Below are 72089 nucleotides of genomic sequence, written 5' to 3'. Positions count from 1 at the left end.
AGGCTTAAAGTCTCTAAAAATTTAAATTTTTTTAATTTTTAACATTTTCAATAAAATTTATTATTTTAAATACTATTTTAAAAATGTTATTTTAATAAAAACTGTTTTAAATTTATTGAAATACATTTTACAATTATATAAAAAAAAATTTAAATATGTTAAACATAAAGCTGTTTATCACTTCAAAAATAAGACTATAGCAAATGACAATTGACAGTTTTTTTAATCAAGTTCAAATATCAAATCATTTGTTTCAGTTTTTTCTTGTTCATGATTTTGTTGTGGCTCTTTTCAATATTTCTCCAACGCCATCACATAGAGTGATGGCGTAGATTTGTCATGACTGGTTGCAAAAAAAATTCCATTGTGTTTTCATCCCAAAATCATTTTTATGTATGCATAGGTATTTGAAATTTTTGTTTATGTATTGGCCAGCACAACTTTATAAAAAATATTTATTCAATTTAGTAATTTGGTGAATAAAACAAACACCTATACAGTGACTACCTGAGTACCCTGCAATAACACATTTTAGTTTTAGAAAACAAAATTTGAATTTCCAATTTTTTTCATACAGTGTTTGTTTGAAATTTTTTTAACTGTTACTTAAAGGGTATACTCCCCTATAAAAAAAAAATCAAAAAAAAAAACAAACTGATTTAGACAATTAAATATATGGGGGTTTCAGAAATCATAATATTTTTTACCTAAAAATATCTATAAATACCTAAACTTTTTGTTTTTGAGAGTTAGGTACAAAAAAGAAAATTTGGTACCCCTAAAAAAATCACTTGTAAACCAAAACAACGTATTGATTTCACATGTTAAAAGCATTTTTGACTTCTTGTTAGACTTATTAACAATTTATTTTAGTATCTTAAGAAAAAGTTTCTTTTTGTTGATTTGTAGCTCATTTTTTGACGCATTTTCTTGCCAAAAATTGTATACTTTTTAGTTTTCAAATACGGTTAAAGCTGATCAAATTAAAGTAAGAACTAAGCGAGCAGGCAAAAGAAAGAAAATTTTTAATAGAAAAGTGTTACGTAGCAGTGTGAGTGTAAATAATGTAAATTTTCCTTTTTTAAGTGTAAACATCGAATTACCTGTAAATAGTGTAAATATCGAATTACCTGTAAACTGACATCTTCGATACGTCAAGCTCTTCTCTTCGCAAAGTTGAGGCAGTCATTAGCTCAACATCAAAAAAATATACCAATACTAAAAACAGATAGCAAAAGTTACAATAGTGTCAAGGATGTTTATCCTAATATTAAAGTAAATAAATTAGAATGTGTTAGACACTATCAGAAGCGTGTTGGAACCAAACTCCGGAAATTGAAAAAAAAGTTTGGGGACTGGGCGGTCGTGGTAGATTGGCAGATTTTTGATCAGCAACAATTGATCGACTGCAAAATTTGGTGTGGCAATTAGACAGAATACTTGTGATTTAGTTGCCATGAAATCAGCAGCGCTTGCTGCCCTTTTTCACGTTGCATCATCAAATGCGAATAATTGGCACTTTCCACATTGTCCAACAGGTGTAAGTAGTTGGTGTAAATTTAACAGAGACAAAGCAAATAGCACTAACACCTACAAGCCAGGAACTGGTCTACCTTTAGAGGTTGTATACAAAATCAGACCTGTGTTTGAAGAGCTCACAAAAAAAAATTAGTTTAAAAAATGTTTGGTAAAATGCAAATGAGTCTTTCCATGGGAAAATTTGGGATCGCATACCAAAAACAAAATATGTTTCGCTGACTTTGCTGAAGTTTGGTGTTTATAATGCTGTTGTCAATTTTAACATTGGGATAAAGTTTTCAATCCTAATATATGAAAACTGAACATGGTTCCAGGTTTTTATACACTAAACGATTCTAACGACATAAATAAAACACGCATTAAATGGTCGATCTATTAACTAAAACCCGATAACAAGTTGCATCGTCAAAAGTTAAGGGCTAAACAACTGAAGAAAAAGTGACAAAACCCCTGAAAAAGAAAGTAAAACATATGAAGCAGGAGATTTTTAGTATTAAATATGGTCCAATATATAATGTTACGTATATTTGTAGATCTTTTATCTTTTGTTTTCAGTTTTTTTGCGTTTTCTCAGTTTGAGGTTTTTCAATATGCCGGCCAAAATTTCAAGAGAACCGCTTGAGCGTTTTATCTGAAATTTTCAACAAATTTTCCTTTTTATAAAAGTTGTGTTTTAAACGGAACAGAATTTTTAAATACTTAATACTGAATAAAACAGTATGGCTAATTTTTCAAAAAATGTGCTTTTTTCTATTGTCAACTTTAGAGCACAAGTCTTCAGGCCCAGAATCTTTTTTTAAAAAATCTGTTTTGTTTAAAACACTCATAAACATATTCTAATTGTGTTTCCAAAGTTTTATTCAGCCTTTTTTTTATTAGTTTTTGCTAAAACTTGGCCAGCGCAAATCTTATTTTTTGCTTATTTTTGGGTTTTTTTACGGTTACTATAGCAACCGTTGATCAATTTTTTTAATTTTTTTTTAATTTTCTACATTTATGATATGGTTAAACATTTTATGTCAAAAGTTGTTATTTATTGTCTATATTTAAAAATGGGGGAGTATACCCCTTAAAAGGTTCGATTTTAATACTTTAAAATATTAAATACAATTTGTCTCTTTCATCTCCAGAAATCTTTATTCATTAAAGATTTCTGGAGATGAAAGAGACAAATTATATTCATTTTCCAATCTCCAGAATAATTTATTCATTAAGTTTTTCGATTGTAGAAGTTTAAAAAATACTTATTTATGAAGAAGTTTACATTGAATTATGTAAAAAAGCATATTATTGTCATTGTAAATTAAATATTATCATTGTAAAACAGATAAAATTGCAAAAAGTTGCTGACAAATAAATTAAAATGATCAATTATAATTTTTCATTAAAAAATTTTAAACATTGCAAATTTCAAATCCAAAAGAAAAAGCTAAGGTCCCTTCATTTCTTAAAGATGTTGTTTTAAACCTATGTAAACTAAAATAGCAGAGAACCATAGAAATCTTTTTAAAATTTGGACCCAAATTTGTACCAACTAAAAAATTTACTATTATTAGACATCATTTCATTAACGGAATCTTCTACATTAAAACTAGAGTTACAAATAAAAGATGCACCAAACTTACTCAGAAATATGTTAAAATAACTAAAATTGTTTAATCCGCTAAAAATAGCAATTTAAATCAAGACCACAGACAAGCATTAAAATCATGACCACAGACAAGCATTAAAATAAATAAAAAAAGACAAAAAATTGATCTCTTTTGATAAGGAAGCAGTCTTTGTTAAAATTGAACACAACAAAGTAAAAATTAAATTTGCCAAAAAATTAGCAAATCAAGTAATTTAACGAGGACCTGACCCCTAAATTTGCAAGAAAAACTAGAACTCGTTTATCAAAGTTGAATAAAAATGGACAACTTAGAAAACAAGAAAATGAAAGTCTACAGGCCTTGCAACCCAATACTGCCATGTAGGTATGGTGTAATATAAGGTATACTTTTCCGTATAAGCCGGAAAAGTATACATTATGCAATTAATAGTTTCAACAATCGGAACACTAAGTTATGGAATATCACAATATTTAGCAAACATATTCCAACCAATTAAAAAAATATACTCCAACCAATTAAAAAAATATATTCCAACCAATGAAAAAAAATAACAAGTTAAAGAATTCATCAACTTTTTTTAAGCATCTAAGTTATGGAATATGATAAATGATGAAATACAAGTTTCCTACAGCGTTGTAGATCTATGCCTCTAAATCTGTGAGAGGCTACAAGAACTCTGCTTGATATATCAGATCAAAAACATCTTTAAGTGAAAAATTATACAAAAATTACATTATCTTTTTGAAAAAACTTTTAAAAACTTAAAAGAGAGTTACTACTCAAAATTAATTGAAAATGTTAAGAACGCACTTGGAAAATATTAAAAGAAATTGCTATAAAACAAAAACTTGCTCAGGTTCTTTACTGCAATTGTTTAGAGTAAATTACAAAGATACTTTTAAGCATACATTAATAGTTCATGAGTTCAACAAATTCTTCATTGACAACGGTTCGAAACTGGCAAATAAAGTTCCTAACACCCAAGTTGTGTTCAATAACTTTTTAACACCGGTAGATTATTGCATTTGCTCTAATAAATAATCTTCTTAGCTATCATTTGAGGAGTTTCGGTTGTCATTTAAATTTATTAAAAAAAACAAATCCCCTGGAGCGAATGAAATAAATGGAAACATAGTCTTAGAATGCTTTTAACAATTAAAAGGTATTCTCTTTAAAGTTTTCAAAGTGTCAATACAACAAAGACTTTTTCCTGATCAGTTAAAAATAGCCAAGATAATCTCAACCTAAAATAAAGGAGACCGAGAACTAATATATGTAACTAACAACTTTCCACTATTTTATCAACATTTTCAAAAATTTTAGAAAAAATTATTTACAATAGATTTATGCTTACTTCAAGAACGAGAATTTTTTACATTTTTTATATATAAAAGTTATTTAACAAACCGAAAACAATTTTTTTTAAACGATTCTTATCAAAAAAATGTTTTCGATATTTTATGTGGTGTTCCGCCAGTATCAATATTGGAGCCACTTCCTTTTTAAATCTGTATTAATAATTTGCATAGAGCTTTTGATGTTTTAAGTATTATGTTTGTGGATGATACTAATTTTTTTTATATATATAACTCTTTACTAATATACTAATAAAATCTTTACTACTATGAAGGAAGAGCTCAAAAATAATTCTAGCTGGTTCAAATGCAATAAAATACTCAAAATGTTACAAGACGAAATGAATTCTTTTTCATTAGATAAATAAAAAACGTTATTTACCCCAGCTCTATCTAATATTTTTATTGACCAAATTGAAATAAAAAGAGGTTGCGTTACAAAAATTTTAGGCGTATTCTTTGATGAAAAAATTACATGGAAGCATAAATGATAATATGCAAATGATAATGAAGCCAGAAAATCACCTTACATTTTCTCCGTTACGACCTAATATCGAAAATAGGTTTTCTGAATTAAAAATTCTAAAATTTCAAGATCTTATAAAGCTTTATAATTGTCTCTTTGTGTTTGATTTTCTTCAAGATAAACTACCAACTTCGTTCAATAATTTTTTTATTAAAACAAGTGACACACACAAATGTTGCACTCGAAATACTGAAAATTTTAACTAGCACACTTCCTTTTTCAACACTATCAAATATGGCAAGCTCTCTATAAAACATCAATGTATTTCTCACTGGAACCAAATAATACCATTTATAAAATAAAGATTTTAACAAAATACCCTTTTATCACCAGCATCACTCTTTTCAATCGAAACCAAATAAGGAAATTTTTTTTGAGTATATATTTAATGAATATTAATTTTATCTTTTATTATTATTGCTTTTTTTATATTATTGTATTTATAAAACTATTATTACTTTTATTTTATAGTGTCTTTTTTAACTCTTCTGATATTACTATTATCATTAATTTACTTTTGTTTTATAAATATTATTAATATTATTTATAATGATAGTGATAGTGATTCAATTGTAGTAATAGTTTTATGGTTATTGCCCTAATTTTTGCAATTGTTATGTTTATTTTAATAATTTCTGTCATAGCTATAAACTTTTACCATAACTATTATATTATATACTATAACTACTTTACCATAGTTTTTATCATTAGTTATAATTTTTAGTAAAGTTGTCATGATAAAAATACTATTTGTAATGTTTTTTTATTTACATAGTTATTAATATTATCATTATTTTTATTATACTATTATTGCAATTATTAATACTATATTTATTAGTGCTTTATTTTCCTCTCTTTCTTTCTTTCCTTTTTTTTTTTCCTCTTTATTTTATTTCAAATTTTTTCCATGTTTTATTTATAGTTTTTTTTTTTTTGTATTTGTTTTTTTTTTGTTTTTTTTTTAGGTGTCACTCCATTGACTAGTTTTTAACTATATGAGTGACATAGTAAAGTTTCCAAAAATAATGCAAATTCTTATAAGGCCAGAATCTGACAAATAAAAAAGTTTTATCTCAACTTTATTATGCTTTCATTATTAGCTATATGAATTATGTAAATATTGCTTGGGCAAACTCTGAAAAAAGTAAGTTACAATCTCTCTATCTTACATGAAATACTTGTAATTACGCAATTAATTAATTTTGCTAATCGTTTCCCTCACTCTAAGCAATGATCTATTTACCTTGAAACCTACCAATATAAACTCTCTGAGAAATACCAACCTTCTATATAAGCCCTTTTGTCGAACAAATTTTAACTAATTTTGCATTGGTTATCGTGCAACCTAGTATCGGAATAAAATTGTTTTGTGTAATTTTTATTTTAATCTACCAACTGTTTTTCTAAATTATTACAATTTACAAGTACTTGTTAATAAATAATTTGTTTTAGAATAAATATTTAGGATAATTTTTTGAGACTATTATAATACTTTTCATCATGCTTTTATGTTTGGAATAAAAGTTTAACATTTATAAAATATTTAGATTTAATATGGTGAATAATGTTTGTTATATTTTTAAGCTTATATTAAGTACAATGAAAAATAGAAAAGTTACTATATCCATATAAATAAATGCTTTTTTTTATTCAGAGAAAACTTTTTAAAGGCGACACATGCAATCATGCCTTACTATGCTTATAATTAAAATATATATTATTCAAGTATTTTTGTTGTTTTAATTGATAAATGGAAAATGAGAGAAAAAGAAAAAAGAGAACGCTTATTATGTTGTAAGAACCAAAAGAAAGTCAATTTTTAAAGAAATGAAGTTAAAAGTAATTGCGGAAGAAGTTAAAATATCAGTTTCTTTGACACGTTATACTTCTGATGAAATCAGTAAAGGACTTGATGATGAAATCGCATTAGTAAAAATTAGGATGGCGCAGTTTTTATGACGAGACACTGAAGACAAATCTGAAATTCGGTTGCTAATTGAACATGATCTATCTCATACTTTAGCATTATTTAGAAATATTCTCGTTGAAACGAATATTAATGCATTTATACGAACGATATCTAAATATTTGAAGTTGATGGAGTTCACTATAAAACGACTTACATTACTACCAAAAGAAAGGAACTTGCCGCAATACGTTGATTTAAGACAAAGTTTTTTCAGGACTGTTAGTTCGATTTCTGACAATAACTTAGTGTTTCTAGATGAAACAGTTTCCAAAAACCAGCAATGAAGTTAAAGCTACCCTAAATTCACTTATAACGACAATTGGCGTTGATTTTTGTGGTTGGTATCGTAATATTAGAAGATAGATTTTGAAAGGCAAGAAATTTTATTAAAGTGTATTTTTTATTACTTATATTATATCTTTAAATATAATGAGTTATAGTTATATAAAAAAATACATTTTAGAAATTGAATAACTTTATATATTATAAATGCACTACTAAATCGACTAAAATATTTTATATTTTCTTAAAAATGTTTTATATTTTTTTAAAATGTTTTATACTTTCTTAAAGTTTGCTTTATTTTTTTTTTAAACTGTTTTATATATATTTTTTAAATGTTTTATAATTTCTTAAAGTTTGTATTATATTTTCTTAAAATTTTTTGTATATTTTGCATAAACCCTGTAACACTAAAATTTATTTCTAACCTGATCCGATCTAACCTAATCTAATGATCTGATCTAAGTACATCTATATTTTTTCTCTTCATAGATCAGTTTGTTTATTCGCACTTAATATCGTGCAATTAAAATCTTTAAAGTAATAAAATTTTTAAACTAAACGTACTACATTTGACTTGTGGACTATACTTTTAACCATAATTTAACTTGATTGATTGCACAGTTATCGAAAATAAATTCGGTTTTGTCAGGGCACCATTTTGTTTCAATTAAGGCAGTCGGACTCCTAAATTGAAACAAAAATTTGATTCTTTTATGGAAACATCTTGCTTCTTTTAAAACTAAGTTTAAATAAATACAAAATAATTTAAAAAAATTTTTATCTTCAAAGTGAAAGTATAAACAATTTATTTAAAACTTATCAAAGGATGAAAATTGCCCAATTTATTATAGAAATAAGATTAAATAAACTGTTTTGATTATATATATTATGATATTATTTGATTATATATATTATATAAATTTGCCTCCAGTTTTATTCTACTGCCACTGGCAGTAGAATAAAACTGGAGGCAAATTTAGTCCGAGTTCAATATTTAAGAAAAAATTAGGAACTTGTATAGATGTAAATAATAAGCCTCAAGATATATCAGATAATTAATAAAAACGCTTTTATTTCAATATTAATCAACTTATTTTTCAAAGTACAAAATTAACTTTACAGTAAGAAAAAAAAAAGGAATTTGAGAAAAACAATATTGCTTTTTATTCGGGTATAAAAACTTGTTAACAATGGGATTAAAATAATATGAATTAAGTGAAAAACGTTTGTTTGCTAATTTTTTTAAATTTTAACTTTAAGGATTAAACTTTTTTCAACAACATTTGTAAATTTTACCAATGTATGTCAATGTAAAAATTGTAGAATATGAAATAAATATTTTAAAATTAATTTTTTAGTTCAATTAAACAATATTGAAGATATTAAAGAGACAATTTTTCATAATACGAAAAGAGAAAGTATATTCGAAAATTGAAATTATATTCGAATTGAAAGTATATTCGAAAATTTCAAATCAAAGATTGTTTGCAAGATAAATTAGGACGAATTGCAATTATCATACAAAACATCTTGTTAAACTTATTTTGTAAATTATTACATAATTTGTGGAAGAAAGTTATTAGTTTTACTTGTAAATTAATTTATTCTAATTCTGTTCTAAATATTTATTTGTTTAAAAATAATTTAAAATTAACTATTTAAATAAATAAAAGTATAACTTTGTTTACATATATATATATATATATATATATATATATATATATATATATATATATATATATATATAAATATATATATATATATATATATATATATATATATATATATATATATATATATATATATATATATATATATATATATATATATATATATATCAGGGTTGCGGTCCCAGGCGGCATGACAGTTCTCGGCGGCCCTGACACTAGCTGCCCAGACCCGTAAAATACGGGTCTACTTGAGTTTACTCCACACTAATCTCTATTTTTATACTTATTAATTACTTCAATGTTTTTTTAGAAATCGGAAATAGAAACTTAATGCATTTAAATATTGCTTTTATAGCAAAGTAAAATTAACTTGCCATATATTTCTCATACTTAGAGCTTTTTAGAAGTTTTACCAGATTTATTTATTTCAAAAAAAAAGTCTAAAGTTAACATTTTCCTAATTTAAGAAAAAAAATAAAAATATTTTAAATACAGAACAAAACAGTTCAAGCAAAAAAGATTTACAGTTTTTAGAAAATTTTAAAAAGTTATATTATACATAATCGTTCCATACACGTCCGGGAAACTTAACTTAACACTCTTTAGCTTTTATTAAAATGGTTTCTAACCATTAGTAAAAAAGATAACGAAAATAAAATTGTCTTTTTCGTTCATATTTTTGATGATATTAAATAATCAGCCCAAATACTTATGTTCACATATATTGCTTTTTTTTTTTTTTTTCTTAATTAAACAACGCATTTTTTTTTTGTGTTTTTATAACTTTCATGATTTTCTGTCGTTTTTACTTTTTTATTTTTAAAATTATTCTGCTGGAAGATTGTTAGCAACAAATTATTTCATTGCTAAAATATTTGATTTGTTTTTGTATTTATACTGTCTTTTTGTCTTTTATCATTTATTGTGCATGTAAATTTTTGTGTGACTGGGCTCGGTGATAAGACAACCTGTCTTCTTCTTGCTCCGGCCAGGATTTTTCTTTTATTGTAATTTCTTTTTTGTAATATTTATCAACGGCAAAATAAATAAATAATAAAAAAAAATAAAAAAAATAAATAAATAAAACATACTGACGTCTACACTTACAGACGCTTTTACATAACGTTGTATAGCAATTTTTCTTTATAAAGCATTTTGCTTTGCTACCAATGGATTGCAGAGCACTTTTAGTCATAAAGAAGACAATTTTCTAATAAATTGTCAATGAAATTTATGAAATAATTACTCTGCCCTGATTTTCTTAGTTTTCTAAGTGTTTATCAAGGAATGGGTCAAATTTTAAAAAGACCTCCAAAACTTCCAAAAAGTTTCCATTACTGAAGAGGTCTAATACTTCTGAGTCATCCCTAAGAGTTAGTTCTCGACTGCAAAAAGCTGCAATCATTCGACAAATCTTCTCAGTACATCCCTTCTGTAGCGCCTTTCATCATTCAACTGCTGTTTATAATAAACTTTTTAAATAATTTTCTAATTTATATTTCATTTTATTATGACTTTTCCAAAATAGAAATGGGCTGCATAAGTTGGTTTTTGTTCGTGCCTCTGTGTAGAATGCTGTCAATGTGACCTATCATTGAATTAAGTTTTAAAGTTGTAATCTAAACCTTGAAAAAACAACAGAAGAAACAAATTATTTTTTAGTTCAAGCTCTTAGCATAAATCATATTATGTTCATAACATAAGTTCAAAACATCTGAATGCTCATAACATCTGAACATAAAGCCAACTGCAAAAACGGATTAACATGCTAGATGTTTTATACATTTTCAGGCCCTTGCAGTAGCGATATAGGTATCCTAACTTGCCCGCAGCCGCAGTGGAATATACATTTAAAAAACTGGGGGCCCCAACTGGGACCCTAGCTGCGCCCGGGTTAATCTGACAATGTATAAGACGATGCAATCGATATAAGAGATTTATAAAACTGTTTGACATGATCGTGTATAATATATGTATAATGTAATACATATATTATACATATATAATACACGATTGTTCCATATACCACCCTCAAACTTAACTTATGCTAAAGACAGTTACTCTTACAGACGATTGTACATTTGCATGATTTTGAATGGCATATTGTTAGTACATGTATATTTACATATTTGTATATACATTTCTAACACTTCGCTATAAAAACGTGCTGAGAGACTCTTCCTCGCCATTACCCCAGCTTTAATGGCTGTCAAGATTTCCGCGTCAAACACGCACGAGTAGGCACTTTTACTACTACTACTGTTATAAAGTTCAGCATTAATATAAAGAGATTTATTAAACTTTATTATTAAATTTTTTACTTAAATAACTGTTAAACAATTTTTGAAAGATATAAATATAAAAAAATGTTTCTGTTTCGAATCTGAAAAATCTCTTTAAAGATAAATTTATTTCTGAATGTTTTTGAATTACACTATATATACAAATTTGTGCTGAAACATTTTCAGTAAAAGCTGATCTTTTTAGATATTTCAAAATAAATTTACATTTGAGTTGGAAATATTTTTTTTTAATTCAACTTGTATGCAAACAATATCAGAACTGAAAAAATAATTGCTGCGTTATTACGTTTATATTTTTACAACAACTGTTTTAAGATTTTTTCGTTCTCTATTTTATCGCTTAAAATATTATATATACAAAGTTCGTGACAATTCGACAATTTAAAATTACGTTTCAATCAATTAAAACGTAAACTTAAATTACTTTGTGACAACTAACACGTTTATCTACGCACAATTCACCAAATTCACATAAAGGAATCAAACGCAATGAAGTTTTAATTTTTTTTTAATTATCGACAAAAAAGTTCTCACTATTAAATCGTACAAAATGCGAGTACAGTTATTTAAAGAAAGTTGACAGTTATTAATTACGAACTGATTAAACAGTCTGAAGTATGTGAAAGTTTGAAATAATAATTAAAATGGTCATCGGAAATGTTGATTATAACCGATTAGGATAAAGTCTATTCATCTCGATTTATTGTGTATAATAGACTTTTAGAATCCATTTAAACCATACATTGAATTATATAAAAACTTGATTGAAACGCCAAAAAAATACATTCTGCTGTTTCCAATGTTACAATTAAAAAAAGAATGTTTAAAATAAAATTAGGATTTAAAATAATGTTTTATTTGCAAATTGATACTCGAGATACAATAACTCAGAGGCAGCAGATTTACAATTTTGCCGCCTATAGGCTATGAAAAATTTGCCGCCCTTATATGCGAAAAAGAGTGCATTAGGTCAAGGAAGGAAAACGCGCTGCTTTTTTTAACTCTTCACTTTTATGGAAACAGTTATAATATAATAATTAATAGATATAAAATAAACAAATTAACTGAATAAATATCTTTTTAAAAAAATAACAATAAAAAAATTCCAAGACTTGGTAAAAATCACAATTTATAAAAAACATTGGCTAAAATAACTTTTAAACTAAAATTAAAAATGTTTACAGAAATTTGCTTCCCAAAAAAATTTGCCGCCGTAGGCTATAGCCTATCAAGTCTATATGTAAATCTGACACTGCAATTACTGATTGTGTGGTTTTAAAAACTAAAGAAAACTGCTATTACTGGTTGTGTGGTTTTAAAAACTAAAAAAAACTGCGATTACTGATTGTGTGGTTTTAAAAACTAAAAAAAACTGCGATTACTGATTGTGTGGTTTTTTATTACTTCAAAAAAAAAAAAATAATAATAACGTAACCTAAAAACTAGAAACGCTAATGAATATGTAAATTAAAAAAAACGCGGGTAAGTGTATATAAATGTTCAAATACCAAAGAAGCTTTTAATACATTTTTAAGTAAATACAATGAAACACTACAATATAGCCTTTCCTTATGAAAACTTAAAAACTGGATTTTCTTAGAGATTGTCCATTAATTACGTCAACAAAAAAGGAGGAGGGAGGTCAAGACTAGTTGACGTCAAAAATGCTACTTTTTCAAATGAATTTAATTACTTAAAAAAAAAGAGGAAAATTAGGCAACGTTTGCAGTCCTGTGTTACACACTCACTCAACCTTCAGTATTTTAATAAAGCTTTTTATGTTCCTACTTTCTGTTGCGCAAACAAGAAAGATTTCTGCAAGTACATAGTCTACATTATATTATTTAAATGTTTATACCAGGGGTTCGCAGCCTGCGGTTCGCAAGCCTCATATGGTTTTTTCGATGTCAAGATGCGGCTCTTTAACTCCATCCACAAGTATTATTATAATATTAAAATAAAGATGTTAAAAGCTCTTCAAAAACCGAAAACTTTTGTAAATTGTAACTTTTGGCTCTTCCGTCTCAAAAGGTTGCCAACCCCTGGTTTATGCAATTTGTTAAATGTATTTTTTGTTATACTAGACTCTATTAGAAATAATTGGCTTTCACTGTAAAATTAAGTCTAAAGTTAAATTTTTTTTTGTTGTTGTTGTAATTCACCTCCCCAAGGCCGAGAAGGCCACTACAGATGAGGATACTACTAAATAGTGGTTATAACCCTCTCTCAACTCTAAAACTCCGAAACACGAACCTTGACGAACAAGGCCGCTGCGCGAAGAAACAAGTTGAGCGCAGTACTACCAGGGACGTGGTGGGGATCGAACTCGGAACCTCTCGCTTATAAAGCGAGCGTTTTAACACTACACCACTACCGCATTGTAATTAATAAACAGCCCCTTAGATAAAATAAATTGAGGAGGATTGGCACATTTACGGATTGTGACTCAACACAGCACATAAATTATGATAAATATTTAACAATAGCATCGAATGTTGGCGTAGCGGAGGGAGTCATATTGACGTACTTTTATATAGAGGGAGTCTCTGGAAGTTTGATAAGTTCTTGACAAGGGGTTGGGGGACGGCGAAAATTGCGAAGTATTGTTGACGTAATTAATAAACAGCCCCTTAAATAAAATAATGCTGGTCCGCTCTTTTTTTTAAATTATTTTAATAACTTTAGTAATGCATCATGAAAACTGAATAGGTTTTCTTTATTAAGTATTTTATTAAGTTTATTATTTACTTTATTAAGTATATCGTTTTTCTTTATTAAGTATAGGTTTTCTTTATTAAGTCATGTCAAAAATTACAAAAACTACTGGCATAATGCATTAGGTTTATTGATACGTCAATATGCAAAGTTTCAGATCGATATAATAACTTAATACCTAAAAATCTAATTGGTCTTATTTATTATTTAATAACTCATTTATTACTTATTATATTAAATATTGCATTTTTTAAAGTAACATTTAAAATAACTATGAATAAATGAGTAATAAAGTTGAGTTTTTTACATTAGTACGTTTGGTTTTATATAGAATTCCAACACCAAAAGAAATATTTGTTTCAATATAGTGAATATGCGCTTTCAATGTGATATTTTTATAAAAAAAGACACCTAAGAACTTTGTTACATAATGTCTTCAATTTTAGACGAACTTCGGGGTAAATAAGTTTTTTTTGAGACTGGATGGCAAAGAAACCAATTTTTTTTTTTATTGTTAAAAGTTAGTTTGTTGTACTTAAACCATTTGGATATACTTTTAAGTAGTATTGAAGAGTTTGTAAATGTCATTATCGGAAAGGAACAAGTTAGCGTCATCAACAAACATGATACTTATTAGATTCGATTCACTTTAAGACGTTTATATAAATCAAGAACAATAGTGGTCTCGAAACGGAACCTTGTGAAACGCCACATGAAAAATATTTAAAAACTTATTCGGATAATCATTATTGCTGAAAACAAGTTGTTTACCGTTAGATAACTTTTAAACTATTTTATAACTTTGCAATTTATTCTGTTAAAAGTTCGTGTAGAAAAATTTTATGATCGACTGTATCGAATGCTTTCGATAGATCTATGGTATTAAGACTTTTCAAAAGAATTAGAGATTTCACGTTCAAATTGGATAATTACATGTTTAGTAAAATTCTTTTTTTTACAGCTAAATTCGTACTTGAAAACTTGTATAAAACTTGTATAAAAAATTGTGAGAATGTAGATAATTGTATGATCTTTTGTACATAATACGTTTTAGTATTTTTGAAAATGTGTAGAAGACTGAGATAGGGCAAATAGTTGCTGATATTTGTTTGGTCACCTTCTTATAAAATTGTGACTTTAGCAACTTTTAACTGTTCAGGAATACTATTTGGTCAATAGATACTCCATATACTTTGAAAACGATCTTTTAAGTGTTCAAAACATTCTATGGCTATATTACCGATTATATCATCTGCTCCATTTAATTTTTATTTTTTAAATAGATTTGAAAGCTTATTCAAACTCTTGAAAAGTTCATAAGATAATTTGTTGGAACCAATCAAAACTATCCATTCTGTACAAAAAAATCTCTAAATGTACAATTGGTATTAGGAATTTTGTTTGCTAGTCTAGGACCAATGTCAACGAAAAATGTATTCGAATCATGAATAATAGTCCTTAACTTGCATGTATGTTTGTTATCAAATATAATTGTCTTGGGACGGGAACCTAAGCATTTTTTTCGTCTACAAATAATTTCTAAATAATTTGACCCAGTGGGTAAAAGACGTTTTTTAGTCGTTTAAAAAACGTATTAACACGATCTAAACATGTCTTGTACCCAATAGGGAAAAAATTTTCAGTAGTTTAATTTGAGATGAGAATTATGGAAAAACCATATTGGTCCTACTGAAATAAAAGTTTACGCTGTAACAAATATATGAATCAGGAGACTTTTTTCGATGTGAAAAATACTTCAACCTTATACAGCATAACTGCATTTCTTATTAAGAAATGTTTAAAAAATATATATAAGTCTTATTCTTTTAAGAATTCATTGTTTAAAACATTTATTTCTTAAATCAGAAAATTTCTTGTTTTAGGAAATACATTTACTATTATTTAAGAAATACATAATATGGACAATCGACAATTTTACTGTGAATCTTAAAACAAGACGTTTCTTAATTTAAGAAACAAAATTTCTACACCACAGTTTATTTCTTGTTTTAAGAAATAAATGTCTTAAACAATGAACAATGAACTTGCTATGTGTTCATAGCCGTCTCTCCCTTGCTAATATAATATGGATCAACGCATACAATAAAATTACAAAGTTTACAAAGCCACACATGTGAAGCAATTAACTACTTATAGAGATACGAAAATCTTTACCCTGTATTGAAATACATGAATGTATTAAATATATCTAAATTTAATTTGCGTAAAATATTCTCATTTTTATGTATAAAATTAAGAATAACTTGTTTTATGATGTATTTTCTGATATTTTAACTTTTTTTTTCTCAAAAATGTAATTTTTGATTAAATACCAACCAAAGATATCACATGAGCAGAGTGAAACCATATGTGTCAAATATTTTAACTAGGATCCAAAGCCCGTGATTATGGAATCAATCAAAAGATTTAAAAGATTTAAAAAGTATTTCGTCTTTTAAAAAGTAAATAAAATTGCATATTCTTAATTCATGACATGTTTTAACTGCTATAACTTATATATATTTAAACACTTCAAAATCTAATATACATTAAATATTCACACGTTAAAATAAATATTATAAATTTCTTTTTTTAGATATATCACATATCCTACCTCTTTAAGATAAAAAATTTAAGTTAAAAACTTATACCAAAGATGGTCATATGTGGTGTAAAATGCTACTTTAAGGGTAGAGTGTTCTTCTTTAAGGGATATAATCTTAAATGGTACTAATGTTTTTTCACAAATTCTACCTATAAAGGTAGAATTTGTGAAAAAACATTAAGGTTATTTCTACTTTTTTTAGAGTGTATTACTGACATATAATGGGTTTATTTTACATGTTCAAATAAAGATATTAATATATAGGGACTTAAAATCGATAAAATAGGGGTTTAAAATTGATAGATTTATTTTTATGAGTTATGATTTTAGAACCATGCTTTTGTGTGTGGCTTCAAATAATCATGGTCCACATGATTTTTTGATGTTTTTAGATATGGTACTTTTATAAGCTGTGCTAACTCCAAACTTAAGTTCTTGCCTATTGCAAATGAGAAGGCAAATTTGTATTTGCAAATTAATTTTTATTTATTTTATTTTTTATTATTTACTTTATTAATTGCTATGTATGTAACATAGCAATTAATAAAGGAAAAGAAAAAAAGATAAAATAGAAAACATTCGGTAACAGCAGCATCAAGAGATTTAAATATTTTTCGAAAAACTCTAAGAGACTGGTTATTGAAAAAGGATGGGTCACCAAAACATAAACAAGGTCAAACGTTCAAGTTTTTTTGAAAACAGTAAGTGCAAAGATGAAACAAAGAACATTTTGTTTGCAAGAAATAGTTTCAGCTTAACACGAGAGCAACTTAGAAAATGTGCATAAAAAAATTTGCCACACCATTTTTAGAATAAAATTGGAAGCACTTTTTTTACTTGCTTTTAATTTTACTTAAAATTTGAATTGAAAATATATTATACAAAATCAATTTTGTCCAAAAATCTAAATAAAATAATCAAATTAGAATAACTATACCAACAAAATAAATAGATATAAATGTTTCAGACAAATATTGACATGCGGGATTTCTCAGGCGCCATCCTTATGTTGTCCATAGAAAATGTGAAAGTTTTAATTATAATTGACTTATGCAATTTAATGTGGAAACTGTAAGAAATTTTTACAGTCTTTTGGGCCATCCATGAATTAATTTACAACGACGACAAACCTAATTGTAATTAACACGGACTGGCACTCGTGTAAATATAAGTGTAGTAAAAGTGCGTTGAACTGAACAGTTCTTCAAACTAATTTTTTAAAAAGTTATTGTTTAAAAGCCGGATAAATAGATTTATTTTATTCTGTTGTATATAGGTTGACATCTTCCTAACTTTAAATAGAAAGTGTATGTAGTGTTTACTATACTTGAAGACATTAAAAAAAGACTTAGCTGCGTTTCTTTCAAGTTTGTCAAGACTTTTTATTATTAAATCTTCATTTTCACAGAGTTCTAGACAGTGGGTTAGCATTGGTACTGTAAATTATTTATACAACTGGAAAATGGAACTTGGATATGCAAATTGGATTCCATATTGAATCATATTTTACACTGTTGTTTTGAAATTTTCCCAGGTAAAGCCCATATGATTAGGTTTATCATGAGGTTTAATTTAATGACCGTTTATATGTTATGTTTTAGGGCTTTTTTGTTCCCAGTCCTCCAGCATCCTAATTTTTTGCAAGATCTCCTTATTTGGCACAGGTATGAACATACTTACGTTTGGAGTTTGGAGCGGGAAAGTGTTGTGTCTCAAATATCAAAAAATGTTCCCATGTTCATTTATAATGTATTATTATGGTTTTATAATGTATATTAAAAATAAAATAAGCTTTTAAAGAAAAATAGGCGTGAAATTGAACAAAAAAAGTTTTCCTTGTAGTTGTTGTCAATTATTGAAACCATCAAAACTTGCATAACTGTACAATTGCAACAAAACCTGCACATTGTACAAGAATAAATTTTATAAAGCATTAAACATTTTCCAAGCATCTAACAATATATTAAAAGATAATAATCTTCAAAGTTTAGGTAGAGTGGTAAAATAGAAAGTAATAAACTATTGTCATCTCAAAGGAACTGATAATTACGTCCCGCTTTAGAACAGAGCGTCATTTCCTTTGTTCTGGAGTGTTTTTAGTGATTGTTACATAAAAATAAACTATTTTATTGAATTTTAGTTAAAAATTTTCATAAAATAGTTTAAAAACATTTTTGCTGATAGTTTGTAAACTTCAGATAATGAAATTGATTATGTGTAAAGTTTTATCGAGTGAAAAAAGCGCCATCTTGCTTTAACTTATAATTTCATAAAATATCAAATTCCTTTCGACCCATTATACTTTACTTAATTATCTGTAATTAGCAACAATGATTGAAATCAAAAAAACAACAAATTTGAATGATATTCAAATAATCAAATCCAATGATCACTAAACTTAGAATTATCTGAAAGAAAAAAATTGCAATCAGTTAAAGCCAAATACCATTTAGAAACGTCGATTTTAAAGAATCATTAGAACAAGAAAATAATGTTATGAAACTTATTGGTAATGTGAAAGACCTAAATAAAAGTTCTTTTGGTTTGCAACGCTTTTGTTTTACTAACCTAATATTAAATGCATTGTCTAAAATTGTTTAATAAGAACAATCTTACTTCATTAAAGTCAATTTTATCATTTCAACTAGCTGGATCTACTTGAAGCATATTAGCAGCAAGTGTTTAAAAATTAATAATGCATTTAAAATAATTGAAGTCAATTTTTAAAAAAATTAAGAGTGACAAACATTATTTCTAAAGCATTATCAACAGAGTTTACAGAAAAGTTGTTTTTAACACTTTTGAATTATTTTTACCATTTTTTAATAAGGAAACGATAAAAGCCTCGAAGATTGTATTGTTCGCTACGATTTTTATGTTGTACAATAAAAAATGTTGAATGAGAATTATTACCAAATAAAGTTTAGTTATACTTAACCATAATATTGAAAGCAATATTGAATGCTCTAAACCATAATATTGAAAAAACCATAATATTGAAAGCAATATTGAATGCTCTAAAAGAAATTGCTTTTGACGGAATTGTGTTGCTAAATAGAATGCACAAAAGTGATGAAATATGAAAAAATTATTGTTTATACTAGTTCGTTTGTAGGACTTTGCTAAATGATTTGCTTTTAGCAAATTTAATTTTAAATGGGTTACACAAAATTAGAACTGTATTCGTATTGTTGTGTCAATCAGTATTTTAAATCAACAATAAGATTAAAACGAATATCTGGAAACACCAAAAAGTACAAGTTTTACGACAAAGAAGATGTTAAAAGTTTGTCACTTAAGAACTTTTTTATTTAATATAGAAACCATGTGGGGCACAAACTACATGCCAATAGAAATATACATATGATGCACCTCTAAATAAAGGAATAGATTTTCAATTACATATGAATTTAAAGCAGTTATAAGGAACTTCAGTTTCAATATTATATTGCTGAGAAAGACACTCTGCTTGTGCTTTATGCAGTTAAAATTACTGGATATAATCCGTTACAGAATGCAATGTTTTCTTGCCAATTACAGGTATTTTTTGCTGTTAATGGTTTTCTGTGTAAATATAACACATATTTCTATTTGTACATACTTTCAAATAGAAAAGGTTCAGATGAACACAATATTAGTATCAAGCATTGTTTTGAGACAGTCATTCCTAAAAGTTCAACAGCTTCAATGGATTTTTATGTATGAAGAGGATATAATCAGACCAATCGCTTCAATCAAAAAACCAAATTAATACGATGGAAGTCATTCAAGGTTGCAGGTGACAAGATTCTGTTTGCATTGTCAATGTTAGGCAATACTAAGTTATCGCTTATTAAAACATAGGCATAACAAAACATCAACCTTGGCAAAGCTGAGATGGTTTCTTTATTCAATGCATTATCAGAATGATGTAAATTACATGTCTGGTGTTACGAAGATCGCAAAAATTAGCATATGCCCAATTATATAAAAATCTTCATTCTAAAGAAAATTTTGGTTGGGGGGTAAATGATGAATCACTTCATCTAATATTGACATTTTTCATTTTTGCTTTAGTAGGTATAGCGTTGATTGCAGTATAACGAGATAAAATGTTATAAAATTAACGTTGCCTGCACAGATATGTGTCAGTGCACAGGATGTGTAAACGCCAATATTTACTTTTGAAGTAATTTAGTTACATATAGAATTTGTTATGTCTAATATAAAAGACTTCTAAGCTTATAATTGTCAAATTTTAATCATTTTACTTAATGATATAAATACTTTGTGTTTTAGTAATTAATTTCTTTAAATTAATGTTCAAGATAATACTGAAGACCTGATTAATAAAAGTCACATTTTTTCTGTCTCTCTGGAAAATCATTTTCAGATCATTTTTTTTCGTCAGTTTTATAACAAAATATAAGCATAAATTAAAAAATTGCTTCTAACTTGTTTGTAAACACGCAGTACACAGTACTCTCTTTATTGGAAAAATCATACAAAAGTTTACATTTTCAACACCAAAGTACTTTGAAATTTGGCAAAAAAAGGCCATTTCGCATTTTAATTTTTTTGAAATTATTTTGGTTCTCCCATAGATTATAAACATAGACGTAAGTTTAAAGTTAAAAAATATCATGAGTTAGTTTTAAAAAAATATAGCTGCTTTCATTTGAAAAATTAAAAAAGGAAAATCCAGGTACATTGGAAAATCGAGGTACAGTGGAAAAAACAGATTATTCTAATTGGATCTTGGGATCCAACATTTTTTTTAACGTTTGAGATTTTATAAAGCCGGTGATGAACTTGTAAAAAACTTACTTTATTAGTAAAAATTAGTCATAAAGCGAGAGAAAAGAAAACTCATCAAAATTTCAGGAAAAAAAAACCTTCTGCTTAAAAAATAGGTCTAACCTGACTCTGCATCAGTTTTAAATGCTTTAAAGTTATAAACAAAGAACACAGAGCTTATTTATTATAATCATTAATTTCAATAAAAAACAAAGAAATGCAAGATTATTTTTTTGGCTGAACTGATTGTAGTAATTAATATGTAGTAATAAAATAAGTAAGCAATAAATCGGTGACTACGTAAATAGAAAGTTAAAGGAGAAATATTAGTTTTTAAAAATGTTTTTTTTGGAAAAAACTTTTTATTGTTTTTTAAACAAAGACAAACCTAATAATAATAATAATAATAATAATAATAATAATAATAACAATAATAATAATAATAATAATAATAATAATAATAATAATAATAATATTAAATGAAGCATAAAACTAAAGATACATAGGATTACAGATAACGTATGCAAAAAGATATTAAAGCATTTTTCATCTTTCAGAGAAAGGTGATCTCACTAATTTTTAAAAGAAAATTAAATTATTTACCTGAAAAACTGAACTTGAATAAGATGTTTAAAATGTTTAAAAATAAGTATTAGTAATGATCGTTTTTGATTATTTATTGCTTTATATTGTTTACGGTTATTTTCGGACAAACCCACGTTCTGAGTGTGAAAAACTGAAAATAATAATTAATGCATCTTCTTTAAAAAAAAAAAGTCTCATCACCATTTTTTTTTATGATTTAAAAATGAAGCTTAAAAAAAGCTTGAGTTTGATAGAGATTTGCACAAAAAAACTTTTTGTGGAAGAAAAAGGGAAATTTAAAGCGTTGAGCCGTTCAACTATAAGAGCCCCTCCTTGACGTGACTGGGGAGATGAGCACAGAAAACAAAGCTATATCGGAAAGGTTTATAAACAAACCTAATATTTGAACAGGATGGTTTTGAATAAATATAAACTTTTTTGTTAAGAAGTTTTGTGAAAAAAAACTTGTTTTTTTACTTATTACTATTGAATCTTTATTACTTGATCTTACTCTTTCCTTAAATTTTTGATTGTTTAAATTTTTCTTTAGATGACAACGAGTTGTCATCTAAAGAAAAATTTAAACAATCATATATATATGTATATATATATATATATATATATATATATATATATATATATATATTTATGTATATAACAAATAAAGTTAAAATCCATTTTGAAATTTTTTAATTATCATCTAATATTCAAAAATAAAAAGCTAAAAAGATGTTAGATAGTTTAAAGAATAAAAATAAATGGAATCACCATTGTTGGGTTGTTTAATTGGTAAACATGGCTAGTTGGTTTTAACATGATGATCACATCGTCATATCATTCCTGAATAGTGTTACCATTTGCTTCCGGAGAAATTAGACTTTCTTATTTTATTGTTTTTATTATCTTTTTTGTTTGTTGAAATCTATAAGATCCGTTTTTTTTTAAAGAAAAAATAGAAAGGTGTCTATAAAATTTAATACCAAAAATGTTTAAAAAATAGAGAAACCTCGTTTAATTGTAACTGGAATATGCCTTATAAAAAATTTTTATTTTTAAAAATTATAGTAAATGCCATACGAAAAAAGTAACGCGTAAAAACTGTTGTTACCATTTTAAATGACACAAAAAAGTGTGTCATATATTAAGTTGAAAAACTGTTTTGTTGAATGAGTAGAACGTAAAATTTAAAGATCAATCTAATCCAGCTGAAAATACTTTAAGCATATCCTATGTGATTAGTCAAAACAAATAAAGAAATAAATTTTGTGTTTAGTTTATAAACTGTTTTGTTTTTACAAGTTTAACAAAATCTCGTTTTTTTTTTAAAATAAAAATTTGTCTAGTAATTTTACATAGTAGTTTTATTTTAGTATAGTCAAGTCTCTGATTGTGATACCTTGGTTGTTATGTTTGTTGTTAGGTGTCAAATAACTATATTTTGGTATAATCAAGTATCTGAGTTGCCTTGGTTGTTATGTCGGTAGTTAGGTGTCAAAGTTATGAAAAGAATGCTCTTGTTCACCTTATCGGCCATTTCGCTTTAAAGTTTTTTAAATTTATTTATTTCCGCATTCATTATAATTTCATAATTATTCATAATTATCTGACAAACGATTGTTTGTTTTTATTATGTAGCTATTAATAATAACAAAAAACAATTCAGCTATCATTTTCAAAATAATTTGTTAGAAAAACAAAATTCAACTTCTTTCTAAACTTAGCTTTGTATAAACAGTTTTTATAAACTCAAAACCAATAGAACCTTAAAATAAAGTTATATTTAAATTACATTAATAAAAAGAAATATTATTAATAGTGGTTTGACACAAAGTAGTTTAATCAAAGCGCGCTTTAACTATGTTGAGAAGAGTAGCTCTCAAGAGAAAGACCTTTAAGAAAAGAATTGATTCTATATGTATTAAGTTAAAATGAACTATAATTATCTAGATGTACTTAATATGCTGACATCTTAAAACCAAGTACAATGCTCAAATTTTTCGAGAATGCTATCCATTTCTATATGAAAGGTTTAAACCAATTAAAATAATTTTGTAATTAAATCTTAAATAATAAGAAAAAATACAATAGTTATTAGTTGAAAATCATTTTTGTATTTTAAAATAATTTTTTTATAAAAGCAAACGTATTGCGCGCAAAAACCAAGGACAAACAAACAAACAAAAAAACAAGCCCAAAAAACAAATTACATCTTTAGGTTTAAAAGTTGAAAATCGTTTCTTTTGCTTTGATTGACGAATCAGAAATCTTTTACAGTATATTGCCCGGTACAGTTCCATCCTTTTCTGCTGTCTAATTTACTGGCTCAATTAACCCTTATTTCATTTCTGCTTAACATACATTAAGCAATTACGCCTTTGCTATAACTATATTTACTATAATGCATATCTGTCAAATACTTTTAATCGACTATAATATAGTACCATATTACATTATAAACGAGTTAAGGCTTAATTCTACAATGCAAACAAAATTTGAGAACAATATAATGACAAAACAATTTGAAAAAGTATCACTTTAATAATCATTTTTACTAAAGAAAACATAAATGCAAATATCACGCTATAAAAACTTAATTGCTCAGTGAAGTCATTATCTAACTTAGTAATATCGAGAGTAAAACGCAGAATGCCAACTGCAGAATATAATAGGCTAAGATGAGATAAAATAGGCTAACTATTAACAACTTTTAAAAGGAATTTGAGACTTTCGTTTCCTTTTGTAGCAAAAGTAAATGTAGTAGATTTATATATAAGTATATATATATATATATTTTTTGCCGCTTTAACAATCAACCTAACAATTGAATTATTTTACAATAGATTGTGTTCTATTGAGATCTTTGACTAAACTTTTTCGGTGTTTTTTTTTTATTTTTTTTTTTTATTTTTTTTTATTTTTGAGGCATGTCTCTCCATTCGGTATAATTTTTTGAGACTAGTAAAAAACTTCGTCGTATTTTGTATATACGGACAAAACGTTTTCAAAATATTTCTAATTAAAAAGTTTTCTATTAAATTTTAAAAAGTATACTGTTGTTGTTGAGTCTGCTGTTGTTGTTTTGGTTCTCGCCTTGGTGAAGCGAAAAAGTTAAAGGCACAAATTGTTTACACTATTAAGAGATTGCTTCTATTGGTAAATTCTCACTAATTTTTAGGTTAGTTTTACAAAAAGAATAAGTTATACTTTTTTTCATATTAAATTTGCGAGTCATTTTAGAACTTAAAGTTAAAAAAAAAATAAAAATTGGCTGTTTTTTCAATATTTTACCAAAAGCGTGTCCGAACAAAATCGTAACAACCAATAACTTTTATGAAACAACAAAAGCCTCTACGATGGAACCACGCGTTCTATTCAACTTGAGCAAACTAAAGTTTATCGAGTGTATTGCAATAAATAATTCGTTTGCTTATAGATAGTCTGACGAACTCAGATATTTTTCCATTAATTGTGTGGCAATCACGCAGGATTTTGTTTCAACGAATCAGGTGAGTAAGTATGTAAGTTTTCATCTTTTAGAAATCAAAATTTTTTAAATATTTTCTCTTTTTAGCAAATGTTTTTTTTTCGATAGAGACCGCTATTCAAAAAGATAAATTCTATTCAACTCTATACAATCAAGTATTACTATCGAACTTTTAGGCCCCACTTAAGTACACACGATTTAAGATAAAACTTAAACTATTTTGTTTTGTTTTTGTTTTTGATTTTTTATTAAAAAAAAAACGTTTCAAAATTGAGAACGGAAAAAAGTTGATAGAAAAAGATATCTATTGTTTTGGTTTCAAAACGGGTCGTTATTTGAACTAATCTCTTTTTTTTTTCTCCAGCGATTTAGAAATAGCCTTTGAAATAATCATAAAAAATGTTTATTTCATGTGAAGGTAAAAAAACTAAACGGGCAGTAAAGACTTATAAGTTTAGAGTGTGGCCACTTTAAAAAAATAGTCTCGTTGTTTAAATACACTTTCTATATGTCAAATCATCAAACCATCGAACTTTTTTTTTTTTTTTTAAATGCATACGTGAGTTAAAAAACCCACTTCAAATAGACAAGAACTTTTTTTGGTTGGTTTTTTTGTATTTAATATTAAATTATTGTAGTTTAATGTTATTGATAAGTAAAAGTTAAAAGAAAAAAAATAATAATAGAGAAAATCATTTGCTTAAATAATGTATTAACAATGTATGTACAAATATGATGAACTAATAAACCGGAAAACTTAATTTTTATTTTAAGGCGAAAGGTACAAATAAAATCATCGATTTAAAATGCTTCAGTTTTGTAATTTTTTTTAGTTTTAACATAAAATTGTAAAGTCTAATTCCTTACATTTTAGTTTAAAAGTTTAAGTCAACACATAAGAAATTATCTTTATTAGCAACAAATTTATTTGTTAATTTGCTGCACACAAATTATACTCTTATTATGTCGTTTTTTGTTGTTTTTTTTAATGGCGTTTCAGCGCTTTTTTAGGAACTTTTCGCGTTTTTAAAGGACATAACGCGCCATTATAGTAATTAATTGTTTTGAATAATGACAAAACGTGACCAGAGTAAAAGGTAACACTTTTAAAAGATCTGACCAACTTTTTAATATCAACTTTAACTAACAATCAACTTTGATCGAAAAAAGTTTTTTTGTCGACACTTGTTGACGATACTTTTGTTGTTGATGTGTTGACGGAATTAAAATTTCTTTAATAGTTTATTTATAAAAAACGTATTTGTTTAGTGTATTGTTTTGTATACGCTCAATTTATTCCAGCTGCGATTTTTTAAATCTGGGTTATAATGGAAAACCTTTCTATGTATTCAAGCATACACGCTTAAATAAAAACTAGGAAATAGACTCTTTAAAAGGTTAAAACTTCAAGAAAACCTCCTTTAAAGGTTAAAATCTTAAGAAAATTTCTTTCAGTAATATATATATATATATATATATATATATATATATATATATATATATATATATATATATATATATATATATATATATATATATATATATTTGTATGTATATAAATATATATATACATATATGTATATATAATATATATATATATATATATATATATATATATATATATATATATACATATTTATATGTATATAAATATATATATACATATATGTATATATAAATATATATATATATATTTATATATACATATACTAAAAATTATTTATAACTAAGTATAAATTATAAAAATTAAATATATAAAAAAGTAGTTATAATTAAATTGAAGTTAAAAATGCTAAAAAAAGTTAAAAGTCGAGCGTATTTAACGAGCATATTTTTGCGAGTGTATTTTAACGAGGATATTTCTTGTTTAATTATTCGCTTACTATGGTCTTAGAAGCGCTATTATTACATTTGCCCAAAGTTTTATTCTTTGCTTTAGGATGAATTATGCATACATGCATATATACATACATACATACATACATACATACATACATACATACATACATACATACTTATATACATACTTACATACATACATACATACATACATACATAAATACACACACAGACACACACACACACACACACACACACACACACACACACACACACACACACACACACACACACACACACACACAGACACACACACACACACACACACACACACACACATATATATATATGTATATATATACATATGTGCATATATATATGTACATTTATACATATATGTATATATATATATATATATATACTTATTTATATATACATATATGTACATATATTTATATATACATATATGCATACATATATGTACATATAAATATATATATATATATATATATATATTTATATGTATATATATGCATACATATATGTACATATAAATATATATAAATATATATATATATATATATATATATATATATATATATATATATATATATATATATATATATATATATATATATATATGTACATATATGTATGCATATATATACATATAAATATATATATATATATATATATATATGTACATATATGTATGGATATATGTATATATAGTATTTATATATGTATGTGTGTGTGTATTTATGTATGTATGTATGTATGTATGTATGTATGTATGTATGTATGTATGTATGTATGTATGTATGTATGTATGTATATATGCATGTATGCATAATTCATCCTAAAGCAAAGAATAAAACTTTGGGCAAATGTAATAATAGCGCTTCTAAGACCATAGTAAGCGAATAATTAAACAAGAAATATCCTCGTTAAGATACACTCGCAAAAATATGCTCGTTAAATACGCTCGACTTTAGCATTTTTAACTTCAATTTAATTATAACTATTTTTTTATGTATTTAATTTTTATAATTTATACTTAGTTATAAATAATTTTTAGTTCATTTCGTATCTATTGCTGTTGTTATTATGAATTTATTGTTATTTTTCCCGTTTTTTTATATTAGTTGTAAGCGTTCTTTCTTCTGATTATCAAATAAAACTTCTAAGTTAGCAAATCGCCTTCCCCCCTCCTCCTTACTAGATGGTCTGGATCCGCCTCTGACCGACGGGCGTCCCAAAAGTTATCTTTTTTCAATACTTTGTTAACATAATTTCTTCCATCGGCAAACTTTCGATGAATTTTAATGATTTTTTTATAATTATTAAAGTTGATTTTAAAATGATTTAAGGTAATATGTAATCATAGATACATAAAGATAGGTGTAAATATAAGAACACCGAATACAAATACATAATGACGGAAATAAGTTCATTCACACATAATTATCGAATTGACGCATAGGGATAGGCAAAATAAATAGGATCTAATTAGTTGATTGTTATGTATAGATATCAGCCGCAAATAATTGTGAATATATCGACGGGCTTATAAATATATATTAACGGGCTTTTAAATAAGTAGTGACAAGCTTTTCTGCGCCATAAATAAGTTGATGTGCTCCTTATAATTCTGCGTTTTTCTTGACTTAAGCCAAAAAAAACCAATTTGCCCTGTCTAATTTTAGGGTCGGCTTTGATACTCAGTGGAGAATGTCTTCGGTGGAGGCCTTTATCTAGTTATTTGAAAGAGAAAAAAATCTCCTTAACGCATTTTAGCAAGAAAGTCCTCTTTCAATTGAATACTGAAATTCTGCTTCAGACATTTCCCAGCGGGGACACCTAGTTTCACTTTCGGAATTAGTTCTGCTTCAAGCGTTTGTACCATTAAAGAACGAGTAACTCAAAAGCTACCAAAAATGGCTTAAGTGAAATTATATGTAGTATCTAGAAATGATTTAAATGAAAACATCCAGCAATTTTTTTTTTTTCGTTCTTATAATTTGTAATTTATATTATATATTATATTTTAGTATTATACTTTTTGTTACATATTAATTTTAAAATATTAAATGCGTAATATGTAGGGGTGCACCGAATTGGAAATTTAAAATTCCGGTCGGAACCGGATTTGTTAAAAAAATTCCGGCCAGAACGAGATTTGAATTTATGTAATTTTTTCAAGACTTCTTCAAGAAAAACTTCAAGAATGAAAGTGACTTCATAATATATTTTTATAACCTATAATATATATATGTGTGTATATATATATATATATATATATATATATATATATATATATATATATATATATATATATATATATATATATATATATATATTTATATATATATAATCTATTTCATTAATTTGATTATTATTTCATTTAAATCTAATATGTTGTTTTTATTTGCTCCTTATAATTTTATTTATTGAAAGTTTTAACCTGCATAATATTTATATTTTAAAATCATTTTTTTGTTTTATATTTTTATATTTAGGTTAAAATTAAAATATTTACTGTATTAGGCATCTTATACTTTTTAACTATTTAAAAGTTAAGAAACATTAAAAATGAGACTATTCTCAGAGGCAGGTAACATTTTTGATAAAAAAGAACTCGTTTGTTGCCCAAAACTGGATAACAGCTTTTTGCACTACAATACTCCTAAACTTTTAGAAATCCTTACAAAAGTGATTACTGCAAATAAAGTTAGGTAAATTTACAGTTATTGGTCTAAAATAATTTTATTCTTTCGCTTGTTGTGCTTTCGTGTGGAGACTTGCTCAAAGTGGTGACTTTTTAATATAAACGTAAAGAATATTTATTGGCTTTCGTACATACATTGACTATCTTATAGTGTGCTGCTACAAGGAAGTACTGCTACATTCTTTATCATTTATCTTGCTGCTACAAGGGAGTGATGCTACATCGACTATCTTATAGCCTTATATCTTATAGCTGCTACATCGACTTTGGGTTTGGCATAGGGCAGCAATCTTTTTTCTTTTATTATTTCATTTAAATTTTCTATTGTTTAAAAACGCTCTACTGACAAGAGTGCAACAAGTGAAAAAATAAAATTATTTTAGACTGCTTAACTGTTGCTTTACGTAAAATTACATTGTGTTTGTTAAGATTTTTGTATTTTTTACCTAGGTTTACCTATAGTTCTTCATTGCCCTGTAGGACAATGATTTTTTGATTTAATTTACACAGTCTGTGTCACATGTCTTAAAAAAAAAAAGTAAAAAATAAATTCCGGCATTCCGACCTGAAATATTGTAATTCCGGCCGGAACCGGAATGACCTAAAGGTCACGAATTTCGGCCTGAATTCCAGCCGTAACGGAATTACGGGATATCCCTAATAATATGTGTCTAGTTAATTTTTTACCAATTCACACTAATTAAATTCTTTACTAATCAACACTTTTTTAATTATTTTTAATATTTTGAAAATTAAAGAGTGAACGCAGCTTTAAAAGATAATTTTTTGGGGAAAAATTACAGGTTTCAATAAATGAATAATAATAATTCAAAATGTAGACATAGGTCATTTTTTTAAAATCGATCTGTCGAATCTTTAATTTAACTTGAAAGAAGGTCGTCGTGGTGACTATATATATATATATATATATATATATATATATATATATATATATATATATATATATATATATATATATATATATATATATATATATATATATATATATATATATATATATATATATATATATATATATATATATATATATGATATATATATATATATATATATATATATATATATATATATATATATATATATATGATATATATATATATATATATATGATATATATATATATATATATATATATATATATATATATATATATATATATATATATATATATATATATACACACACATATATATACACACAGACACACACACAGACACACCATAGCAAAACTTTGTTCTTGAAAAAACGTGTTTTAATAAAACTTTGGTTATTAAAAAAGAAAGTGATAATTTGTCAAAAGTGTTATTACAATCTTTTGTTCTTAAGAACGCGTAATAGTAGACCATGGTGTGTTAAACTGGCTACAGCATACGGGGCTTTTTATAAAAAAACTTTGCTCATAAAAAGTTTTTGATTATAAAAGATTCCCCACGTGCCACTACTGCATATTGAAGACATACTTACGTTTTCACTTTAATTTTAAATTCTTTCATTTGAATCCTGTGTTTTATTCTACGAGGCTTTGAAAGTATTTCCTTCTTTGCTTTTTTAGGAACATTTTACATTGAACTTATCTATTATAAAATCACTTTGGTAACAAGAAACCTCATGGCTAAAGTCGATTCAACTGAAGATGAAATTTCGAAAGGTATAAAATATTTGATATTTGTAAGAGTTTTTATAATTTATTACTGTGAAAAAAAAATTATTTTATAATTTGATTTTCTACAAAGCGAGTTCTGTAATTAAAGCTGAAATAAAAGAAGAGTGTGAAGATATCATAAAACGGCAAGAAAAAAGATACACTAAAGTGGAATATACAAACTCCAATAACGTAATGTTTAGTTTACTTTTTGTTAAAATAATTCAGTATAGTCGATTTTAGGTTTTGATGGGTACTTTTTACCAACTAATTTATGACTGAGTAACTGCTTAATTAGTCAGGCTTGGATTGTGAAGAAAAGTTGGTTTAATACTCCTCTCTCCAAAATTATTTTCAACCATAATTACCTTTTTTATTTTTGTTTGTAATTTTGTTATGTTTGCCTTGTAGCCCTTACTTGCATTAATTAATCCCACGCATGAAATTTCAATTATTTTTATGGAAAAATCCTATTTAAAAAATGCTTAACAGATAAAAAATCGATGCATATTTAAAAAAAAGGGATAAAATGCCAATACCATTTTTTTTTAAAACAAAACAAAAAAAAAACATTTACTGTCGCTTTAACTATCGAGAAAACGTCAGTGAAAATTCTATTATATATGCTGTTGAATAATTGTCTGTTGTGTTTTGAATATAAAATATTGATAAATAGCGTAGTTTTATTTAAAACTGTTGAGTATTTACTGACAGCGTGCTTGAACAAAAGAAAAGTATTTTATTGTTTGATTAATTGTTATAGACAAAAGTATTTAACATTTTTAAGAGGCAATACGCGGAGTTTTGTTGCGATATGACTAATTGCGATCGTACTTAAAGTATTTGGATTTTGATAATATGCGTAACTTATCCCGTATAAGGAGGATAAACTAAGCAACCCCCCCCCCTCTATTTTATGCGTGACAGAGCGCTGGCAGACAGGGTTAACTATTGTAATGATATTTGGTGGTTATTACATTATAATATAGATAAAATATTTAATATATTAAAAAAATATATTTTAAAAACACACTTTATATTTTATAAATTTTTGTTTTACATTTTGTTTGCGAAGAATTTTTTGGCGTTTTTATACAATTTTCAGAGGCCGGGTGAATAAAAACGAGCAATTGCTTTTACTCAGTAATTGGTCAGCTTTACGTGAATAAAAGCTCAAGCAGTTTTGACTAAGTTTTTTTTCACGTAAAGCTGAACAATTACTGAGTAAATTGCTTAACTTTACGTGAATAAAACTTAGAGCAAAACTTCTAAAGTATTTATTTACGTAAAGCTGACCAATTATTGAGTAAAAGCAATTGCTCGTTTTTATTCTAAGGACTGTCCATTAATTATCTCAACAAACCAGAGACATAAAATTACGTCAACAATTGATTACCCCCTTCTACCCAAATAAAATTAAAATGGAAAAAACATATTTTTCTTTTTTTAAGTAATTAAATTTATTAAGAAAAACATTGTTAAAGTCAACTTTTCTTTACCTCCACTCTTCCCCTTGTCGAAATCTTTCAAATATTTTCAAACCCTTCCTCCCATTTTTTGTTTACTTAGTTAATGACAGCCCCTTACCACTTTTGATTTTTTTGATTCAAACTTCTTTTAAAAAATTGCGATAATATAAAACAATTTGATTGAATTGTGGTAATATAAAACAATTTTATGTTGATTTTGCGTTTGCATACAGTACTTCTTAGTCTTAAACCTTGCGGCATATCTTGTAAAAATGGATTCTCTCCCGCCTTCATGTTTACCTGACACATACGATTTACGATTTTTCAAGTCTTCTGTCATTTTTCGCTTTCTTCTTTATTTTCTGTTTCCCAACTTAATTAGTGGTTGTTTGCAAGTGGTTGGAGTTTGTTTTCGTTTTTTTTTTTTTTTTAATAAAAAAACTTTGAGTGGAATAAAGTTTTTATAAGTACCAACCGTCAAAGATTTAAGAATTCTAATGAAACCTCTGCATTGAATAATGTTGTAAGTAGTGTGTCACAAAGCTCATTTCTTGGGCTGTTTTTATTTGAAGTATACTTTAACAATCTCCTCTTTATGTTTACGATGCAAAGATCATATCTTCAGTAAAGGTAGAAAAAAGAAACAAGAAAAAAGGTTCAAGCCGATTTAGATGATCTCATTTGAACAGGATGATCTCATTTGGATGATCTCATTTGAACAGGAAGTTTCATTTAGCATTAACAAATCGTCAGCCGAGGACCATGAGGCTGTATGTCCAATTTTTTGTGTTTCCGAGAAAATCAAGTTTTAAAAATTAATTTGTAAAGACTTCCTGCCAGAATGTCCGACTAATTTTTTAAATATTTTAAAAAGTTGTATCATTATTGAGACTAGATTTATTGGACACATACCCCATTAATTGTTGAATACTTATTAATAATAAACATAAAAAACACAATGTGGACATGCGGCCTCTTGGTTCTCGGCTGACGAAATAATGTATGTCCAAGTAATTTAAATTCTAATCTTTGTTCTTCTTAATAATTTTTTATAATTAATAATCATTTATATAAATAATGATTGAGAATAATGACTGTATCAAAAAAAAAAAATTATCAGGAGAATCCCGCTCGGTCTCCGAATTTAAAAAGATTTTTTCAAAGTCTTCGTAATAATGAATTAAAACTGATAATAATGATAACGTAAGTATTTTACAAGAATTTCCTATTGGAAGACTTTTTATATCTGATTAAATTGATAAAAGTATTACACAAAATAGTATTTTAATGCGAATGACTTGAGAATAACCAACTTAATTTTGACAAAATTTTTTTTGTAACATTTTAAAAGGCAGTCAGTTTGCGAACAACGGGGTCTTATTTTTAAGTTTTAATTTTCTTGCATATTTCTATATATTCATATCTTTTTGTCTCAAAAAGCGTCAGACATGCAGTCTGACGCTTATTACTTAGCTTTGTAAAGAATTTCAACGTTTTTCAGTTTTAAGATGTAGTTTTTCAATTTTTAAGTTTTTCAATTCTAAAGACGTTTTTAAACAACGTTTTTCAATTTTAAAGATGTTTTTCAATTTTAAACGTTTTTCAATTTTTAAACGTTTTTCAATTTTTAAACGTTTTTCAATTTTAAAGACGTTTTTAAACAACGTTTTTCAATTTTAAAAATTTTAAAATTTTAAACGTTTTTTAATTTTTCGTTTAAAGCGTTTTTCAATTTTTAAACGTTTTTCAATTTTAAAGACGTTTTTAAACATCGTTTTTCAATTTTAAAGATGTAGATATATGAAAAAAAAGTTTAAAAATGTTTACTTATATGTTATGTTTTTTAATGACTGCATAATTTAGAACTCAATTGTTTAAACTGTCGTGATTTTATACGAAAATAAATAAGTCGAGTGTCGGCGAGAAGCTTTTTTAACGTATCAGATATATAAATAACACTGCTCCGAACCAGCCCTTACAATGACTACGTTGAAATGACATAATTAAACGCTAAGTTTATAAGTTTTAAACAAAAGCCACTATACCAAACAAACTAAATGTAATTGCTGTCCAATGCACTTTAATATTTTAAGTATAGAATCTTGTTGTCCGCAAATAACACTATATAAATCATGTTTTAATACAAGCTAATTTTTTTAAATTTTGTTGTATTGGGCTGGTTTGGCGCTTAACCACCCAAAAAGCTTTGGTGCATAAAACCAAAATATTTAATATGTTTATAATTGAGCCAATAGCGTTGGGTTTTGGTGACGTCACAAAATGGTTTGTCTGCATATCGATTCCATAATGACTCGCGCTACATAAAATAGTTGTATTTTTAGCACTGTAACCCTTCATTGTTATTTTGCAAAAAATTGCGGTGATCGTAGCCTGGTAACAAAAGCCAAAAACATTTTGTTTTCTCTTTATACGTCCAGTCGGTGTGACGTCACTTCGTTTTTAGTTTTTTCCATGCTTTATATAAGATTACTTTCTATATATATATGTTTGTGTGCCACAAAATTTGAAATCAATTTTTGAAAACTTTTTTCTCAACCAATTTTGCTCAAATTTTGCACACTTAATCATTTTCGATGACAATACAAGGAAATGGAAAAATTTGACCAAAAAAAGTTAATTAAGTTAACAAAAACTTAATTTGTATTTCCCCATAAGAACACTGAATTAATAAAAAAAAAATTTAATAACGTAACGTAATTTCTAGGCCCAATAGAATTTTGCTTGCATAAAGCATGGATTTGAAAAAAGAATTTTTTTTTGATTTACTAGTTTAAATTAAAAAACTAAAAAAATCTGTTACGTTTTGTTGAGTTTTTTGTTATATAAACATGTCAAAAATTGTTGTTTAGTCTGTTGCACTAAAAATATTTAAAAAAAAATTAAGAGCTGATGTTTTATATATTTTACAGTCTTCCTAAAGATGAAGTACTTCGGCTAAACGCGATAAGTTGTGCTGCAAATAATACTGCATGTAGTCAACAGCGGTTTCCTAAATCTTCAAATTTTATGTTTATATTTGATTGGTACATTTTATTCCTGGTGGGTTAGTTTTACTTTACATCCTTATTTAATATCGGTAAACACATATGCAAATATCAGTACTTTTTATAACACAATATTTAGGTAAAAGAGAACTTTTTGAGAAACATCCAAACTCAGTTCTTTCGATCTTTAATAATGAAAAGTTAAGTTCCCCTCGTATAAATATTTATATTATTAGATCTTCTCTCCAAGAACAAGCCCGTAGACAACTTTTTTTGATGTTTGAGCTAAGCAACTCTGAAACATGAAGAAAACTCTTTAAGTATGTTCATATATATGAGAAGTGAGGATGCTTTGCAAAAAAATCCGGTGATTGGAAACTGGGAACAACAAAAACCTTAAAATATTAGCCCCTCAGCCCCAAATAGGAGGGCAATGAGTCAAATTTGTTTTTTGTTTTTTAAATCTTAAACTTAATTTATATTCATCGAAGAATTTCAAATTTGATTCAATAATCTATAGTTGTTCGGCTTTTATGACTTTATAAAGTGTACAACCCCCTCAAATTGAGGGCTTCAAAATGACCTATCGGTCTTGTCACAAAGCACCGCGGAAGAGCATTTAGCTTGGAAGTTCAAATACAGTGCACAGTGGGCCAGTGACTGGACAAAAGTATAAAAACCAAAATCAGAATTTTTATGCCTAAATGGTGTCGAACCTATATAAAGACATTACAAAACAATTTAAAACCGTTTATATACACTTAAAGTTTTAATGAATATACTAATGCTGTGGTTGAAGTAGATGCAAATGTAAATTAGAAAAAAAAAATTATAAAGAGAAAAATGTTGTTTAAAAAATCGATGGAAATAAATAAAATTTACATAAAATATTGCGCTTTTTAAAATATTATATTATTACTCTATATTATCTAGATTTTAAAAGTTGTTAGACTAAAATTGGTATGTAATTAACATATTTATAGCAAATTTAAATATGCTTAATTTGTAACATTTTAATGTCCAACTTTTGCTTTTAATTGACAATATATTTTTTTTATTGCTACATCTTGCTTTTATACTCAGATGTTTTAAAGCTTATATATGTTTGCTTTAATAATTTCATAAATCTGGCTGCCACTAGGCGCCACTTAGGTTTTCTTTTACGTTTGAACTGTTTTACCTAACAAAAAATCTGTAATTGCGCTCAAAAATTTTTACTTGCACAAAATTTTAAAAAATGTGGAAAACATATAATACGGTCTTAGTCATACAAAACGTATTACTGAACAATAATATATATATATATATATATATATATATATATATATATATATATATATATATATATATATATATATATATATATATATACCTAATTTAAATTTTGTTCTTATTTATTTAGCGCTTATCAAACCAAATTGATTTAATAATCTATTTTGGTTGCTTTGGTTGTGGCTATTCATTTTAGATGTTGAAATGCTGTTTTTATTAAGGCTTCATGAGTGTCACAAGAAGCAAAATTCACTAATTTATTTGACTCAACAGTCTTTCGTTTATTTATTTTGATTATGTTAAGAGATGGATTCAAAGTAAACTAACCGGTGCAGGGTTTATTATAAAGAATTTAGCTTGGCTTGAAAATGATTTTAATACTACATTAATGAAGGATAGTAAAAATAAACAACTCGGCAGACCTACATTATCATTTCAAGAATCATCATTAAAAACAAAGAAAAGTTGAAACTTTGTCAACTTCAAATTCTTGTGAATTATTGTTTGCTAAGCTTGCACTACTTATAGATTAAATTGTCAAAGATTTTTGATGATTGTGAATGCATGGGAACAATATAAACATACAAATTTTAAAAATTCTGTAGACGCTCGTAAAATCTGTTAGTTAGAAAAACTAATTAATTAAATTAGAATACAATTTTGTTCTACAGGAAAACAAGTTTATCTAGCAACGTGTAATCATATTAAACTTAAATAAGTTTTGCTTTTCACGAGCAAGGGTCTCATAATAAAACAGGTGCTAAATAGTGTACATAGCGCAAATAAAACATATGCAACTAATAAAAGTTATTTGCTGCTAAGCAAAATTAGGTATCCATAGCAACTAAATAAAAAATATATTCACGTTTTTAAAAAGCGCGACCTCATATTGGTACTTATAAAATTTGGTAAATATAGCACTCGTAAAAATATCTGCAAATACCAAAACTAGATTTTTGCTATCCAAAATTTAGTATCCATAGCAACGAATTAAAAAAATAACACCTTTATAAGAAGCGCAGACATCATATTATTACTCATTCTAATTTTAGTCAATATAGCCCTAATATTAAATTAGTTATGAATTTTGTTCAGTAAAAGTGAATTCTGGCCCACTGTGCAGTGGTGTGAAAAATATTAAAATCATCTGCAAATTTTACTGATTTTTCAGTTTAAAACATGTTTAGGTTTTTAAAATAGACACAAGTAAAATAAAAATTTTTATGTTATGTTACAAGATACTTTTGGAAAGTACAAAAAAACTTTTTAAACTAGTTTATTAATACTTTTAAATAATACTCGCGCAGTGTGATTTGGTGACTATTTGGCATACTAGTGGTCAAAATAGCGGCGGACGTGTATTTCAGGTACACCCTTTTAGTACTTTTAGTTACTTTATTGAAAGCCATATCCAAACCAAACCCTGATCATAACCCTAAGAGTCAGGGTTAGGGTTTGGTTATGGTATGGTTTTTAACAATATTCGTTTCGTTTCAGACTTTTTTATGAACATACTTAGGGGTGTGTGCCTGAAATACAATCCGCCAAAATAGCCACCAAGTACCATTTGGCGGCTATTTTATCCTTACTAGTAATGTTTTAATGATTCTGGGAAAGTCTGTGCATACCAAGCAGCATAAAGACACTTAGTGCATTTATTTGTATTTTGAACAGATCATAAATGTTCTGTGATACATAGTAAAAGTACAATTTCATGACCAAGTCATTGTCATTGCCTTAGTTAGAGCCGAAGCCCCACTAAAACTTTATGCATTTTCTCAGATAAAGACTATCAAAAAGAAGTTTACAGTTAGTAAAATTAGTTTATGTCATCCCAAAAAACTTTATGTAGCTGAAATCACTCTAAAATGCTCAGATTACGGTTAAAAAGTTGATCATAATAGCATCTGCCATACTATTTTGATTGGTTAACTGTAAGAGAAACAAACAAACAAACAAACAAAAAAATCACCTTTAAAGCAAATTAAAGCAAAATAGTACCAAGATTTCTAACAGTTGTGTAAGTATCTATCTGATCCAATCAGATTTTTTTTTCTTTCTGAAACCAAGCAAGCTATTTCCTATCTCTAGTAGGACTGCCAACATTTGTTATGACACAACACATGTTAACACAAACTCCTGCTTTCACCAAACCAAGTGGAATTACATTTTATTGCACGCATTGTTTTTATCTTTGCTCATTTTTTTTTCATTTGCAACCTAGATCTTAAAAAAATCGAGTTACTAACAAATTGTTTGTTACATCTGTGATCCAGAACATAGGTCATATGTCTTAGTTAATAGCCTTGATAAAGAATTTCCAATCTTCCACGGTCTAGAAGTTCATCATATAAGGTTCCAATTCAAAATATAAAAAATAGTCAACATTCAGAGAGCTTAAACAAACTTCCAAAATCTCATTGATTTTGTTTTAATGAATGAAAAAATAATGTATATGACACAAAAATTTAGTAAATGTGCTGAAAATTTAAATATGACACTAAAACAGATTAAAAAGTTTGCTAAACTAAAATGTGCATCAATAAAATGTTAGACTTAAATTTACAAAATATTTTACACAAAACCATTTTTTTATGCTTTTTTAAGTTGTTGGTTCTAATATTTTTTACACTTGTAGATACCAAAAATATGACCTGAGCAGGCAATGAATCTCAGATTTCTTGATCATGAAACGAGCACTCCTACAGTTGCTCAAACATTTTCATATTCTATATGGTATATAGGATATTACTTTAGATACTTATTGACAGTGCCATAGCTAGTGAGTTGGAAGCCCGCCCTAAAACCAGCCATTTAGGGCCCCAACATCTTCAAATATTTTTCACTAGGTATTAATAAAAAAAAAAGCTCCTTAAATTTATAGATTTTTTCAGAAATTATTTTATATACTCATTTATATGATAGTCAAAAAAAAAAAAAAAAAAAAAGGTCACGCGAAACAACTGCATATAAAACTGTTAAACACCATAGACATTAGACTGCACAACTAAACTCAATTTCATAATGTTTCCAGATTCCAAAATTGCAAGCAAGCAATCTACTGCAAGAACAAAAGCAACTGCTCTAATTAAAAATCTATTAGCACCTCATTCAATTGAGATAATTAAATAGGACTTACAAAAGGTTCCTTTTTATAGAATTTCTACAGATTCAAGTAATCACAAATACATGAAGATGTTTCCAATACTCATCCATTATTTCATGGAATGTGATGGCCTAGTTTAACTCCTTGAGTTACAAACCTTGCCTAATGAAACCGTCGATACAATAACAGGGGTTTGTAGAGACATTGAACAATTATATTATTCAAGCAAAAAGCCTGGTGGCATTTGGGGCTGATAATATTAATTTTTGAGGGAGAGAAAGGCATGGAATGAATAGTGTGCTTTATAAATTAAAAGAAACATTTTCTACAAATATAGAAGAAGTTGGTTGTCCTGCACACATTATTCATAATACAGCTTCTACTGCCGGGGATGTCTTGTTGATTGATATAGAATCTGTAGTTTTAAAATTCTATAAATTTTTTTCAATATACACATTAAAGAGTGAAAAACATTAATATTTCTGCAAGTCCGCTGAGTTAACATATAACAATATATTATCACACTCAAGAACTAGGTGGCTATCGATCTTTCCAGCAATTGAAAGAATATTAAAATTGTGGGAACTATTGAAGAATTTTTTCCCTGGAAGAAAATCCCCCAAAAGCAATAATAGATTTTTTCAAAAATCCATTATTAGAAGTATATATATATATATATATATATATATATATATATATATATATATATATATATATATATATTCCTAAACAGCGTTTACAGCGTTTAGGGACATTTTATTTTATACTCTTAAACTACTTAAAATTACTATTTTTTTTCATATATTTCCTATTTTTAGTATTTTTATTTTATGTCTATTTTTGTTGATACATATTTAAATTTTACTTATAGAAATATGTTTTTCATAATTATTTTTGTTATTTTTATTGTGTTATTATATTATGATATTTCTTTTTTTTTTTTCATCTATTTACAAAAACAAATAATTACAGTAATATGATCATATCTATACCTAACGAAATATAACAAAACTGCATATGCTTTTTTAAAAATAAAGTTTTTAAAAAAACATAAAAGTTTTTAAATAATTAATTTAACTTTGAACAAAGAATTAAATCAAAAACAAGTTGGTATCTTTTTAATTTTATATTTAGACTCAAAAAGAAAATGAAGATCTTGAAAAAATGCTTCGATGGAGGAAGGGAGTTGGACATTTACAAGGTGTGTAATAATATATAATGAATAAATATTAGGAATTCTGAATAAAGATTAAGGATCCTTAATTTAAAACATTAGGAATGATTTTTTTGTTAATTTATAGGTTATAGATTATAAACTGTTTATCTAATGAATGATGGACCAAAAAATTATTAAAAACTGTTTTTAAAAAAATTATGAAAAAATATCAAAATGTTATATTTTATTAATCTGTGTTTACAAAAATATGTTAAAAATAATTTTGAAATGAGCTTCAGTTAATCAATTTTTGGCCTCAAAACCACAAAATTTCTCAAGTTTTGCTAATTTTTATATTTTTGTAAGATATTTTTATTTGATGCAAATATCGCACAAGTTAGCTTGAACACCAAAAACACCTGAATCTACCAAAAACAAATGAATCAAGATATCACTAAATATGTTGTACCATCAAGCGCAATTGATTTTTTTAACATATAGTTTTTTTACATTATCAGTTAATTTACATTTATTTACTAAAAAATTTTGTCTTAAAAATTGTAGTATATAGAAAAAATGATTATGTAGGGAGTAGCCTAAAGTTTAGAAAGTCTGCAAAAGGTGTTCTAGAAGTCATTACTCCTGATTCTGATGATGAAGATGATGTTGATATTGAAGATGACCTTGATCCAGGAGAGAAAAAGTCAAGAAAAAGAAAGTCCATTATGAAAAGTATTTAATATTATATATTTAATATTATTTATATATATATAATTATACGTACATTAATTTTTAATACTTAACGAGTTTTAATTTTTCTTTTTTTTAGATATAGATGCTCAAATAGAAAACATTCAACCACCACAAGATGGTGTGAAGAAAAAATCAAAGAAAAAAAGTATTGATGATGAGTCTGTTTTAAAATGTGAAACGTGTGGTTCTTTTGGATTAATTACAGAATTTCGATCTTCTGGTATTAATGTTTATACATGTTTAGCTATGTGGGTGTATGTATGTATATATATATATATATATATATATATATATATATATATATATATATATATATATATATATATATATATATATATATATATATATATATATATATATATATATATATATACACACACACACACATATATATGTGTGTGTGTGTGTGTGTGTGTGTGTGTGTGTGTGTGTGTGTGTGTGTGTGTGTATATAAATATGTGTATATATATATATATATATATATATATATATATATATATATATATATATATATATATATATATATATATATATATATATATATATATTTAAACTAATTGATATTTATATGTTCAAGTATGTTCTTACCATTGGCCAAATAAGTTTAGGCTTTACCTGATAGTATACCTGCAACATAGAGAAAACAGTGTATTTTGATTTTGAAGTGCTATTTGATCTATTAGGTGTCTTTGACCCACCCTAATAAGCATGCTTATGTCTTATTCTAGGTAATGGCAGAGTTTTTGGAATATTTACTAACAAAGTAAGCTGAGCATTCAGTCAATCCTGATTAACTGTGTCATTTATCATTTATATACATTTTTGTGTCCATATCAATAATGAATAGTTGATTGATTCAACTGATTTTTTAGTTATCAACTTTATCATTACCGGGTTCAAAGTACTTAAATAAAAATAAAACTTTGAAAAATGAAAAAGAGTTCCTTTTTATTTATTTTTATTTTAAATTTATTTTATCTTCTGGAAACTTCAAATATTGATCAGAAATTCCTTTTAAATTTATTATCAGAATTAGAGTTTCAACTTTTTATTAAATCCGATAAATCAACTTTTTTTAATTCTTAATTCTTTTTTTTTTTGTATAATCATATATTAATAAGCATATTAATAACATTTAGCTGAAATAAATTAAGTTTTATCTGAGTTAAAGTTCACCAGCCACTGAGAGCCCAATGCTGTAGCCAAAGTTTTCAAGCACAAATGCCCCCTCAAAGCAATCAGAGAATGCTGGCTTCTTATCAAAACATATATATATATATATATATATATATATATATATATATATATATATATATATATATATAAAATGTTTAATGTATAATTAAAATTTGTTTTGATTGTAGATATTCATATATGTTTTGTTGCAGGAAGTGTTTACTTTTTATTAGGTCGGTTTTGTAGCCAAAGATGTGTTGGTGCTTATGCTAGCCGAAAGCGTGCAGAAATGATTGCAGAGCAGTTTGCCAAAGGTGAGCGCCCGATTCCCAAAACAGGTAGAAAGTCTGGTAAAAAAAGTAGCAAACACCAGGTAATTTAAGTTTACTTACATTTTTCAAATTACATTTTGACTTTTAAAAAAAGAGAAAAAATGTTTGATGTTTACTTGTTCTGGATTTATGTTCTCGTTCTTGATTTGAAATTTTAAAAATTGTTAATTACTTAAATTATTATTATTATTATTTTTTTTTTCAGCTAAATGATTTTGATAGAAAGTTATCTATTGTTGAAACAAAAGAAAATAAAGAACATGTTGAAAAAGATGATTCATACATATATTATTCTACTGGTATGTTAAAGTCAAGTTTAATATTAAATTATAAGAAATTTTTTGTTCATGTAACTTGTAATATGTTACTCTCGAGTCCTTAATAAAGGGGGGGGGGGGATGTTTATTATTTTTGTAAAATTTTCCCACCCACTCCAAGCTTATAAAGACCTCTAATAAATAATGGTAATTCTTTTATTCAGTTTTACTACTTTGATATTTTATGATGCATGAAAAAAATAGTTCCCACCCCCGCTTTTATTCCACCCCACCCCACCCCCCTTCCCCCCTTATTACCTCTTTCTATTAAGGATTCCAGAGTATAAAAGTTTTGTTTATGTTCAAATTTTATTTTACAAAAAAATTTTTTTTTAGTTGGATTTAGAAAACCGTTTAGTTGGAGTGAATACCTGGAAATTACTAACACAAAGGCAGTTTCACAAAACACTTTTTTAAAGGCATTATATTTTTCAATTTTGTTATACTTTTTACAGAGGATGCAAAGTCCATCTTTTTTGTAACTCTATCGTAAAAATAATGAGATTCAAGACTACAGAAAATACTATCACTTGAATATTAAGAATAAGTTGGCATAAACTACCATATAAACAATCCAAGTAGCATTATAAATAATCCTTGTAAAAACTGATCTACTAGTGGAGTAAAAAATAGAGGCTTTAAATTATGACTTTGCATCCCTTATTTATAATAATAAATATAATATATTCTTTTTATCGTAATATATTGGTATTATTGATATTATAATTAATAACAGCAGTATGTATATAGCATCAAAATACTTTAAATGTTGAAACTTTGCTTATTTCATGAAATTCAATGATTTTCAAAATTTCAAACATATTTCTCAAATTTGCTTGTATAATGATATATGCAACCAAAATTCATCATAAAGTGAGCCTATTTTTTCGGAACTAAATTTAAAAAAAAGAAAAAAAATATCACAATAAAAAAGTTTTTTTATTGTGTTATTTTGTATGTAGATAAGCTGCTTACACGCTAATTTGTTATATCTGCTTTGTTTGTGTTTCAAGAATAACAGTTAATGATGTTTTTTTTATTTATTTATTTTTTAACAAATTTACTCTCAACAGACTTTAAGCAACCATTATTTAAGATTAGAGTTAACAGAGAGCAAAGAAGATAGTTAACAAAAAGCAAAGAAGATAGTAGATAGGTAGAAGATAGTAGATAGCAAGAAAATGGTCGACAGAAAACTTTAATAACTGTAAGTTTTATGTGTCATGTAATCAGGGAGATTGGAGAACGTTTTATGAACAGTTATATTAAAAGGATACAATTTAGATGACTAGTCATATGAGATTTATAGAAGAAAAATGAAAAAGAGGTTTTAACATACATGGAAGAGAGGCTTAAGCTTGGCAGCTAGAGGCTACATTTACAATTTTTTAAATCTTGTTTAATAGAGAAAGGGCATGATAAAAAGAACCAGCTCAAATATGACAATACAAGTACTCCATACAAGGATGAATAAAAAATTTATCAAAGTAGAGAATATATTAGGAGTAAGAAAGTGATAAGTATGATCAAGCAACCAATTTTAGTTTTGCATGTCTATATATTGTTTCTTTGAGTGGTCATTAGTCAAAGAAAATGTAAATTATAAGAAGATATATCCTAGAAAATGTCTTAGAAGATCTTAGAATCTTAGAAGATGTAAATTAAGACTTGATTTGTCAATAATAAAACAGTTATTGGCTAATAATAATACCACAGTAATTCACTAATATTAATACAATAGAAAATTAAAAAACAGGCAGGTTGAAAAGTTAGAACTTTAGTAGGTGCTAATTTTGCAATCGGTTGAGTATATGGTTTATATGAGCATAAAGTATAGGATTCCGTAACAGTGTTGCCATTCATCAATAGAGGTTAGTAGTGAAAGATTATCTAAGATGTAAAGTGGAGGTCTCAGTAAGAGGTTGCCATTTATCAATATAGTATCAGCAGTATTGCAATAATTATTAGCATTAAATAACTTAGTTTTGATTGGCTTAAAATTCGCCAGCTGTTGTGAAGTTGTCACATTAGAAAGTTTACATTCAAGTTTAACTTCAAGTTTTAAGCAATAAAAAAGTAATGATTATATAGTTGTGTAGTATATTTCATCAGCAAAAAAAGTCACTTTAGAGTAAAGATTATCAGGAAAATTATAAATAAGACTTGTTCCTGTCTTTTGTTGTTCTTTTTGTTGTTTTTGTCTTTTGTTGTTCTTTTTTTTGTTCTTGTCTTTTGTTGTTCTTGTTTTTTTTTGTTGTTCTTGTTTCTTTTTGTTGTTCTTGTTTCTTTTTGTTGTTCTTGTTTCTTTTTGTTGTTCTTGTTTCTTTTTGTTGTTCTTGTTTCTTTTTGTTGTTCTTGTTTCTTTTTGTTGTTCTTGTTTCTTTTTGTTGTTCTTGTTTCTTTTTAAGAGAGTTAAGAAAGTATTAAAGAGATTTCTGAAGAACACTTCTGAAGAAGAACACTTCTGTTCTTCTGACTGTGACAGGGATGTTTTTAAGGCCCCACACTGTAGAAAAATTTAAGTGGGAAATAACTTTAGCAACAGAAGCTAAAGTGGTTAGGATGTTTACATCTAAATGATGTCTAACATGCTCATGCACTTCCTGTCATCAGAAAGGAAGAGCATGGTAATGGTTAGAGATTCCATAAATAGTAACTTTTCTGAATACCGAATACTCGGCTAGACGCTTGGCTGAAGCACAGAATATTCTGCAACACTTAGTTATTTTGAGAGTTCTGATCTGTTTCTTTGAAGTGCATATGTTAATTACCCTGTGGGCGTTTTTGTTTTATTTGTGACTAGGTTGTGTCACAGCGCACATTATTTGTTGACTGTTATGTATTGTTTTAACTATAATTATGTATAAAATTATCAAACTCTTCAAACCATTTAGAAAGGTCACAAAAATAAAAACTTCCTACGGATTAGCACACACTTATTAAATATAATATCTTCACTGCAATGTGAACTTATAAAATGGTTCAACTTTATTAGGATTGACAATTATACCGTTGCCTTTTTTATTGATGCAAAATTTTTGCATGTTCCAAAACTAATGATGTTAATTAAAACACAACCAGAAAAACAAAAAGAATTTTAAATGCTCTTAGAAAAATTGTGATGAATGGCACACATTGCAATCTTTTTTCAGTGTAAGGTTAATCCTTAGTGAAAAGCTGTTTGACACTGATGAACCATCACCTGTGTCTAATAGTCTAATATCTAATAATGAAGGTAACTAGTTAGCAATATTTGGCTGAATACCATAAGCAAATACCGAATAGTAACCAGGTATTGGTGGCATCTCTAATAATGATATCTCTTTACAGCAGTAAGAAGATATCAATTAAAAGTTGATAAATGTTTTGTATACTTTAGGAATATGCAGAACAAGATTGCTTCCCTAAAAATGAGTTTCGTCAGACTATGAAGTTAGAATGTGTTGATCCAAAACATCAGTCAATTATTTGTGTTGTATCAATTGTGGAAATACAGGGTGCAAGGATGCGCTTGCATTTTGATGGTTGGTCAGAGTGTTATGATTTTTGGATAAATTCTGATTCATATTTTTTACATCCTTGTGGTTGGTGTCAGAAAAATGCTCAAAAGTTGACACCTCCAAGAGGTAAATAAATTTTAATTTTTTAAATTTATAAATTTGTAAATATAAAAATATAAGTGATATGTAGTGGAAATAATATTTTCTTTTTGCATTATAGGAAATATTATCATTTGAACTTTTTTTAATATTTCTTTTCACACATTTGGATGCAGGTATGGACTCAGAGACATTTTGTTGGAAAGATTATCTTTTGTTAACAGGATCTGAAGCTGCTCCTGAAAGTTGTTTTAGAAAGTTGCCTTCTCCTACTCATGGTTTTCAGATAAATATGAAACTAGAGGCAATTGATAGAAAAAATCCTGATCTTGTTTGTGTAGCTTCAGTAAACAATGTTATTGCAGAACATTTTTTGGTTCATTTTGATGAATGGGATGACTCATATGATTATTGGTGTAGAGATGATAGTCCATATATTCACTCAGTTGGTTGGTGTGAAAAAAATGGAGTAACACTTATTCCTCCTACTGGTAAGTAATAAATTTTTATAATGCCAAATAAAATCTCCTTTTTGTTGTCGTTTGTATAGTTGAATTTTTTTTTAATTGCTAACCCACATGAAATGATTAAATTTTTTTTAGATGAAATGATTAATTAATTGAATTTTTTTAATTGCTAACCCACATGATATGATTAAATTTTTTTCAGATGAAATGATTAATTAGTTTAATTTTTTTTTTAATTGTTAACCGACATAAAATGATTTAATTTTTTTTTAGATGAAATGGTTTATTAGTTTAATTTTTTTTTAATTGCTAACTCACATAAAATGATTGAATTTTTTTAGATGAGATGATTAATAAGTTTAAATGGGATGACTACTTAGAACAGACAAAAACTATTGCAGCTCCATCTGAATTATTTAAACTAGTAAATAACATTAAAGTTATTTATAACATTATATATATATTTTGGTTTATTAATAGACAAAATACTTATATAACATATAAGAAACACTTTGAAATTATTTTATAGCGAAAAGAACCAGTTTTTGAAGTTGGCCAAAAACTTGAAGTTGTTGATCCTAGAAACCCTACATTAGTTCGCGTGGCAACAGTTTCAGAGTGTGAAGAATATCGTATTAAAATACATTTTGATGGCTGGAGTTCTATTTATGACTACTGGTTTGATACAGATTCTGCAGACCTGCATCCAATTAATTGGTGTAAAAATACTGGCCATATTCTTGAGCCACCTAGATGTAAAGTTTTTTTATCTTTTTTTTTTCTTTCTCTCTTTGAAATACTACATTTGATTTTTTTATTTTATTGTTGATATGGCAGATTTAAGGGTATGACAAATTTTAAAAATTTTTTAAAAAAGATATTCTATCATGAGGGTGCTTATGGTCTTTTATATTTGATTGTAGTAACCATTGAAAAATTTAAGTCTTTTAAAATTTGAGTTAAAGTTAATTAGTTGGCCATTAATTTTAATGGTAACTTCATTTAACAATTTTTCTATTTTACCATTCTTCTATTTCTTTTTTAACCATATTTAGCAGAGTTTAGGTCTAAAATATGTATTGTTTATAACTCTAAATTAATGGTATAAAACATGATTAATTCGCAAACAGATTATTTATAATAGCTAAAATGTAGTGATAATAATATATAATATATATTATAATATATACAATAATATATAAGTGACATAATAACTAAACATAGTTAAGAGAGGACAGGTTATTAACAGGAAACATTGTTTAATGTAGTGCTATTTTAACTGGTACTAAAACTTTGTTTTTAAAATATTTTTACAGTGGGGTCTCATTCAAAAATTATTTGAGTTCAATAACAACTGATGGTAATCTTTGTGATAGTGACCTTTGCTATGATGACTTTGATGCCTTTGAATACTTACTTTAGTTATGATGTTTTGTAAAAAAATATTTTTAGTGTTGTCTCTTAAGATATAACTATCTGTTATCAACATTGTACAGTAACCATATTCTTTTTTAACTTTTAAATTTTTTTATATTACAGCTGGTTATGAATCTGATATACTTTGTAAAACTATTGGATGCAGAGGAATTGGACACATAAAAGGTGCCAAATACACTACACATCACACCAGTTTTGGCTGTCCTTATACAATTCAAAATTTAAACAAATCTGCATCACCAGTTATTGATAGACTTGCTCCCAATGCAAGCATCGAAGAGAGTTCAATATTAAATCGTATACACAATAAAAAATTAGGTAAGTTACTTTATAAATAATATTAAACATGAATATTTTATAAGTTACTAATAAATTAATTTTAAAAATATCATTAAACTTGAGAGTTAAAAAATCAAGAAAAACTTCATTTTTTAAAATTTCATTTTTAAAAACTTCATTTTTATGACCATTTTGTTTGTTGTGTTCAATGTATTACTAAAATTGTTTTCAATATTTAGATTCTTTACCCGATTCAACAACAAGTTCTCACAAACAGTAAATACTTTTTGTATTTATGATATTTTTTTTTTTTATTTGTTAATAAAATCTATTAATAATAATAAAAATAGCATAAAACAGTCATTATACATCAAAGTACTGAGCTAAGTAATCTTCAACTGATTTAAAAACAATTGGTTCATAATGAACTGCATCCCAAGGTTTCAACACAGTGCCAGTTCCGGCTGGATATGACAAGGACATGGGATATACATCTAGAACATTAAAACCAGATTTGCACATTTGGTATGATGCGAAGGCATTGAATAGCTGTACCCTCTGAAAAAAAATTACTGAAACATTTTGAAAGTTTATGACTCCATATTTACATAGTGTATTGTATGTATGTATGTATATATATATATATATATATATATATATATATATATATATATATATATATATATATATATATATATATATATATATATATATATATATATATATATATATATATATATATACTATAAATATATTTAATATATATATATATATATATATATATTTATATATATATATATATATATATATTATATATATATATATATTATATTATATATATATATATATATATATTATATATATATATATATATATATTAAATATATTTATAGTATATATATATATAATATATATAATATATATATATATATAATATATATATATATATATATATATATATTTATATATATACATATATATATATAAATTATATATATATATAAATATATATTACCTGAGTTGTTAAAAATCTGTTGTCATTGCTGAACCTTCCATTATACTTTGGATCCCCCCATTTCCATTTCTGAAAAGCTGTTGTTGTTTTCCAAATAATGCTTGTTCGTTTTTTTCTTTTCTGCTTTTCTTTTAAAAGATCAATTACAGCATTTAACATAGTTTGAAATTTTTTAAAAGGTATTGTTTGCACAAAATGCAAACCATAATTTAAAAACAGTAAACTATTTTCATCAAGTTTTTCTATGACTTGGCGAAGTTCATTTACTATTCTCTCTATACTAAAGTCTTCATCATTATCTTCGAGCTTTGCTTTTTTTAGATCACCATGTGTGTCATATACCCAGTTGTATGTTCTATTACATGTTGAAAATGTCTTTTTACAAAGTTGCTTATTAATATTAGCTCTGTAAAAGAAGTCGCCAATTGAATCACCAAAAATCCAAAGGGTTCCTTTTCCTTTTTCTTTATGTGTGTCTGTTTTTTTTGTAAATGGTTCTGTAAATAAAAACAAGTTTTTAAAATTCTGCTTTTAAAAATGTTATATTAATCACGGAAAAAAAATTTTAAGTACGTAACACGGAAAAAATAAGTATTTTTTCACCTGTTAAGTACATTTCCCATGTTTTGTTGTTAAACCATCGGCCAAAACCATCCCACATATAGCATGATTCTTTTGGATGGAACCATTTTTTCTCTTTAAGTGCTGAAATGTTGTGAGAGTAAATAATATGGTTAAACCCTTCATTCATTACACCCTTCATTCATTACTCCATTTTATTTTTTCAAAATATTATTTTACTTCTGAAAACGGAGGATTTCTTTTGTACTTGAAAACGTATGCTTGATGGAAATTTTTCATCCAAAAATGATCTTTCATTTCCTGATAGTATGTGAGGTGGTTGGTATTTTCCCTGGGCATTACCTATTGTCGTGAAATTAAAGTCACAATTTTAAATTTTATTAATTTAAGTGATTTTGTTTTAACAAATTAAAACAAAAAAATAAAATTGCTATACCATTAACAAACCAATTTTGAGGTGGATCTTTGAGTCCGTCACACATTGTGTAGTCTAAATGCATGTTAACATAGTATAGACCAGGATCCATAATTAAAAAAATAGCTTCATAAGAACCGTCTAGCCGATCATGAAGAGTTACAGGTACTGAAGTTTCACCATAAACAAAAACACGCCACACGTCACCTCCAAAAGTTTTCTGATTGTTTGTTAAATCTTTTGAAAATATAACTATCCTGCTGAATTGACCTGCAGGCTGTATATCAAGCGTCACGTGACTAAACTTTACAGATGTGTGCAAGTGTTTTTTTCTCGTATCGTAATGCGACATCCATTTTGTTTCGTTAATGCACGGCTCTAATATTCTTGTAAAGTTACTCACGTACTCACGCTGTAAAAGCCAATACTTTTTAAAAAATTTATCATTATCTTCTGATGTTACCAACCTTGTTGTGTTTAATGTAACTTGTTTATTTCCATCTGAAGTAAATGTTGGGTTTGTTTTGATACTAGTTGACACATACCTGTTTTGTATTCTATTTTTTATAGTTTTTATCGTAATATTGTCTCTGTGTTGGATATAAGTATTTCTGTTTGAATTGGTGTTTATGATACTATAAATAACTATGGCAGCCATTATCACGAAAAAAATGCATAATCTTCTAATCATAATTTCAATGATTAAAAAAATGAAATTCAATTATTATATTTTGAAAAATATTTTTTTACACCACGAAGAAATGAACAAAGTTCACCGAACACGTTCAGTATGATGAAACGTAATATTATAATAAGTTGTGCATTTCTTTTGGTTGAGCGTATTATCTTTTATTCGGTTATTGTATGTTGTTATTGTACCTACAATAAACCGAATAAAAGATAATTGACTATGGAATAAAAGAAAAACCGAATAAACGAATTGCTTTTTTCAGTGCTGAAAGTTTACGACTATTAAATTAAAAAAATTTTAATCATATAGTACTTTTGCTTTTTAATAATAGGAGTAAACTTGTTATTTTCTTCAAGTTCATTATATTTTCTAAAGACAGTTGAGTCACGACTGTAAAACACTCGTTTAAGCGATGTCATGAAATAAAAAAATTTATAAAATTTTTTTTTAAACATAAGTTTAACAAAATATTGTTAAATGTTTCAAATCTAAATATTATAGTTTTTTTTTATTTTAATATAGCCCAATCTCTCGTCCGGTTGGTCGTCCAAATAAAGTCTCCCCTACTACTTCAAAGATAACTAAGTCTAAGTATACTTTTGGAATTCTAAATTTAAAAACAGATATTTTATAAAAAATAATATTTTAATAAATTAATGATTTTATTAAAAATATTTATAAATTAACAATTACTATTATTTAAAAAAATGATAATCAATAAGTCCGGTTTTAAATTATTAAAAAAGAATTCTATTATTTTTCAGACCTTTTAAAAGTAAGAAAAGAAGGGGAAGTGACGAAGTATCATCTTGTAAGTATACTCAAGAATTTCATTTAAACTCACCTATGGCATTTTAGGCGTTTTTTCTCCTTTCTGATCGACTAGCAAATGAACTCTTTGAAATAACCGAAATTAGTTTTTAGCGCGCGATTGAATTAAATTGTTAATGTGTAAATAAGCTTTTCCATGAATAAATTTTAATTGAAATAAGCGCTTTATTTTTGGTTGCTTTACTTAGAAAAGTTTCTAAATCTTAAAAATCTTACATTTTTTATTTTAGCTACGCCTTCTCTAAATGATACTCCTTTAAGTCATGCGTCCTCTCTAAGTAAAACACCTACTTTTAATCAAACCTCTGATGTTAATCATACGCCTGATACAAATTATAGTAGTACGTTCTCCATAAAGCCTCATTCTAAACCTATTCCATCAACGCACATTCCTGCTGGTCATCCTTACGTTTTAACTAATCAGTGTAGAAGTTCTGCTTTAACATGGAGTCAAGAAGACGTTGCCCATTTTCTAAATAAATTAGGATTTCAAGATCTTGTAAACCCTTTCAAAGAAAATGTAATTTTTAATTCTTTGTAATATCCATTTATTGTACTGATATATTGATTCTTCAAACGCTGGGTTTATTTAATTTTATTTCTTTAGGAAATCGATGGTCAAGCGTTGTTACTATTAAGTCAAGCAGATATGGTACGTCATTTAAAGTTAAAGTTAGGTCCTGCTTTGAAAATTTATAGCGAGATATCCAAACTTTAGTATACGATTCAAATAGCAGAAATATTTAAAGTATTCACGTTGACATTTATGCCGAGAATATTATATAGTTTTAATACAGAAATTTATTTTTTAATTTATAAAATATTTATATTCTTCGAACTGTGCTCGAATTATGTTTTGTACAGATTTTAATATAACCTTTTCTTTTTCTTGGAATGTTTGTTTAAAAATTCGAATGAAAAAATATGTGAATGCAATTTTTCAAAGTTTTGTATGCATTCGTTTAATTTTTATTTGGTGGAAATCTTGGGATGAAAAGTTTTCTTTTTTTCAAACATTTTAAAACATTTTTGCTTATATATACATATATTTATTTATAAATAAGATGTTTTAATTTATATACAATTAACAACACCATTTATACAAAATTTTGGAGGTGTAGGGAAGAATGGCGCAAAATGAAAAATTGCGCCATTTTTCCCTAATCCTTGTGTTTTTTTTTTTTTTTTTAGATAACAAAATAACTTATTAAGCTGGCTCAGTTTTAAAGTATATTATATAGTGTCTATTGGTATCGTTATTTTATAAACTACATTTCCCACAAATCAGTCGTCTAATGATTTTGTCAATGACATCATTGTAAGATATTCTTGATGATTTTGCGTCAATGAGCAAATTATTTTTTGTCAAACATTGTTATGTAAATTATCAAAATAACCTTCATAATAATCACTGTACCAGCAATTATTAGATTCGCTGAGAAAAGCTTTAATGCACTAATTCGAAGCTAAAGATCTGCTTCTTCTTTACACAATTGTAAATGTTTTTACACAGCAGGTTAAAAAGTTGGTAGCTAACACACTTTTAATTTCTCTAAAAATAAATATTTTCAACTTAAAGCAGAAAATGTACGATTTCAGCACGATACATACTATTGTCTTGTTTTATCTAGGTATGTGCCATGAAATTTTTAAATCAATCAAATACTAGATTGTTATATTTTATTAGAAAGGCTTCAATTCAGTATTTGGTGAAATATCGAAATCAAACTAATTAAGGACAAAAAATTATTAACAGCAAGTTTTCTGATAAATGAATTAAATGAGTTAAAGAAACTTTAGCAGTAACAATGCAGTAAACTTTTGTGGTCAAGTTTTAGTTTTTTTTCACTTTAATTTTTATAAGTTTCTCGTACGTTTGCTAATTTAAAAAAAAGTTGGATCAAAATACCGTATTATCCTATCTAACCTTTCTTTAAACAAAACAAAAAAAGAAAAACCTATTGTTAATAATGTTAATGTTAAACCTAATCAAGAAATGTTGGTACTGGTTTATCATAACATTCTTTCTAGATATCTTGGCTCTATGATTCAATCTAGCTTTGTAAATTTACTTATTCAGAGCCTTTAGTGACTCCTTAGAGTAGAAACCAATTGATAGTTCTAATGCTTCAGATATCTGCACTCTATATTCCAAGAGTGTATGAGCAGTTGGTTGAATCACGTTCCAATAATAACTTTTGAGTATAAGAGCTGTAAATTCATTACAATACTGACCAAAACTTTCAGATTTCAACTCATAACAGGAGCATACTACTCTTAGGATTATCCTCAATCTAATAATTATATCTACTGCTACTTACGTTATACTGCTACTTACGTTATACTGCTACTTACGTTATACTGGCAAAAGTCTTAGTATTTTTCAATGCCCTTCTGGCAGTGTTCCCATGATTAGTGTTGCCAAAATATAAATATTTTTAATAATAATAAATGTAAAAAATAATCAAAAGATCTGAGCCAGCAATGGAGAGTGGAAAAGCCCAATAATAAATTTTTTCATTGACTGGTTTAGACTTAATCAATGCTTATTAAGTTAATAAGTTCTCTGGGCTTAGGTCTACAAACATTACACAACTGGGAGGACAGAGTGTTAACCACTTTATCATCGAACATGGTTAAGTCTAGTTTGAAATTAAATGTAATAGGTGTATTAGGTTTACTTTCTTTTACTTCTAACTTCACCTCAAACTTGACTAGTCGATTCATTTCTGCTTTAAAAAGTTCATATTCCATATAGATATTGGAAACGTATGGGTCTGCAGTAATGTGTACTAGAGGGTTTCTAATATTAACCATGCATTTACCTTCACGGTGGTTAACTAAAGTTAAACAATAGCTGTCTGAAAAAGACATTGCTTGTTAACTTGGGCCTTGCCAGAATTTGTATCAATATATTTTTGACACACTTTGACTGCATAACATTTTTGTTTCTCATTCTTAATTTTATGAAGTCAAGGATAAATACCTGCGTTATGTATTATGAATGAATTTCTAATAATTTAATACTGCTTATCAGAAAGATCACAGTGAACTTTTAAGCTTAAGGTATCTTCGGTTTTCATCGGAAAACTTATCGACCGTACTTTAAACTTTATCAGGACTTGTAGCATTTTTCATGAGAAAAACATGTCTATTTGCTAGGATCTCTAGTGGCTTTTTATTGAAGCTAATGCCAAAGCTTCAGCAGGATGTTCAGCCAATTTGCAACCTTAAACAAAATAATATTTAACAACATGTAAAATAATATTTAATGTTTTAGCAATTAAACTATTTTTTGAATTGGTTTTAAATAAATAGGTTTATTATAATCTTAGGTTTTCTACTTTTTCACCTAAATCTTGCCAGTCCTTATTCTTTCTACCTGGACCTGCTGCAACATTTTTTTTGTCAACCGTTATATCTTTTTCCGTTCAAGTTTGCTCATTTCCAGAAGTCTTGAGAAGGTTCATGAATGTTTCCACAACTTAAATTGGAATTTGCATTTCAATATTATTAGATTTTTCTTGATATTTATTATTTCAGGTTCGTCAATACTTTCATTGTTTAGAGCCTTCAGTCTACAAAACTCATGTAGAAGAACCCTAAGTAAGTTATCATGATTAATTACAAACTTTGAATGATATAACTAAATGTATTTTTTTCATGATGAATGTAAGCAATGAACTACTGTAAGTTATTTTATACGCAAGTTTTAATTATAAAATTTTAAAACATGCAATATTCCGTCAAATCTTGAATATTTTGGTTCTTGAGGTTTGATAATTAGCTCTATCTGCTAAAGGACGAGTTGGAATCTAGTGGAATCTGTAACCATGGAATTTAATGGATAAATTTTTTATTAAAAGAAAATCAATTTAGACTTTTTAAAAATCTTTGTAATGAAAATCTAAAATTAAAATTAATTCTCAAAATGGTTGCTAATAGTTACCAAATATTTTAAATATATGGCTTTAAATTAAATTTTACTTTATCAATCTTAAAATAGTAACACTAAAGTGAGAATTAGGCTCGGAAAAAGGCGTATAAATTGGAAAATCCTTGAAAATTAACCACACGAAAATTAATTATTGTATTTTAGTGGTATTTTGTTACATGATTTAATTATTTATTTTCTAGCAATAGTTTTTTTTTGGGGAGTTTTATTTGCCGTTATTTATGGATTTTTACTCACTGCGCGACGCACACATCAACTCAGTGGAAGGAGCATATAACCCCAATTGCTTTTAAATGAGATTTAAAAAAGTTTTTCAAATGACTATTTTAAATGATAGAAAGTATTATAAAAACATATTTTATTGCATAACAAGATGCATTTTTTAACCGTCCTGTTTTTTAAAGGAAAGGGCGTTTGGGGTCTTGGCTTTTAGTTAATGTAGATATTATATTTAGTTAATAATATATGAAAACTCAAACTCAGATAAAAATCAATTTTTTTCAGCTAATCGTTATTGCAACAATCTAGATCTTCCAATATTTATGAACGGTAATGTACTCGATAAGTCATCTACAACTTTTCTTCTTTGATTAAATCTTATTTTTGATCTTTCTTAAAAACCAGATATCAAATCCATTGCAAAATTAGCATCTGCTAAGGTTGCATTTTTTTATGGTGCTCACCACTTTATCGTGCTCACCACTTTATCTGTTCTCAACACTTTCTCTGGATCGTATTTTTTAACTCTTTAAATCTTAAATCCGTTCTTGTTCAGAATACAGTTGCCGTATCTGGTGCGGATCTTCGAATAATGCCCTTTCTCTTTTAGTGCAAAACATAGTTGGACCTGCACTTGCAGACAACCTTCAACCATTGTCACATCGTCGTAATGTTGCTTTTTTTCTTCTCTATAAATACTTTAATGGGCACTGCTTTAAAGAGCGAGCGTCTCTTTTAACATCTACTAAAATTTATTTTCATGTTACTCGTCATTCAATTAGGTCTCATCCTTTTACTGTGACTGTTCCTAAGTGCTCAAATATTCTTGTTTTTATCTAGTTTTTTTCCTTTAACATCAGAATTTACTCCCTTCATCATGTTTTCATGATTCATATAGTTGGCAATCTTGTAAATCGTCTGTTATTTGACTTTATAAACTTCATCTTTTCTCCTCCAGTTACTTCCAACTCTAATAGTGGTTGCTTGGGGCCTAGTTGGAAGTGAAGATGTTAAAACAAACAAACAAAAACAAAATTCCATTAACGATACTACATAATGATCAATGTCAGCAATAGACACGAGTTGAGCATAAGCCAGAACCTTTTATCAAAAATATGCAAGTTACAATACTTGCGGTTTGGTCATCCCATGTCAAATCATTCGGCACACGCTAGTCTTTTATTTGAATTTTCAAACTTCTTATTAAAGATCATTTTTGTCTTTTTCATTACAAAACTTTGCTTAAACTTACACATTAAAATTTTTTTCAAATTTGATATGATTTATATAAATTTTTCAAAAAATTTTTATATAAAAATCAATATATACAAAAATCAGTTTTTGAAAATCATTTGTATAAAATAATATGAATAAATTTCTTGCCTTAGAAAAGAGATTACTCACAAAAAATTTTTGCAAAAAAGTTTAAGAATAAAACTTTCGAGAGTAATCTCTAAAAATTTCTCAAATTAATTTGTGAGCAGTCATAGCGCACAATGGTTAGCGCGCTTGCCTCAGAAGCTAGAGATTCGTGGTTCAATGCCACCTCTGTGCAAGTTTTATAACATCGGTAAGGAAGAAGGCTTGAACTTCCTTTCAAATGCTCTTCCGCGGTGCTCTGTGATAAGACTGTAAGGACTTCTTGGGGCATCTAAAATTAAAAAAGTTGTAACTTGTAAAATCTAACAATTTTTTTATTTTTTTTTTGCCATATAAGTTTATTAAAGTCGTAAACCATAATATAAATACAAATAGCAGGGGCAAGAAGAAGACATAACTGGTCTTACCACCAAGCCCCTTAGTCTATACCGTAAATAAAAAACAACAAAAATTAAAAAACGTAACACGATATAATATCAGACGTTTTTCTAAAGGTTTGATAAAGTAACATTGGCTGACATGTGCAGGCTGACCTGGAATGACAAGGTACCTAGTATGACTTGTTGTATGACTTGTAGTATGACCAAGGTACCTTTTTGCAAGTTTCACAACTTACTACAAAATAACAAAGCACATCTTTCTTTACAAGCTCTACTAAACATAATAATTAAGTTTAATTAAGAGTTAATGACTTTCTAATATAAAAATCATTAACTCGTTTGATACAATATCAGAAAATCAATATCAGAAATGTAAAGTGCCAAATGCTTCAGACTCTTCTAAAAACTATCATATCAAGCCAAATACAGACTGCATAAAAATGTAAAATAACTTCAAAAACAGTAATACATAAATTAACATCATACTAAAAACAAACCCTTGTCAGAAATTTGCTTTTAATTATACTAGAAGAAAACGACTATTTGCTTTTGATAATAATAAAAGTAAATAACTAATATAAATTTGCAGTTATATGATGGATTACTGTTTTTTTTTTTTTTGTTAAGTTATTAACTATATTATTAATGTTTGAAAAAGTGAAACAATAATAAAGACTAAAACAGAAATACTGACTCATGTTACAGCGATCTGCATCTAAACAAAGTTAGTAAAAAAACTAGGTTAAAACACTAAGTAAATAATATAAACTTTCTCTGTTTATATCTTTACAAAATGCTAACAAAAACTAAAGAATAATTAATTAATAAACTAATAAATTGTATTTGCATTCTTTCAAACATTTAAAAACATCTAATTTATATACATACCTTTTCTTATTTTTTTTAAATAAGTTTTTAAAAGTTAATATAAACTTCGTCAAAATAAGAGTACAAAATACACTAAAAAACTCACTAGTTAAACGCAAACTTTAAAAATGGAAGCACAGAATTAAAGCAAAAGTATACCGGTATTTTTTTTACGTTACGCTCGTATTGTAACGTAACAATATTACGTAACAGCTACGTACCATTTGACTGTTATTTTTACGTAGATTGTATGCTAAAATTTTTAATAAATTTTGAAAACCGATATTTTAGCAATTAAGTTCAATGTTAATTCAAAAGTTACATAAAATCAAAATATAATACGTTGAACAACAACAAAATGAAACGTGTTACTGAATGAAACGTGCTACGTGTTATAAAATTCAAACGCCGTTCAGAAAAATTCATCTAAAAAAAATCGGTTCAAAAAAAGATCGGCGAAAAACATAACAAAAAAACAAACAAGAAAACAACTATTTTTGAACCTAATTTTTTTTAGTTTAAAAAAGATTAAAGGCAGTTTAATAATTTTAATGCACAACTTTTGTGTGATAATTAGAAAAACAGGCTGGACACAGTCCAACTCCACATAGCTGACACTGTCAACTTGTGCGGACTCAAGTTTGGTGCCCAGCTACACATTTATTTTTTTTCTGCACTAACTTGCAAGATTGTGACCATATAATGGATTGTTATTAGCAGTATGTTGGGGAAGTGGGTATGGGACAATTGTACTTCTCGCCATTTCAATCTCTCTTGATGTTCGTCTTTTAGAAATTACTTTCACTGGAAAATAATCTCCTGCTTAACTTTTTACTATAGCCATCATAAAATCTATTCTTGACATTGGCTTATGTTAATTTGTATTGAGCTTATACAATAAATTTACAGCGGCCGTGGCGCAGTGATTAGAGCACTTGCTTTAGAAGCAGGAGATCCAGGTTCGAAATCAACTCTGGACATATTTTCGCGTCACGGTAAGGAAGAAGGCGTGAACTTCCTATTTAAATGCACTTCCGAGGTGCACTTTGACAATACTGTTAGGTCTTCTAGGGGCACCTAAATAACAAAATTAAAAAAAAACAATAAATAGCTATTTAAAATTGCCCAATCAAATAGAGAAAAAGCAACTTTAGTTGTTCACTTTATTGTTTTTAAGACAAGTATACATAGAACTGTGTATAACCCAAATCTACACCACCCATGGCTTTATTGTAAAGGGCAGCAACATTTGGTTTCATAACTACATTTCCTCTTCTGTTATGCATTTCAGTAAAACCCTCTTTGGCAACAGTAGATAGTAATATGGGCTTTTTTTTACCATCTTGGTATGCCACACACAACAAAGGGCCTTTTCTATATTGGCAATCCTCCTTGTATTTTAATTTTGATTTAATGCAGATTTCTGGTAGGTCTTTCCTGTTGACTCTCACTGTGTCTGTTGCAGTGGTCTGATGAGCATATAGATCTGATAACAGTTGAGGAGAAGTATAATAATTGTCAATATCTAAGTGATGACCTTGATGGAGGAAATTAGTTAGGCGCAAAAGATGAAAAACTAAACTATAAGTCATACCATAGGCAATGGCTGCTACATTTGGGTCTTTTCCTTCTTTGTAAATTTCAAATTGACATAAATAACCATTAGTGCTGTCTGAAACACACCATAACTTAATCATAAATCTAGAATGACGTTTGTTTGGCATATATTGACGCAGATGTGGTGTCTTTCCTTTGTAGTCAACCGTACTCTCATCTATAGAAATGTCTCTTTGTAGATAATAATAATAAAGAAACTTGTTGTTAAAATGTTCAACTAAAAACTGAACTTTATAAATTTTTTTGAGTGGTTGTTGATTTGGCACTTGGATGTCTGTAAAATGAAGAAATTTAAGCATAAGTTGAAACCGGTCACGATTGAAGTGGGTAACAAACCAGGGGGTAGATGCACAAGAATGACTTATATCCCAGTACAGTTTAAGGTTAGCTTTTTTGATGAGATCCATGTTGATTACGACTCCAAGGAAAGCTCTAATCTTTAAAAAGTTAGTCTTTCCCTGTTTAATCCATCCATCACTTCTTGATGTTGGATGGGGCCTCAAATGTTATTGATTATTTTGAATCCACGTATCAGCATAATTATTAGTATATTTAATTACTATATTTTGCAAAAATTCATGAGTAAAAAACAAGTCAAGATGTTCAATAGGCTTGGACTCAGGTGAAACTGAGTGCTTGGGTCCTGATTCACCAATAAAGTGAACAACATCAGGACCATGGTCATCTCCTAGAACAAATACCCAATCATCTAAAACATTACCATCAACATCATCTACATCAACATCGCCATCAGAACTAAAGTCTACATAAAAGTTAAAATAAAAAACTCCAAATTATCATACTAGTTGATATATTTGTATTAAATAATATTGTATAAAATTTTTATAATAAAGTTATCGTTTATAATAAAGTTATCGAACCTTTATTTAATTCAGCTACATGCAGTAGAATCAAAACATATCCTCCTACTTTTGATTAAAAAATGTATCCGTTTAGAAGGTCCTTTACACTATTGAACTGGTTTTCACCAGAGGATGATGGTAAAGTAATTACTCCAAGAAGAAGGTTGTAGACATCCTTAAAAAAATGATAATCTATTCTTATTAACAAATAAATCGTCTAACAATATATATCAGACACTATTATACAATGAAAGTAACACTCACATTAAAAAAGTGCAAACGTACTGGGAGGTAAAATTTCAAAAGCAACTACCTTGGAGAACTATATGGCTAAGAGCTTTTAACTCTTATGCCCAAGGACCAAGTCAGAATACTCATTGGAGAATGTTGCAAAACAGTCTCCCAGCCATGGAAAAACTACAAACATGGAGAAAAAACAGAGGAAGAGCTAGCCCACTCTGTAGTACCTGTGGTCTACTGGAAACAACACTGCACCCTTTCACATCGTGTAGAATAGCAAGGACAGTGTGGACCAAACTTAAAACAGTGTACAAAACATTGCAACCAACGCAACCCTTTAATATAGTCCATACTGTCCTCTTGATTGATATCAATGGTTCCAACTGGAACAACAAAAAGGCAAAAATTATAACGACTATTACAAATATCACTACTACAGAGCTCTGGAAAGCAAGAAATATGAAAATAAAAGAAAACAAAATTGTAACACCAAAAACAATTGTAGAATTTTTCCAGTAAAAAAAATTTATAAAAGACTGTGTTATATAAAACGAGAAATCAAGTACATATGGAACATAAAATATAACAAATATCGAAAGCAAAATGACATAGAGAACTTTCATAATATATACTCCATAAATAATGCAATAAGTCAGGCAAATTCGGATATACTAATCTTCAATTTATAGACCAAAATTGCAAGTGATCTCGACTATTCGTTTTTTTTTATCGATTTTTTCGCTTTTTCGTTCCTCGTTTGTTTTTGTTTTTTTAAAAACAAAAACAAACGAGGAAAATCTAAAAGAAAATAAATAAAAATATATATTAAATAAAAAATATATATTAAATAAATAAAAATATATATATTAAAACACAATAAAAGTAAAAATAAAAAAATAAAAAAAATAAAAATTTACTATTACAACAAGTGTGAGCAAATACTTTGGCCTAATTTAGCCGTTTCATTAAACTTTCCCCTGTGAAATCGGCTATTTTTGATGGTTTTTGAGATTTTTTTTTGAAAAAAATGCTTAGGGGTAAGAATTGAATGGACCTGATGAGCTCAAATTTCTTGAGAGTTATTTTTCAAATATTTGCTCCAAATCTAGAGGGTACGGTATTTTAAATTTAAAAATATCCTCAAAATGACTACCCCTAATGAATATATGGGCAATTCCTCCGTTAATTACGGGACCATTTGATTTTTGTAATCTCACATTTTTAGATATTTATTTTTTATTTTAACAGATTAGATGTTTATATATTTATGAATCATCCCAAAATCATTTATTTGTTTTCCTGTATATTGAACTTTCTTCAATTATTATTAGTTTAGAAATTATAGTAGATTATATGCTGTGTTACTTACGGGACACAAAAAAACATTGCATTAAACCTGTTGTTTTCAGTTGAATATTTCAAGCCTAATACTTAACCTACATAAACTGGCTTTTTAAATTAAATTAAGTAGTTATTATTCTGCGTAAAATTATTCAAAAGATTGTTTTAGCTATTTATTTATATATCTTAAATCAAATTAGTTATCGTTCCTTACGGGGACAACTCTATGCTTTTATCAAAATGTAGTAAAGCTACCGTTTATATAGAAAGTATGAAGCACGACTTTAATTTGAAATTTAAAACAAAAAAATAAAAAAAATGACATTATTAATCAAAATTTTAAATTTTTAAACTTATGGCAACCCAATGATTACTTGGTTTTTGTTTGAATTTATTAATATATGGAAAAAACTCACTCAAGCATGGAGTTGCCCATATATATATATATATATATATATATATATATATATATATATATATATATATATATATATATATATATATATATATATATATATATATACATATATATATATATATATATATATATATATATATATATCTATATATATATATATGTATATATATATATATATATATATATATATATATATATATATATAGATATATATATATATATATATATATATATATATATATATATATATATATATATATATATATATATATATATATATATATATATATATATAGATATATATATATATATATATATATATATATATCAATATACCCTTGTAGCAAGCAACATGTCCGCAATATTGGTTCAATATTGATCTCAATATTGTTAACAATATTGCACCAATATAAAATGTCCACATTTTGACATATATAGCCAATATTGATTTACAATATTGGCTATATATAGACAGCAATATAACGCCAACATATTTTTTTTTTCATAATCATATGGTAAAATCATGGAGTTTAAAACAAGCCATTTAAGAACGAGTACAGTAAATGTATATAAGTGCGTTTATGTATGTATATACATGTATATAAACAGGGTTATACAACAACAAACACATTGTTAAGTAAATAATAAACAGATAATTTTAGTAGAAAGCAAAGACAATAATTCTTCAAATTTCATATACATATTTACTTGTGGGTTTATTTTTAAAACTTATAAAGGTTTATTATTAAAACTTAAAAAGGCAAAAATATGACCCAGTAAAACTAAAACAAAAGGTAACGCAACTAAGATTATAATACATCTTTATAATTTTTTATAATTACTGATTCAATATGGTTTAAAATCTTAGAGATTCTATAAAAAGATTTCTCAGAGTAATTACTGCAGTTAAAAATCTGATAAAAGCCTATAATTAACGAAAAAACATCAAGACAATTTATTTACTTAACAATTTATGTTACGTACGTGTATAACTACAAAGAAGGTCAATATGAAAAAGCTAATGAGACAAAATTGGCATATCAATATTTGCTAATATGAGCATGCCAATACAACTCCAATGTTGGCATTCTAATATTGTAGAAATTCCAACAATATAGAAGCAGTAACATCATGCTAATACTTTCCAATAATGGTATGCCAATATTGGTGCAATACTTTTTACCATTATTGGCGCATTATTGTATATCTTGTCCGATATTGGTCAAGATACCCAATATTACATCATTATTACACCAATATATCTTGCTACAAGGGTATATATATAGAAAATTAATCCATCAATCGACCAATCATTTTGAAATATAATGATGAATCTTAAATATAATGATAGAAAAAGTTGTTCGAAGAAGGATAATTTATTCAACATGTTGAATAAATTATCCTTCCAACATATTAAAGCAACACAAACGTCCTAAAGAATTAAGAGTCTCAGCTTATGTTTTTTTTCATTTTATTTATTTTTCCAGTAAAAAAAATTTATAAAAGACTGTGTTATATAAATATCTACATTAGGCTCGGCCGAATTCATTCGAATTTATACCAATTTAGAATATTCGAATTAGTGTAATCAAATTTGAAATCGTTAAGTTCGTCAAATTTGAAATTCAAATTACTGTCAAATTTTTATTTAGGTAAACTTCTCAGTATAAGGGTGGGTTTTATACTCATTAAGGGTAGAGGAAGACTAACTGAGGGACAAGTGAATAAGTGCAAATTTTACACCTGCGAGTCTGTATAAGAGCGAGTGTTGTAACTGCAAACCAGCAAATTGGCAAATCTACATAATTGGCAAGCACTTGCAAATACTGAACGGGGATGGATTTCAAATAAGTTTCAAAGACTGGAAAAATATTTCTTTAATATGTTTAACGTTTAATATGTTTACAGGCGCAAATATAGTTTAAGGGCTGTAACCCACTATTTATTAATTATTATTATAATAATTAAATTATTATTATTATAAATATTAAATTATTATTATTATAAATATTAAATAAAACTTTGAGATCGAGGGTTTATGAAATAACGAGTGAGAAAATAATATTTATATAAGAATAAGTTGAAAAAAGCGTTGATTACTGGACGGTTTACCCTAGTTAAAAACGTTATTCTTGATTTTATACAATATTTTTACATATAAATTTGACAAAAGGAACAAAAAAGGAATATTTGCCACATTTTTATATAAAATTAATAACTGTCAATGCATTGTATGCTAATAGTTCATGGATTTCCATCTCTGTTGCTATGTTCTATCTCTGTTGCTATGTTCCATCTCTGTTGCTTGAAAAGATTCCAGCTCTTATGCTTGAAAATACTGTAGTTTGACTGGTTGAAGAAGACCTAGCCTTGGATAGACTTTGAGGACGCATATCCAACTTTCTTTTATTTACTTTATTGTCTCCCTTACCAAACTAATTTTGGCTGAACCTTCTACCAAGACTTCAGTTGTTTCATCCTGAAAAAGTTTCTCTTCAACTTTGCAAAGATCCTAATCTTTGGCAAGTTGGCCTTACAGTAAACTAGCATGTGGAAATTTTTGACATCAACCTTTGTCCATCTGTAGGTTACAATTGCAGCTCCTGATGAGAAGACTCGCTTAGAGCTAGCAGACGATGTCTGAAAAACGAAATAAATTTAATATTTTGTCAAATGTTAAAACCAATTAATTAAAATCTTCAAACGGCTAAAGTTCAAATTTAAATTTCAGTGATCAAAGTTCAAAAAATTGGTTACTCGAATTTTGAAAACTGGCATTTTCCTTCCCCTTCTAAAAATTCAAACTATTTTAAAATACATCTAAAATAAAGTGTTTTTTTTTATAAAAAGTATATCTTCAAAATAGTTTGAATAAAAAGGTACTTTCTGATACACTTGGCAATAAGATGATACTCCCAACAATGCCTCCTCCTTCAATTCTAATGAATGGGGCTAATGGGTGCTTTAAACAGTGACTGGGTGGGCTAGCTTGACTAAGAAAACCTCATTATAGCCCTAAAAACAAAAAAGATTATTAAAAAAAACATTTTTAACTTGTAAGTATTCAAATTTTAAAATTGAATTCTAATTACCTAATCTTAGCTTCAATGCTGTTCCTCATCAACTTCCTCAAAAATTCTGTGATTCAAGTTATATACTAGCTCAACTTCATTCTCCTTGATCATCACTTCCTGTAATTTGAACTTTCATGTTGGGCTAACTTGATTTGTTTTTAAAACAAGTGAAGAATTTCTCCATAAGCATTGAGCATTATCTTTAAGATGGAATTCCAACGGGTTTCAACGATCTTGACAAATTTAACTAAAAGAAATATGGGTAAAAATTTGATTTAAAATTAGTTAAAAAGGTTATACCAAACGCAATTTCTTTCATACCGTGAAAATAATTTTTTTATAAAATATATAAATATATATATATATATATATATATATATATATATATATATATATATATATATATATATATATATATATACAATGTAAATAATATCAGCGCTAGATTAAGAGGGTACTAAAGGGGTTGAAGCTCCGAGCTTCGCACATTTAGAGACCCAAACCTTTTTAGTTGAGATTTTTTAAATAAACTTTTTTATATTTTAAAGAGTGCAACTTTGTCATAAAAAAATACCAATATTTTCAAAATAGCTGCGGGCCAACAACAAAAGTCTTAATCCGGCATGTTTTAACCAAATTTTTATATATTAACTAAATATAAACATAAATAGATATATATAACATGATAAATCCAAACTTAAAGTCTTTAAAATTTTAAAGAAATGAACTACCAGTTTCAATATTTGAATCATCCTTTCAGTGATTGTTTATTCTGATACACTCTTTCTTGATCCTCTGTTAGTCAATGCTGCTTTTGTGAGTTCTGGATGACAATTTCTTAAATGCATCAACAGCATTCTTTACTTCGGGAATACCGAGAATAAGGTTAAATATATGGTCAACACACCCAAAGTCTTCCTGAACTTCATGTCAGTTTTTAGGATGGCTGTTAGCATATTAGCTGCGTTATCAATTTTTTTTTTAAACATCTTCGCTTCCAACAAGGCTGCAAGCAACCACTAATTAAAGTTGGAAGTTACTGGAAGAAAAAAGAAAAAGATTGTAGAGCAAGATAACGATTGACAGACGACTTAAGGGATTGCAAATTATATGAATTAGGAAAGCAAGATGAAGGAAGCGAATTCCAAAGAACTGATGTTTGAGGAAAAAAACTAGATGAATAAGAGTTTTTGGAGCACTTAGGAACAGTCACAGAAAAGGATGAGGCTTAATTGAATGACGAGTAACACAAGAATGAATTTTAGTACATGGCACAAGAGACGCTAGCTCTTTAGAGCAGTGCCCATTATAGTATTTGTAGAAAAGAGAAAGAGAAGCAACATTACGACGATGAGATAATGGTTGGAGGTTGGCTGCAAGAGCAGGTCCAACTATGTTTATAATGCGTTTTTGCACCTTGTCTAAAAGAAAAAGGGCATCATTAGAAGATCCGCCCTAGATATGGTAATATATAAGGCCGTCTCAAGAAAATCTCAAATCCGGCCTTATATTCCATATAAGGCCGGATTTAAGATTTGTAGAGATAGAGAATAGAACCCGAAGTAAGAACGCGTCGAGCTCGATAAAGAGATGCAACCTTAGCAGATGCTAATTTTGACACAGATTTGATATATGGTTTCCAATAAAGATCGTAACAGTTAATCCTTGAAGATGAAGAGTGGATGACTCATCGAGTACATTACCGTTCACAAATATAGGATGATCTAAATTATTGCGATAACGATTGGCTGAAAAAAATTGAGTTTTATTTGCATTAAAGTTCACCACCCACTGTGAGCCCCAAGCAGTAGAAGTAGTGAGATCTCTTTCAAAATCAGATATCTCTCCAGAATTTTTTGAAGATAGGGATAACAGATGCTGCTTTCCAGCAGACAGAAAAGCAAGACTCTGATAAGCACTTGTTGAATAGTTTTGAGAGTATTGACGACAGCTCCAGCGAACACTTCTGCAAGACTATAACAGATATGTTGTCCGGGACATAAGCTGATATTATTGATACTATTAAAGATTCTCCAGAAGTCACGAGAGACTTATTTTCGAGATGAGATACGAGATTTAATGACCTGAGAATAGCGTGCTTTGGCGGTAGACAAAACTTTTTTACAATGGTTTCTAGCAGTAATAAATAGACGCCTGTTTTCTGGAGAATTGTTTTGCTGATAGATATAGAAGTAACGGTTTCGATTGGCAATCGCAACAGCACTATGTGAGGAAAAACATGGAGGAGAGTGAGGCTTGACCTAGAATTGTTGAGAGGGACCAAAAGATTCCATGCCAGCCTGAATCCATAAAGTTATGTAAGAAGCACATTTGTCGACAGGAAGACAAAAGATTTCTACCCAAGGGCTATCACGAAAAAAATTACAGAAAGAATCCCAGTCAGCTTTAAGGTAGTTGTAAGAGGAACGATAATTATGATTGCTATTATATATTTAATAAATTGAAAAATATCCAAATAAACTAAAGTAAAGTAAATAATTATTTAAAATAAAAATAATTTAAGTAAACAAAGTAAATAATTGTAGTTTCATGTTTAAATTTCATTCCTAACCGAACAAACAAACAAAAAATATGGTGAAGAAGAATATTGCTAAAATTTAGATCTTAAGGAGCCCAAAACATCCCTGAAAGTTATGAATTTAATTTAGTTTTTGATTATGACAAAAAAAATTATGTAAAACCTTTTTTAGGGCGCCAAAAATTGATTTTACCTTGGACCCCGGAGTGTAAATCCAGTCCTAGTTATTTAATGTTATTTCCCTATCAGGTAAAAAAACTTGCAAAATCCTATTGTTAAAGTAATAATAGTTTTTTTCAAATGACTTACTTTGATGACTGCAAATCAGTTGTGAAAACCATTCCAAAGGCATTGTTTTAAAGATCTGTTAGAATCTTGTTCGTCACTTTGATCTTTTGGTTAAGAAGAGAAAGTTTTTCTTTCACCATATTTCTGGCGGACTTCACATGGAACTATGGATCCAAGTATTTGATAAAGTTTTGAAATGCTGCCTCATTGACATGGTTGAAGGCAATATTACTGCCTGCCAAGTACTTCATTACTGCCAAATCAAGTTTCACCTGGACAGGTGACCTTTTTTTTTGACCAAATTGTGCTTGACAATCCTCTAAAATTATGGTGGTGTGGCTGTGACAAATGATGTCTAACCACCAATGACGGATTCAGGAGATGGAGGTATACATCCCCTTCCCCTTATAATCTTAAAGTCTTAAAGTATCTTAGAAACAGAGGATCTATTTTTTTTGGAGACGCAAATGTGATACAAATACAAAAATATTTCAATATACTTCTCCCCCTCCCACCAAAGGTTCTTGGATCCGTCACTGCCTACCACCAATAGGAGACTTCCGAAAAAGTTTCTTTTTGGTTTGCCTTTTGTTTGCGTAAACGACACCTAAATTAAATAATTGATACAAAATGATACAAAATGGTTATATTAAGTAATTAAATTTGATAACAATTTATATTAACAATATAAAGTCAAAGTCATTTTATTTTAAATTATAAGATTTGGAAAAATATTTTACTTTAAAATCGAATTTAGTCAAAATAAAATTTGATCTTTGTGAAGCATCAACATCAGTTCCGGTATCACAGAGAGATGAATCTGATTGGTCAGATTGGTGTCTTTTTTCTTGTTAGAAGTTCTCTTCTCTACTTTGTATATATATATATATATATATATATATATATATATATATATATATATATATATATTATATATATATACATATATATATATACATATATATATAAATATATATATATATATAACTAAACTAATCATAACTAAAAACTATGAAAAAATACAGTTAATATATTTGGGGCAGTTATATATATATATATATATATATATATATATATATATATATATATATATATATATATATATATATATATATATATATATATATATTCATTTAGAAAACTACAGTCTTTCATTTAGTCTACAGTCTTTCATTTAGAAAACTACAGTCTTTCATTTAGACTACAGTCTTTCATTTAGAAAAACCTGTTGGGATTATTCATCAATTTTTTGACCAATACATAAGAAAGATGAATAGAACGCATTGCAAGCTGCTGAGAAACTAATATATGGGAGAAAAAAACATTCAAGAAAAATATTACTTTTTACATT

The 72089-nt window shown here is 27.0% G+C and overlaps 2 protein-coding genes across 4 annotated transcripts; one reads left to right on the top strand and one right to left on the bottom strand.

The window, feature by feature from the left end:
• Window positions 1-25047: 25047 nt before the first annotated feature.
• On the top strand, window positions 25048-54502 carry LOC100210487 (lethal(3)malignant brain tumor-like protein 3). 3 transcript variants are annotated; one of them, XM_065788059.1, is made up of 19 exons: window positions 25048-25116; window positions 31566-31661; window positions 31747-31847; window positions 41642-41708; window positions 42252-42395; window positions 42493-42636; window positions 43826-43965; window positions 44130-44223; window positions 44578-44660; window positions 47621-47867; window positions 48017-48331; window positions 48649-48731; window positions 48837-49062; window positions 49847-50062; window positions 50263-50299; window positions 53249-53317; window positions 53491-53537; window positions 53788-54077; window positions 54165-54502. In XM_065788059.1, the coding sequence occupies exons 2-19, from the start codon at window positions 31622-31624 to the stop codon at window positions 54273-54275; spliced, it is 2454 nt and encodes an 817-aa protein (XP_065644131.1). In that variant the 5' UTR covers window positions 25048-25116; window positions 31566-31621; the 3' UTR covers window positions 54276-54502. The 3 variants fall into 3 exon arrangements, with proteins under 3 accessions (XP_065644131.1, XP_065644129.1, XP_065644130.1); XM_065788057.1 differs by lacking the exon at window positions 25048-25116 and adding an exon at window positions 25177-25447; XM_065788058.1 differs by lacking the exon at window positions 25048-25116 and adding an exon at window positions 25344-25455.
• LOC105848537 (uncharacterized) lies at window positions 50317-52808 on the bottom strand. Its single transcript, XM_065788060.1, has 5 exons — window positions 52057-52808; window positions 51840-51962; window positions 51642-51743; window positions 51039-51535; window positions 50317-50581 (listed from the first exon to the last, which is right to left on the bottom strand). Exons 1-5 carry the CDS (start codon window positions 52724-52726, stop codon window positions 50387-50389), a joined length of 1587 nt encoding a protein of 528 aa, XP_065644132.1. The 5' UTR covers window positions 52727-52808; the 3' UTR covers window positions 50317-50386.
• Window positions 54503-72089: the final 17587 nt, after the last annotated feature.

This window comes from Hydra vulgaris, chromosome 01 (assembly GCF_038396675.1).
Source record: "Hydra vulgaris chromosome 01, alternate assembly HydraT2T_AEP".
NCBI classification, from domain to species: domain Eukaryota; kingdom Metazoa; phylum Cnidaria; class Hydrozoa; order Anthoathecata; family Hydridae; genus Hydra; species Hydra vulgaris.
Note: the sequence above shows the minus strand (reverse complement) of the source record. Positions and strands in the feature narration are given on the sequence as shown.

What these genes read in the sequence shown, in the direction of transcription:
- LOC100210487 (XM_065788059.1), top strand. Translation starts at nt 31,622, where the DNA reads ATGGCTAAAGTCGATTCAACTGAAGATGAAATTTCGAAAG. An exon ending in AAGAAAGTCCATTATGAAAA is followed by an intron (nt 42,396 to 42,492) that starts GTATTTAATATT and finishes TCTTTTTTTTAG; the next exon opens with ATATAGATGCTCAAATAGAA. An exon ending in AAGTGACGAAGTATCATCTT is followed by an intron (nt 53,538 to 53,787) that starts GTAAGTATACTC and finishes TTTTTATTTTAG; the next exon opens with CTACGCCTTCTCTAAATGAT.
- LOC105848537 (XM_065788060.1), bottom strand. Translation starts at nt 52,726, where the DNA reads ATGATTAGAAGATTATGCATTTTTTTCGTGATAATGGCTGCCATAGTT. An exon ending in ATGGGAAATGTACTTAACAG is followed by an intron (nt 51,536 to 51,641) that starts GTGAAAAAATAC and finishes TTTTATTTACAG; the next exon opens with AACCATTTACAAAAAAAACA. An exon ending in ACAGATTTTTAACAACTCAG is followed by an intron (nt 50,582 to 51,038) that starts GTAATATATATT and finishes ATTTTTTTTCAG; the next exon opens with AGGGTACAGCTATTCAATGC.